At 44.2% G+C, this 60,948-nt stretch overlaps 1 protein-coding gene across 4 annotated transcripts; it reads left to right on the top strand.

The window, feature by feature from the left end:
• Positions 1-50,172: 50,172 nt before the first annotated feature.
• On the top strand, positions 50,173-60,464 carry SMNDC1 (survival motor neuron domain containing 1). 4 transcript variants are annotated; one of them, XM_074339076.1, is made up of 7 exons: positions 50,173-50,372; positions 51,567-51,686; positions 54,270-54,461; positions 56,293-56,435; positions 57,119-57,280; positions 58,615-58,768; positions 59,236-60,464. In XM_074339076.1, exons 3-7 carry the CDS (start codon positions 54,459-54,461, stop codon positions 59,371-59,373), a joined length of 600 nt encoding a protein of 199 aa, XP_074195177.1. In that variant the 5' UTR covers positions 50,173-50,372; positions 51,567-51,686; positions 54,270-54,458; the 3' UTR covers positions 59,374-60,464. The 4 variants fall into 4 exon arrangements, with proteins under 4 accessions (XP_074195177.1, XP_019580668.1, XP_019580667.1 ...); XM_019725109.2 differs by lacking the exon at positions 54,270-54,461 and having other exon boundaries at positions 50,174-50,372; XM_019725108.2 differs by lacking the exons at positions 50,173-50,372; positions 54,270-54,461 and adding an exon at positions 50,581-50,712.
• Positions 60,465-60,948: the final 484 nt, after the last annotated feature.

The following is a 60,948-nucleotide window of genomic DNA, read 5'->3' on the forward strand; positions in this document are numbered from 1 at the left end:
TTATATTATAAAAAAAAAAAAAAAAAAAAGTTTGAAGAGCTGGAGGATAAGAGAACCAGTATAACTACTCAACCAAGAGGGAAACTGAGGCATGGCGCGTTGGCTGACTTGTCCACGGCCACAAGAAAAGATTTTATGGAGCCCTTCCTTCTCTCCTGCAGAAGCCCAGTGCTATCTTCTTTTGCCTCTTTTCATAAATGTTCTTTGTGAAGAATTGGAAGTTCAGTGATATTAAAGTATTAAAGACAATTATGATAAAGACTACTTACTGCTTCTGCTATTAGCGATCAACTGCTAAGTGCTTAGTGTATGCCAGACGTGGGGTGAGCACATACACTATATAAGACTTTACAGGGTTATCACGTGCAGTTAGAGGGGGTCCAGAGACTGTGGGAGCTGAAGTGCTGCAATGGTACAACTTCAGGCATCAGAGGTGACGGCTGCTTGTAAGCCAGGGGGTCACTGCCTTCTGTGACTACACTGAGGTCTTACAGGTCAGACGCTCGCTACTGGACAGACCCAGAGGAGACATGGGTGGAAGGTTTTTAAGAAAACTCAGTAAGGTCTGGCCGCCGAATAGTCATTCTGAGCAGCCTTTGCAAGCTAGCCCACCTTTCCGGGTTGCTTTGGCCGTGCCCTGTCCAGCAGCCTTTCCTCATGCCCTGATCCTTACGGGAATGGTCCCTCTCTAGAGCCGCCAGCTTGGGAGACCCTAGGACTGCGGAGCCCCATGTCTGGGCCTGGTGCCTGGCGTAGGATGTGCCCTGGGGTGTACACAAGCTGATGCCTCTGGAGCCTGGTTCACAACGATCAAAGCATAAGTGGCCTAAGAGGACAAGAGCAGCCCAGAAGATGAGCCCCCGAGGCTGGAGACAAGGAGCAGCCAGAGAGGGGGAGGTGAGAGCACAGCCAGCAGAGGGGAGACTGGCTGAGTGGAGCCTGGGCTATGACCTGGTGGGCAGGGCTTGGAGAGGGCTCGGCTGCCCACGGCCTGTGCAGAGAGCCTCCCCGTCCTCACAAGGCTCCTGCCTTAGCACCCACTCTGCCCAGCCCACGCCCGCTCCCTCAGGCTCCCAACACAGCCAGTGGTACTATTCACAAGCAGACTTGGGTTTTCTTTTCAAAGCCAAAAAAGTCATCAAGCTGTCAAAGACACTTTTCCAACACTTGGGCTAAGTTGGGTGTAGGTGCCAGGAGAGAGTCTTTCATCTCTTTACTCCATGGGGAAATGGCCAAATACAGGATTTTAATCCAATCTTGGGGCAGAAGAATGGGGTCCTCCTTCAGGGGCGGCAAAGAGGCATCGCTTTGCAAACAATGAACAAATCACCTGCAATGTCCCTAAAGAATAGGACAGCTTTGAGTCAGAGACACAAATATGTCATTGTACATTGAGCACTTATGTGTGTGTGTGTGTGGGGGGGGAGCAGGGAACAGCTGGGACACCAGCAGATATAAGAACTAACATTTATATGAAGTGCTCACTGCCTTCCAGGTTATCTGTTGGGCCTTTGTATCAATCATCTCCTTTCATTCTCACAGCATGAAGAAGGTATTGTCATCATTCCCATTTTACAGACCAGGTAACTGAGGCTCAGAGGTCCTGCAGCTGGGAAGCAGCACACCAGGGAGTTAAATTCTGATCCAATCTCAGAGTCTGAGCTTAGTCATGGAACCAGGGTTCTCACAGTGGCATCCAGAGACCACCTACCTGGGAGTTTCACAGGATGCCCGATAAAAATGCAGCATCTAGGGTCCTGCCTGGGTTTCCTGAATCAGAATCTCAGGGAATGAGGCCCAGAAGCTGTGATTTTTGATGCTCTTTCCAGGTGGTTCTGATACAAGTCAAGTTTGAAACCCTCTGCTCCGCTGTCCACTGAGTGGGGAGAAAGGTGAGTGCTGGGGTGGGTGAGCATAAGGTGAAAAGACCCCCAGCGTCAGAGGGTCCTGCACGATGCATTAAGGAGTTTGGGGGTACTTCCCTGAGCAGGGGCATCCTTTGGAGAGTTCCCTGCAGCCCCTGGAGGCTGTCCCTCACTCTGCCTGCGTTACCTGAGGCCTAAACAGTGACCACCCCAGGCTCATGCTGGTGCTATACAGGCCCACGGAGAGTCCTCAGGCGGCCTGGGATGGTGCTGCTTTTATTTTAGCCCAAGTTCTTGCCAGGACTAAGTCTAATTCATCCTGAGGACAGCTTGGCTTCCAACCTTTCAACCCCTCCATCAGGAGAAGCCGCCCCCAGAAGGCTCTCCTCTCCCCCTTTCTGCGAACCTCATTTGACCTGTCCGCACTCCCGGCATCCCTCTTCTAACCAGGTCACTAGCCCAGGATGATGCTCCACTAGAGTTAGTGACAGTGAGTTCCTGGGTGGGAGTGTTAGGGGGTACGGCCATCTTCTGAAGCACGGTTAGAAATAGAGAAGGAGGCATGTGGTTGGAGCCAGTGACACTCACTGAGGCGGTAGCAGGTGGCCTTTTGGGAAGCAGAACAAACCGTCCTGGCCTGGAAATGCCAACAGCTAAGGTGGGGTGAATCTGCCACTAAGACCTGGGCTCACATGCCCCCCCACAGACTCTATAACCTGCTCCTGCCCCAAACATCACCCTAAGACATGGGTGGGACCATTTACCCTAAGCCCTTGTGACTCAACTGGTCCTCATAGCTGCCCTGAATGTTAGTTTTAATCTGACTGCTCCTGTGTGTGGGGCGGGGGTGGGGGGGCCACAAATGCCTGGACAATTGCACTGATAGGGCTGGTCCCAAGCAGGAGAAGATGACAAACTCCCCTTTCTAGCACCTCAAAGCTCCTGTCCCCTGGACACCTTTCTCCTGCGTGAAGGTGGGATAGAGAAGCTGGGTCTGTGTGGGAAGTGAATATCATGCCTCCTGTCTGCAAACTGATCTGCCTTCACTCCCTCTTTTCCTGACTCACCCCCCTGCTCATATTTTGCCTTGGGATGGCTCCTGGCACCCACCCCATCTGGATGGCATCTCCAGGCCAGGAAAGAAGGCAGCCCCAGAGGCTGTCGAGTTACCAGAGATGGAGGCTTCCGCCCAGGCCGGAAGCAGCCCAGATCTCTTTCCATCCACCAGCTGGGTTTCTTCCTCCCACTATGCCACCTCCTCCTCACGTCCTCCAGGAGAAGGGTAACGCAGATGGACAAGCACTCCGTCTGTTTGGCGATGGCTGGTCCAGACAGCAAGTTCTGTTCCTTCTCCATCTGGTTCTCGGTGAACTTTCTGCTGAACTGCTGCCAACCCTGTCGGCAGCGCTCCTGCCAGGAAGAGCGGGTGCCAGGGAGAACAGAATAATTGCCTCTCATGTTGTGCTTGCAGAGCCTTCATTAACACATCCCCAGAGTGGCATTTGCAGCCCTCTGTCACAGCAACCCGCCATTGAATTGCACACAATTCATCACCCCCAGATTCTCCACTGTCTGGAAAGAGCCAATTAGCCCTGTGTTCCTGCGTGCTGCTGTGGCTCATTCAGAAAGGCACGTCATTGGCACAGCGGTTATTTACAGAGAGGTTTCTCTGTGGCCTTGCTCACTCAATGGCACATATAAGTGGCCCAGTTACTCTCCATTTTACTTCTTATCTTTGGCACAAGGAAGCAATGCTTCTAATCCATGGAAGACATGGAAGGAAAACATAGGGTGGAGGGGGGCATAGGCAGAAATCAGGAGACCTGGGTTCTAGCAATGGCTGTGCTAATGGTTAGGTGCGTGGCCTTGGGCAAGACACCATTTCCAAATGTCACTCTCTTCGTTTACAGAATAAGGAGAGTGGCACACTGACACACTGGCTCATAGAATCTTAAAGCTCATCTAGACGACCCGTCATTTGAAGACGGCCGTCAGGTGAAGAGTGGCCATTAGACTCACCCAAAGTCATATAGCTGGGAGATGTTAAGACTTGAGACCTCGGTTCAGGCTTTCTGTCTTCTGGTTGGGGTGGGATTGGATGGAAGAAGGAAGCATTTCAGGAGAGTAAGGACACAGTAAGGGGATTCCCCTCTTTGTGCGTGAAGGAAACTAGGTAAGGATGACTTTCCTTCACATCAAAGATTTCAGGGCTTAAAGCAGTGGTTCTCACCCAGGGGTCATTTTGACCCTTAGGGGACATTTGGCAAATGTCCGAAGACATTTTTAGTTGTTACAAGTAGTGCAGGAGGGTGGGCGGGCATTTAGTGGGTAGAGGTCAGGATGCTACAAGCACAGGACAGAGAATATCCAGCCCAGAAACTCAACAGTGCCGAGGCTGAGATCCCAGTTGGACACCAGTCCCCTTCCCTGCTGCCCACTTTCCTGGAGTTTTCAAAATTCTTGCTTCTTTATCTTCAGCCTCAGAAGAACTGTCTTTTTGCTCATTTTGCTATTGATGCTGATTTTTTAAAAATGATATTTTTTTTGAATATAAAAATCATCCATGCTCATTTTAGAGACTTCAGAATATTCAGAAAGGTACAAAAAATACATCCTACCACACAGAAGTAACTAGTAAGAATATTTTGGTATTTGGTACTTTTTCCATATTACCTGAGATTCACTGAGCACCCTCGGTTGTCTCCTGTTTCATGGCTTTGCTCAACAATCCTCTTTGCCTTTTTCCTCCCACCCCATTTGCCACCTGTTAGAATCCTATCCTGTCTTCAAAGTCACTTCAAATAACACCTCCTCCAGGAAGCATGGCAAATCACTCAGGACCCCACCTGCGCAGGAAGTGAATTCTCTTGTTTCTATATTCCTATGGCTCCTTGTGTCTCACAAATGTTAATTTTAACATTCTTCTTCTTTTTTTTTTAATCCCAGTTCTGTATAAATGGCTTAACGATGGGGACTGAATTTTAGGCTATTGAATGTGTGTCCCCTCCTGTTGGCACACTCACCCTTTCTCTCTCTCTCACACAGACTATGGTGCAAGCACAGCACCTGAGATGGATCTGTCCTCTTTCCTCTTCCTCTTCTGACATCACCACCCTCTTATTCCAGACTAAATAACCGTCCTTCAGTTCTTAGTCCCAGAGAACATTTCAATCAGTGGCTTTTTTGCTCCATTATTTGGGATTATTCTGGAGCTCTTCTTTCCGATTGTATGAAACTTAGAGATATTTAATATCATAATAAAAACTAAAAGGCTTTAACTTAGAGTCCCTACTATGTATCAGGCATTGGGATACTTGGTTATGTGAAGTTTCTGGTTGAACCAAAAGTATGGCAGAGGTGTTACTGACACATTTTTACAAATGTGAACATTGAAACAAGACGCCATACTGTGCCCAGGGTCACCCGACTGATGGGACGAGGCACTGGGATTTAACTCAGGGCTGCCTGACTCCACGGTTACGTGCACTGCTTGAAGTTTCTCAAACCCCATGCAATCAACCTGCCCCTACACACCTCTGTTTCTATAGGGAGAGGTAGCAAGTGGGTGCATCAGAGCCTGTGGTCTGGGTGGTCCCAGGCAAGAGATCTCCTTAAAGGGAAGGCACAGAGCCCAGCCCCGCTCTTGGCCATGGGAAACTCTGGCTGGTGGAGGGGTGAGCTGCTAGGCAGACTGGTGGACAAAGCGTGTGCAATCCGAGGTCCCAGGAGGCCCAGCGTTCCCAGACTGGATGAGCCTCCTGTGGACCGTGGCATCCGGAAGTCACACCTCTTAGTCTGGTGCTTCCCGATGCTTTGTGCTAAGTGTATTACACAGGACGCTAGTGACAGGTGGCTTACCTTGCAGATATCTGTCTGCTGGGGGCCCAACACATCCTTCCCTTTGTCAGGTGGCTGATCAGCTGGCCTGAGAAGGGGAGATCTGGGGCTGAGCTCACCAGAGGAGGGAAAAATCTCTCCTTCCCTGACCATCCACTCCTTCCCAATCAGGTGTGGCCCTGCTCTCAAAGCTTCTGAAATCGTTTTGGCTACTTAGGAGGTGTTCTCTTCTTTTGTGGTGTGGAAGCCTAAGTACAGGCTTTACATCAAGGTTAGCTTTGTCTCAAGCCCAGTTCTTCCAATGAAGTGATCTTGCACATGTTGCTTCCCTTCTCAGAACCTCAGTTTCTTCATCTATAAAATGGGAAGAATGACACCCACCCTTACAGGCCTGGAATGATGATTACATAGATGATGAAGAGAAACTAACATGTTGTAGGTGCTCAACAAAAATCTCTCTCTTCCTTTCTGGTAGACATTGGGCAATGGTTGGAAAACATGTGGGAGAGGAAAGTGGGCTGTAATGGGGAGGCCGGGAGGGGCAGGCAAGGAGTGGCTAGTTCCATCCCATTTGTATTTCCACCTGTAGCCATGGCGGAGGGGAATCCCTCTGCTGGTTGCAGGCAGCTTTGCTCAAACACACTCAGTCATTAATGCTGATTAAACCTGCTGTTCTAAAGCTGTGTGGGCTCAGAGTCAGCTTCACTCCTTTTCATGAGGGAGCAGAGTACAGTGGTCAGAACAGGCTACAGGCTGCCTGGCACACACGCTCCACCACTGTACGGCCTCAGGCCAGTTGCTCAATTTTAGATCCTCAGTTTTCTCATATGTAAAATGGGGATATTAATGTCTGATTGGGTTGCCTGGGATGATAAAATTAGATCCTGAATGGGTTGTGCTTGGCTCAGAGACATGCGTTAATAAGCTAGCTACTATTGTTCATTTTTGTTGTTGTTATAATCATTCCCAGCCGCAGACTGTGTCCTTAACCTGGGCTGCCTGTCTTGGAGACATGCTTGCTGGGAGAGTGTGGCTGGTTCACCAGACAGCCCCTGGCCCACACCTGGGAAGCCGCACCATCCGATGGGTGAGACAGCTGGGTCAGCCTCATGGCTGAGGATTGGCAGCCCAGGTGTCGTAGAGGCTGCATTCCAGCGGCATTCCTCCTTGGCAGAAACTTCAAAACCAGAGGAAAACATTACTCAGGCAGATTGGAAGGCGTTCCAGGATGTCAGACCCAAGGCTTATGACGCAGACCTAAGCCGATGGAAGTATGGAGAGCTTCGATAAGCAGCGGCTGTGCTACTGGCCATCTCGAGGCCGAAAGGGTATGGGAGAGAAGGTGGGGACCAGGATGGAGGCTGATGGTGGCCCCACTCCATCCCAGCTCGTGCACAAAGCCCATGAAGACAGAACTCTGGTTCTTTCTACCACAACATCCCAGGAACAGGCCTCCAAAGGCTGTGACTTCCTCCTCCTCCTCCTCATCCACCTCTTCCTCCTTATGAGGAAATCACCTGTTGGGGGTGGGAGCCCAGCTGACCCTTCTGACTCCTGGGAGACTGAGAACTCCTGGAGCCTCTGTGTTGTAATGGGCCAGCGGTCAGGGGCTGGTTCCCTAGCTGAGGACTTGTAGTGGCCGCTGTTGTGGAACTGACCCCAGGCTAGGTTTACTGCCCCGAGCTGGGCAGGCAGGACCCCGGGGAGTGAGCAGTGCAAGGGGACGAGGGCGGGCACATAACCAAAGAAGTTCAAAGTCACAGGCTGAACTGGCCGATGAGGGAGAGCAGACCTCCGACGCTGGTGGGACTGGAGGGTGAGCAGCTTCATGTGGAGACAGTGCGGTCAGAGGAAGGGACGGGGCGGGGGCAGTGAGATCAGTGCTGACACCTACTATGTGCTGGGTGCTAAGCTAAGTAATGTTCCTTTAATCCTCCAAACATCTCTCTGAGGTGGGCATCAAAGTCCCACCCAAACAGGAAAGCCAGGCCCAGGAGTGTCAGGGACGTGCCCAGTTTGCAGCTGAGCGTCTCTGACTTGCACACTGGCCCCCCTGCCGGTTTATCTTCAGACAAACCAGACACATAGGAGGAGAGCCGTGCCTTTGCGGTGTGAGTGCGGCCCAACAGAAACCTTGCGGTCGTTTCGGATGACGCAAACCAAAGCTGCCTCACGTGACTTGTAGATATTTTCATTTATTTGCTTATTTGAACTCAGCCAAGAACTTCAAAGAAGCATCATTCCTGGAGGATGTGCTCATGGTTATGTCGCGGTCTAGCTCCCCCACCTATGAGCAGGAAGGAAATGGGCGGGGCCAGACGCCAAAACATCTGTCCCCCTGTGCATCTGTAAAGGTGGGGAGTGGGGACTCCTGTGACTCATGTGGAGATGGCTTCCCCTGGACCTGGAGGCTGTGGCCCACCCCCCAAGGCCTGAAGCTTGGACCACTAGCCCTGGCCTATAGTTGGGGTGGGAGAAGGTGCAGGCAGGAGATACTTCCAAGGCGGGGAAGGTGTTTTAGTAGCTCGACCTTCATGCAGGGCCAGTGGCTGCATCACATCCCCCAGCTCTTCTTGCTGCTTCAGAAGGAGGCTCCTGCTGGGTGCTGGGCACTCCACCTGTGCCACCTGGTTACTTCTCTTACTTCTTACAAAACATGTAAGCCTTCCCCTGAGGATGAAGAACCAAGGGCTCGGAGTAAGTGGTACTACTTGCTGGACAGGTTGAGAACTGTGTGATTTCAGTGACCTGCTGGCCTAGGTCACACAGCCAGGAAGGTGGGCAATGGTTGCTGGAGTCCAGACCACAGACCAGAGACCTGGCATAGCAGTGGGTTGGGGACCTGAGATCTCAACGGGCCTCAAGGAGCACACCAGGGTCACGCTCCAGTCCTGAGGGTAGCACTTGTGGCTCTTATAAAAGTCTTTGTTTGTTTGAAGCCCAGTTCCTTTCAAGTGTTACTTTTTTCTGTCTCTTCTCTGTTTTTAGGCCTTGGGGGTTGGAGAGGGAGATCAAGGTGAAGATGTGCTATTTTGTACAACCGACTTGCTTGTACGTCATCCAAACACCAAGTTCCGTTCGCAGAGGAAGTGAGAGGTGTCCAATTCGGTCATGCAGAACGCAGCTGGGCTGCGGGAAACAGAGCGCAGTGGCTACTCTGAAGGAGGTGTTGTCCCTGGCCCGGTATGGGGTTGAGTCACAGCAGATGCCACTCCCACGTTAAAAATACCGGGCCATTGTTCCAGGGAATTTGGCCCCTCTTTCAGGTCATTTTCGACCCACTCCCTGGAATTCACAGGAAAGGAAAGGAAAGGAAAGGAAGGGAAGGGAAGGGAAGGGAAGGGAAGGGAAGGGAAGGGAAGGGAAGGGAAGGGAAGGGAAGGGAAGGGAAGGGAAACAGGAACTAGAATAGCTAAGCTGCCCAGTGAGAAGAGAGCTGGCCAGTCAGAGCAGCACCTGAGTGTGGGACATCTCCCACCCCCAGGTGCCTGATTGTCACCTCCTGTTGGGTCATCTTAGCCTTGGTTACATTCTAGATCCAAGAACGAAGCCAGGTTGTATGGTATCCAAAGGCTTAACAATTTGGGGCTACTCCTTAATAAAAAGAATACAAAACTATGAAAACAAAGTTAAATACAAAATGAATATTGACTTTGATTGGAGGATCACAGCAGTTTGCTGCTGTCCCGTGGATTCAGGTCTCCTTTTTCAGAGATCTCTTCAGGCAGTTGACCAGAAATGTAGACACGCTTCCTGTTTGTAACCTGGCTTCCCTTCCCTGCCTACATCACTCCCAGCATCTCCTTCCCTCCGTGGCCGGAAGCTCATGGCTCCTCAGCTTTACAGTAAGTGCACCTCTGGGGAGACTTCCAAGCTGACAGTCTAACAATCATAAAAGCTGTGGGTTCATAGACATCACCCAGGCCAGGTGTTCCTAGTCCTTTTTGGGGTCCTCATCCACTTTGAGAATTGAATGAAAGCCACCGACCCTCCCCAGAAAAATGCATAATACTCATGTCCACTAAATTTTATGTGCAATTCTGGGATTCTTGGATCCCCTTAAAGCCTACCTATGGATCCCAGGTCAGGACCCTCTGACCTGGTGTGATCCATTTATTTCACAGAGGAGGCAACAAACATCCAGAGGCGTGAGTGACTTGCTCAAGGTCACACAGTCAGTTGGGAGTGGAGTCAGGACTCCAGTCCAGCCCCTGGCTCCCTCCCCTCCAGCACTGTAACAGCCTTGACTTCCGCACTGGACAGAGAGTGGGGTCTCCAGGGAAGGAACCCCCAATTTAGGGGCCCTCAGAAGGTCTTTCTCATGTCTTCTGGTTTCTTTCCTAGACATGTGTTTTTGCCAGTATAGCTCACAGAAGGCAAATGATGGTACTGAAACACAGGCAGGGTGGGAAAGCCTACAGGAATTAGGTTTAAATGCAATGAGAAACATAAAGGAGAGACAGAGACAGAGAGAAACAGTAAGCAAACAACACACGAATATCCTGAGAAAGAATTTCAGGGCTGCTCTCTTTGGTACCTGGCGACCAGAGCGCTGGGGAAAACCCAGTAAAAATTACATCAGTTTGGTCCCTGCCTGAGCCCTGTCCCCCTCTTATGTCTCTCTCTCCTTTGTACCCAACTTGGGTCGTTGGTGGCCTAAGCCACAGGCTCTGCAGGTGTGGTTTCCTCTGCCTGCACAGCTTCCCCCTCCCACAGCCTGCCTCAGCAGCCCACCCACCACAAGGCAGTACAGCTGCCTCGACACTTCCTGTGAGCCCCCAACTAACTTAGGGCTTCTGGTACCTTCCCTCTCAGCACCTGGTTCTTCTCTTGCAGAGCACAGTGTCATTTACATTTCAGCATTTATCTGTTTTGGGTCTGCGTCCCCCACTAGACATTCAGCATTGTGTGAGGAGGGTCTAGTCCCTTGGTACCTCTGGGACCTCTGAATGGCATAGGGAGACTCTCCATAGTCATTTGCTGATTTAAGTAAATGGTGGCACTTGCTGGTTTGGACCAGCACACCGGGAAACAGGCGCAGAGGTGCTGAGGTACAAGCCAGGCTCTGTGTGTCCTTAAAGTGGGTTCTGGTGCTCCACTCTTTTCTCTAGAGCCTTCCTGTTTGAGTTGTGAGGGTCCCCCAAACCCTCAGCTGGCCAGCTCACCAGCAGTTGTCAGCTGAGGTCCCTGGCAGATAGCGGGAGGTGGATGTCCCCTGAGGGCGGCAGCTCAGAATGATTAAGAATCTTGGGACGAGTTCCCTCTCCTGCCTTCTGGTCGGCCTCCAGATAATGCAGCTATCTTGAGAAGGCAGCCTGTTATTCATACTCAAGTATTTTTCTCTTTCATTCCATTTAGTTTGGGGTGGAGTGTATTCTTTTTTATTTTTTTTTTCACTTTACACCCACGACCCTATGACTGATGCCATTTTGCGATACCTCCCAAGGCCAGGGAGTCTCCATCAATTCTTCTTTCTTCTTCTCAGTACTGGGCTGGTGGGGTGGGGATGGGAAGGATTTATGTGACAAGAGACGCGCTAAGGTACAACCTGTTTTTCTCCTCCCAGGCTTGTTGCTGGGAAGCAGGGTTTGTGGGTGGAGAGAGCTGATACGACTGTAGACAGTTTCTCTTCCTCCTCCCAACTCCCCAGCAGCTGGGGGTGGAGTGGCAGGAGGCCAGGGACAGGTGAATTCAGCTCTGCAGGTGGGTGCCTGTTCCAGTGAGCCCTGTGTCCTCTTAAACATACTCCAGTAGAATGGCCTCCTTCCTTCCCCCACCTCAGATGACATAATCAGTATGAAATTTTGTGTCTCCTGATAAGATGCCAGATGCTTAATTTTTTTTGCACCAATCACCTTTGCGGGGTGCGGGGCTGAGAAATCAGGCACCTTAGGATATTTGGGGACCTGAACCACACTGACTGATGCTGACGGGGCTGGAGCTCCCTTTGCCCATCATTCTCATCCTCTCCGGTCCTGCAGCCTCAGTGGATGTAAGACGTCCTCACGGCCGGTGACTAGTCCTGGGCGTCATGACAGGGCCCCACAGCCTCCCTCCCTCCCTTACTCAGCTGGTGACTCTGTCTCTGATCATTGCTTCATGGCTTTAGCTCTTTGTCCTTGTTCCGGAAAAACCTTTCCATTTGCTCTGTCATAGTTTCCCTAACCTCCCAAGGCCAGTGCACCAAGAGAGTCACCATTCTGCAAATAGTGTTTTCTGCTCCCAGGTAGGGTATGTGGGGCTATCAGGAAAATGCCTGAGCAGAAACACATGCCTCTTAGTATAGCATCGCAGCAGGGCTCCTTGCATTCTTGTTGAATGAATTAATGAATGCACAGGATTCCTAAGGGTGTGAGAAGCCATATGGAGCGGTTCCACAGCCTCTGGCGTGTACTGCTGGCTTTGAACCCTGGCTGTGTAAGCTTGGGCGTGCTACTTGATCTCTGTCCCTATTTCCTCATGTATAAAATGAGGTTAATGATGATAATAATACACAAGAAACAATAGTTGTGTGTAAAATACTGCCTAGCGCATAATAGATACCATATAAGGGTTTGCTATTTAATAAGACTAGAAAGATAGCTACTCCAAGGAATTGAATATTACTTTTAACCAGAAGCTGTGGATTTCCTTATATTGTAGGCATTCACCCTCCAGCCCCACAAGCTCCTCCCACACACGTGGATCCATCTATGGCAGCAATCGGCAAGCTTTTGCTGCTCAGGGTCAAATCGTAAGTATTTTTGACTTAACAGGTCACACAACTTCTGTCACAACTACCCAACTCTCCTGTTGTAGCATGCAAACAGCCATAGACTCTGTGTAAATGAATGAGCAAGGTTGTGTTCTAATAAAACTTCATTTACAAAAACAGGAGGCTGCCCAGATTTAGCCCCCAGACCATAATTTGCCAACCCCTGATCTATTGGGATTCTATTAATAGCATTTTACAAGATTGCTCAAATGCTGCCTCTTCTAAGAAACCTGCCTTGCTCCATGCTGTGAGATTTCACTTTCCTCTCCCTGGACTTCCAAAACACTGGGGTTGGAGAGAGCTTAGTATCATGGAAAGAATAGGCAGGGATGCTGGGTTTAAACTGCCCTACTGCATGACTTTGAGCAAGACACTTAGTATCTCTGGAGCTTCAGTCTACTCATTTGCAAAACAGGTATGAAATGTTTTGCCTTACTTACCTTGTAGGGTGGGGTGAAGATGAAGTACCCTAATGCAGAGGGATGTGACTTGCAAATTGGAAAGCACTACACAACGGAAGTGGGGCTTCACGGTGTCCCTAGTGCCGAGGGCAAAGCTTGACATTTGGACAGTGTTGCCAGTGGTGGTATTAAGTATAGATTTTTATATCACATAGGTGTGTGTCTATATGTATATTGATCTCCTTGGCCAGATAGACACCTCAAGGGACACAGGGCCAGGAGAGAAAGGACATCATTTCTTGAGGCAGAATGCTTGTCAGCTTGAGATGTAGGTTGGGGTCAGAGTGCAGTGGGTCTAAATTTCCATGACAAGAGTAAGATTTCTAAAGTCATATATGACCAGAAAGCTGTGTTAGTTTCCTGAGGCTGATGCAACAAATTGCCACAAACTTGTTGGCTTAAAGCAAAAGAAATGTATGCACGCACAGTTTTGGAGGTCAGAAGTCTGAAACCAAGGTGTAACCTGCTTCTTGCCTCTTCTAGCTTCTCATGGGTGCTGCCATCCCTTGGCTTATAATCGCATCACTCCGATCTTGGATGCCATCTTCACATGGCCTCCTACACTTCTTTGTGTCTTTTCCTCTTCCGTCTCTTTTAAGCATGCTTGTCATTTGATTTAGAACCCACCTGTATATTCCAGGATGATCTTATCTCAAGATCCTTCACTTAATTACATCTGAACATATCTTTTAGGGGCGGTTATTCAACCCACTACAGTCACTTATTATTTTCATAACATTTTTTTTCCTCTCCTTCTTCCACCTCTGCCCCCCTCTCCGGCTCAAGCCATTGTCTCTAAGTCTAGTTGTGTAGGATATAGCTCCCTGGCCCATGCTGGTATTATGAGCCTTGCGCTCCGCCCCCTCTCCCTGCTGGGGCAGTTGGTCGCCAGTCACCGGTCATCAGTCAGCCACTCACAGCAGCTCACGGCTGCTCATGCTGGCTGCCGGCCACTCACGCTGGCCACCAGCCACTCCTGGCAGCACACGGTAGCCCACAGGTAGTCCATGGCAGACCATGGAAGTTCCACTACGACCTCCCAGGAGAGTCATTGTTCACAATCTTAGCTGTAGAGGGTGCAGCTCACTGGCTCATGTGGGAATCGAACCGGTGACCTCGGGTTTAGGAGCATGGCGCTCCAACCACCTGAGCCACCAGGCAGGCCCCACATAACTTTTTATTTAAAGTATTTACTATGTCATTGAATAGTCTTCCAAAAACATTATTTTTCATGGCTAATCATATTCCATATTGTGGGTATATCATAATTAACTCCATTTGTCTTTTCTTGCTAGACATTTAGATTGCTTATGATTTTTCACTGTTACAAGGATACTGTGCATTGGCTTTGGAGTGGGATATTCCTTGGCCAAAGTCTGGCTCTTCCATTTACCAGGGATATGATCATAGTCAAATTTCATCAATTTTTCTGAACCTCAGTTTTCTCATTTGTAAAATGAGGATCATAGTGCGTCTCTCCTGGGAGGCTCATATGAAAGAATATATGTAAAGTGGCCAGCAGAAGAGTGTTTGGTCCATATAAGTATTTAGTAAATTGCAGCCACTCTTGTTTTATTAATATTGATGACATGTGCATTAATTTCCTCAGTATAGATTTATAGAAGTACTATTCCCAAGTCGAGGGATGTGGACGGTTTTAAGGTTCTTGATCTGTATTGTCAAATTGCATTCTAGTGACAGCATTGGCAAGGACATTCAACCTTACACAACCCTCCATCCAACTACTCTCACTGAGCTCTGTTGGCCACCTGAATCAGCGGACAAGAATTTTACAAACACCGTTATGAAACCAGGGTTAAGCTTTGAAGAGCTTGCAGTCCACTTGGGGCAACCAAATTGCATACATGAAACAAGACAAACAATAAAAAAATGGAATTCATTAAATCAGCAAATGTTTATTGAGCACCTACCATGTGCCAGCTACTGTCCTAGATGATAGGTATTATACATAGGCAAACAGCACAGGAATGGTTCTTGCCCTCATACTGCTTGTAATCAAGTGGGTCAGAACAGGGTTGCAGCACTTTATTTCTATAGCAGAGCTCAGGGGGACCGCGTAGATAGGGGAGGCTTCAGGAAGGAAGGTGACCCAGGAATGGACCTTGAAAAAAGAGCAAAAACGAGGAAAAAGAATGCATGGGCTTGCAGGCTTGTGTCTCGCTGTCCCCAGACGTCCTACAGAGGGCAGAAGTGGCAAAGGGCTGGGGATACTGCATCATGTAAGACTCCATCTAGAGCACTGGCCTGGCAGGGAGGTCGTATTTGTTTTGCCTTTCTTTCTGGTTTTTTTTTTTTTTTTTTAAAGAAAACCAGAGACTTATAAATTTTCCTGAGCAGTGAAAGGCCAGTGAAAGGCATTTAGAGAGAGTGGAAAGGTCTGGATGGGGGTCTTCTGGCCTGTAGCCAGAAGGCCAGCCATGCTTGGAGCTGGAAACTTCGTGTCGTTTCACAAACAAGGCATGGCAGTCTGACTTGGGGACAGTGCTTACACTACTAGGCACATGTAGTCCTGAGCCCCTGTCCTGTGCCTTCCTCTACTCACCATCTCTTCCCCATGCCCAACACTGAAACCTCGGCAAGCTCCAAGCTTCTTTGAGTGCTTCCATTGCTTCTAGGGGTCCTTCCAGGTGCATGGACCCTAGTTATCTGGTCCTGGGATGCATTAACCTGGTGCTTTAGTATTAACTGTCCAGGCCGTAAGTGTCCCTGAGCCAGTGACTCTTCCGGGAATTTCTTCTGTTCCACTATGATGTATTCCCCAGGGGAAGGCAAATACCTGATGATTGACCACCGCTGTGTTCCCTTTGGTGATGAGCATGCCTCTCTGATCGGGACAGGGGTGCAGAAGGGGAGGAAGCCTTTTCCTCATTCCTTGCCAAATTACACCAGCATATTCCCATCAATGGTCCCCTGAGGGGACTATGGAGAGACCCCCCCCCAGGTATGCAGAGAATCCTCTGCCATACCCACTGTGTTAGTTCCGGGTGGTATAACAAATTATCATAGACTGGGTGACTTCAACAACACGTATTTATTTCTCATAGTTCTGGAAGCTGGAAGTCTGAGATCAGGGACCAGCATGGTTGGATTCTAGCGAGGACCCTCCTCCAGGTTGTAGACAGTCGCCTTCCCCTTGTATCCTCACATGGCAGAAAGACTGAGCTAGTTCTCCGGGGCCTCTTTTATAAGGGCACTAATTTCATTCAGGAGGGCCGCACCCTCATGATTTGATTACTTCCCAAAATCTCCATCTCCTGAAACCATAACATTGGGGGTTAGGATTTCAACATGAATTTGGGAGGGACACAAACATGTAACCCATAACACCAATCATGAGGCCCACTTCTGAGTCACAGCCCCCGTGGGTGGAAGTGAGAGTCTTAGCCTTCACAGAACACAGAAAGAGCCACTTCTCTAATCTCCTTCCATTCCTGTAAATTGGACCTCACACTGCACCCCCCCCCTCCCCCAGGCAGTCATGATGATCATCTAGGGACACAGGCAGCTTGCCGAGGCTGCCGCACGGTGACCTATGCTCTGGGGCTTTCCTGGGCTTCGGTGAAGGGGGAAAGAGTGACATCCACTGCGCTTGACCTCAGGTGAGTCATCAGAGTTAGACAGGGGCTTGAAAGCCAGCACCTGACCAACTCCCTCATCGTGCAGGGCAGGCTAGTGCTGTGCAGGCCCCCCTGCCAGGGTCAGAACTGGCTCAGCGCCCCAAACTCCGGCACCCAGACTCTACTCTCCATTACTTCAACAGCCCTCTGAAAGTTGGTCTGTCCTTTTCTTTTTTTGAAATTTTTATGAGTTTATTTTAGCCAAACTGACAACATATACTGAGGAACAAGATCTCAAATGCTCCATGGTCTGTCCTTCTTGAAGGTAATTTTCACCAGTGGAGGTGGTTTCGATTTGCTATTACTTGGCACATCCCTCTCGTATTTAAAAATAGCAAAGTTCCTGAATGGGTCAGAAAAGTCAATGGATCCCTTTAAACCTCAAACAAAAACAATTTGGGTAAAATCACAAACATTTAGAAAAGCTTGTCCTGGGAAGACTGTTCTCCCTACTCCACTAAATGTAAGTGCTGCCGAGGGCCAGAGTTCAGATGGAAAAAAGAGAAATGGAGAAAGATTTTAGCAAATGGCTTTCATTTCAAGAGGAAATGGAGTAAGGGGTTTAAACAGACGGGGCAAGTTGAGGAAAACTTAGCAGAGGGAGTGCAAAAGGGGACTTTCTGGGGACAAGTCAAAGGGCCCACAGAAGCTGAGTAACTCTCCTGCCTACACATGGTGGACCCTTGGGACAGAGTGGTGAGGGAAAGAATGACGGTGTGACAGCCTCCTGCTCACGGAGGTGCCTTCAGGAAGTCCAGCGCATTCACCAAAGCTGGAATTTATGAATGAACTAGACTTCTCATAGTACCGTCAGATGCTCCACGCCGTGCTACCGTGGGAACTTGGTTCATACTGTCTCCTGAAATTTTCCTCCCTGCCATCTCAGTCTGATGACATCCTAACTATCCTTTCGTTTACTCACTCACTCACTCATCAATATGTAATGAGCACTCAAATTGTGCCAAGAGGTGCAGATACAACTATGAAAAAGGCAGAGTTACTGCCCTCCCTGAGCTCATGTCTAGGAGATGGTAGAGGTCAGGGGCTGGGGGAGACATCAGTTAATAGTTAATTTCACAGGTGATTATTACAAGACAGGTAAGTGCTATGCAGCAGAAGTGCAGGGTGTTCTGAGCATGTCAGGGAGCCAGCCTGGCCTGGGCCTCAGGAAGGGCTTTCTTCGGGAAGTGACATTTGGTGGAAATCTGGAGGCGGAGTGTGAATTAACTAGGAGGAGGCAGAGGGCCTGGCAGGAAGAGGGACCAGAACAGTGCAGACTCTGAGGCGGATGGCTTGTTTCAGGACATCAAAGGCAGACGTGAGGCAGGGGGCCCAGTGGGGCTGGTGAGGCTGTGGGGCATGGGAGGGGGCAGACACTCAAGGCTGTCATTCCTTGAGGCTGTTGACTTCAGAGAAGGAGAAAGGGGGGAGAGAATTAAGGTGATAAAAGTGAAGGGCTAATAGTCACCCACCCACTGAAGGTCAGAGTCAGATAAGGCATAATGGAGCCGGCCTGTGAAAGCAACTGGGACCGGTGGGGCCTGTGGCAAATTAAAGGGTAAACATTCTGTACCCACAGGTATTTAAATTTGAAATATGTGAAAACTTGTTACTGATCAAACAAAGCAAAATCTGAGGGTGGACACAGTTTTGGGTACTTGTTTGTAGGGGAACTTGTTGCCTGGAAACAAAACACGAGGAGGAAGGAGTTGGGAACTGCTTGACCATAAGCCAGGAAAAGAGCCGATAGCCCCTCTGATCCTGTTTCCTCCTGAGGCTGTCAGATCATCTGTTCTCCACCCAAGCCCCTGATGGCGCCCTCCAGCCTGCCTGCTGGGACTCACCTGTCCCCAGAGTCACCCCAGTCTCTCCAAAAGCAGAGTGGAGGGCAGGATGGTAACTGCTGACCTACCTGAGGGGTGAGATGGGAAAAGGGCCCCGAGTAGCCATCCTTAGCTCAGGAGGGCCTGTCCCCTGGTTGCGAGCCCTGCTGTGTCCCCTGTGCTCAGTGAGACTGGCAAGCTCCTATGATAGGAAGATTTGAGGGTGGGGTGGAGTTGGGAAAATAATCAGAAAAAAGATACAGAGAGGACTTGAAACAGATGCATAGGCTGAGGAAACAAAACTAAAGAATGAGCACATTCGTCATTTATTTCAGCGTTGACGTCCTAGGACAATTTTGAGTCATTTGCATCCCGTAATTGGCTCTTTCAAAACTTAAAGTTGGGGGAGCTCCTTATTTGGGGACCTCCTCTACTTTCCCTTTGTGACAGTGAAAGCATGGCTGAGCTTACCTTAAAAGCAACCACATGTTGGATTAAAAAACAAAGGTTGCTTTTTTCCTCTTTGCCCTGGTTTGAATGTCCTTACCTATATTGTGGGGTTTCCTGCACCTGCTCTCCTCTCAGATGTACAGAGGGAGGAAGCTCAGCCTTCATGTGTTTGCTTTCCTTGCTACTCTGATTAAGAACTAAATTCATTTTGCTAGCCCTTTGGAGGGCAAACCTCTTTATGTGACAGGAAGAAGAGTTTTCTTCCTGTCTCATAAAGGAAGAAACAATTTCAAAGGCCACTTCAATATATAAACATTTCTCTTGGCCACAAACATGCATCGAATTGCTTGTTTCTACCAGTCCCTAAAACAGAACGCGGAGATATTCGAAGGGAGCTCACCTGTCTGAGCCAGAATTTTGAAATGACAGGTGCGTGAATGGCAAGTCCCCAAATGCAGTGAAAACCTGGGACTTCGTGATGGTCCCATGTCCTTTTCACTTACTGCCAGCAAAGCACTGGGTTTATGTTCAGAAATCTACTCTTTTCCTCTCAGTCCACAGGATTCCAGTGGAGATGACTTTGCCTTCAGTCTCAGAAAATGTTGGGACAGGCAGAGAACCATTTTCTCTGGCTGGTTCAGAGATAGCCACCTGACCAAAGACTGGCCAATCAGGGTCAAGGAGATTCATTTTGGGATTTTGGTTTTGGCTACTAGGGAAGAAGATTCTTTCCCTTTCCTGCTGTACGAGAGCCTGAGGGGACATGAAGCTTGGGCTGCTATGGCCAAGTTGCCCTCACAATGGGAAGACTGATGAGAATGAAGCTAAGACAGCACCCCCACCCCCATCCACAGATTTGCTTTCTGCAGTTTCAATTACCCTGTCAACCGTGGTCTGAAAATATTAAGTGGAAAACTCCAGCAATAAACAATTCAAAAGTTTTAAATTGCTGGCCGTTCTGGGTAGCATGATGCACTATTACACTGTCCCCCTCCCTCCAGCGGGGACGTGACTCATCCCTCTGTCCAGTGGATCCACACTGTACAGACTCCCCACCCATGAGTCACTTAGCAGCCATCTTTGTTATCAGAGAGAGACTACAGTCATATAACTTTTATTACAGCGCATTGTTATAATTGTTCTACTTTACTATTGTTGTTCATCTCTTACTGTGCCTAATTTATAAACTTTACCATAGGTAGGAATGTGTAGGAAAAAAGCAGTATATATAGGGTTCAGTACTCTCTATGGTTTCAAGCATCCACTGGGGGTCTTGGAACATATTGCCCACAGATACGGGGCGGGGGGGAACAACTGTACATCAGAAGAGGGGGCCAAGATAGAGAAACTGAGTCCTGGGGACATCATTGGAGCATTTGAATGTAGCAGTGCCTAAGCCAGCCTCCTACCCCATGAACTTCTACACGAGACAATGAATGTCCAGTTTTTCCCTCAGTCAGTCCGAATTAGGAGTTCTCAATCTTCTGGGCACCTTCTGACCCAACATAAAGCAATGTGGCTAGTTCTAGTACATGCTTCCAGTAGAATCTGCCCCATCGGTTTTTAGTCACACCTTGTTATATCTGTATAATGTTTTCAACTTCTTAAAGTACCTTGACCAACATGTTATTGCATTTCATCCAGCCCATTCTTAGTTTTTCCATCTCACCTCTAGGTGGTAAGCGGTCCTCCCAAGGGGACGTGGTGGGAGACAGAAAAGCCCTGGTTCCCCAGCAGGCCCGCAGAAGACCCCTCACTTCCCACATCCTCTTTCCTTGAAATAAAAAGTTAAGCATTTTAATAACTACTCAAGGAAACTCGGTCTGGAGAAGGGCATGGAAACACAGAGGTTCTTATTCACAGCAGCCTCATCTGTAATAGACACAAATTAGGAAAACTTCCCAGTGTCCAGCCATTGGAACCTCTGCATAGTGGAGTCGTATGAAGCCTTAAACAAGGCAGAGCTACATGTGTAATTGCCAAGAAACGCCAAGTGAAAAGGCCTGGTGTCGGAGGCAATTGTTTGAGGATTTCAAAAAGAGCAAAGCTAACGACACACGTGATTGTACACACGCACAGACAGTCTCTGGCAGAAACTGGTGAGTGTTGCCTCTGGGTAAGGGGCTGGGTGGCCGGAGACAGGGATGAGAGCGACAGACTCTTTCTTCACCATGTGCCCCCCTTTTCACTTTTTGAATTTTGTACAGTGTACATGTTTGACCAATGTTATATTTTTAAATTAGATTGACTAATTACAAAATAGAAATACAACTAACTCACCACTATAAAAATATACGCACTTCAACGTAAAGCCGCCACAGGGCTGAGCTGATTTGTGACTTGGATCCTTCCAGAAGCTTATTTTACCTGGATGCTGATGGGGGTGGGGTGAGGTGGGGTGGCGGGGGCAGATTGGGAGTCAACTCTGAGGGTTCCTAGAAGGAAAAAGCCACAAGGGCTATTGGAGAAATTAGGCAAAATTTTAAATGAAATCTTTGTGTGGGCAGGGGGGAGGTAGCTGAAAGACATGGTTAAGGGGCTGCAGGGGCCTGCAGCTGGGAAAGAAAAGAGGCAGCCAGTTATTTTCTGGAGGAAAAGCAAGGTCCTTGGTACTCTGCACATTATTCCATGTCTTAACGTTTTCATTGTGTGCCTTCCACCCAGGTATGAATCTGCGCTATGTCTGCAGAACCCAGGGCCTTGGCTGCCTCCTTCGCCAAGGCTTCTGGGGGACCTTACTTTGACAACGGGTATATGGTTTGAAATCTTATGGGGGAAAAAGCCATTTTAAAATGCACTGAACTCAAGGGGAGTGAACACAGGAATGCAGGACGTAAGAACTGAAGCATCTTATGGGCCCAACACCATCCCACAGCCAGGAACAGCAGCAGGAGCCAGAGAAACACTTTCAGAAGGGCAGGCACCCAGCTTGGGAGGAGCAGGAGGCCTGTACGACTCCCCCTGAACAAATACCTATGCTTCAAGAGCCAGCTTATTGAGGGCCAAATGCTTTTTAAATGCAGTGACAGCAACAACACAGCAATGACAAGGGCAGCCCAGGACCCTCTCACCCAAGACCCTTTCAGGGACCCTCTCACACCCACGCAATGTCTGGGCACCCAGCAGGGGAAGGCTCTGCACACAGGAATAACTACGGCATTAGGACATCACTGAATTTATCGGAGAGTCTGACCCTGAAATGTCCTGCAAGTCCAGTGGGGAAACCAGATTGATGGAGGGTGGAGTTGGTGAGCTTCGTCAGTGTCTTTGTCTGAAGCTGTGTCTAGATGGCCTTCTTTGCGATTTACTATTCCATAGTGTGAACAGCACACCATCTATTTATCTAGGGCACGGCTGGTGGTCATTTGGCTTGTTTTCACTTTGCAGCTATCACACATCATACTGCTTTCGTCACTGGGTTTGTGCACATGTTCTCGTTGGTTCCTAGGACTAGGTCTCGGGTGGAATTTCTGCTCAGGGGTCTGGCTTGATGTTCAGCTTTAGAAGATGTGGTCAAAGAGTGTTCCAAAGGCTTTGTGGTTTATGCTCCCACCAGAGTGCTCAGTGTCCTCACCAACACTGGGAATTGTGGGGCGGCCTAGTCTTGGGAGATCTGGTGACTCTGTGGCTTTCGTTGTGGTTTTACTGTTCTTTTCCGTGGGGATAAAAATTTGCTCGGCAAGTACTCAATCGAGCATTAGGATTTGCCACGTAAAGTGTTGGTTCACGTTTTTTGCCCATTTTCGTTTGAATTGATTCTTATAATTCCTTTATAATTAATGTGCTGCAAACATCTTTTTCTCCATTCTGTGGCTTTGTTTTTCATCCTTTGTGTGTCTTTTCATGAATAGAATTTATTGGGTTTTGATGTTGTTTATTGCATTGCTTCTCAAACTATGTGTGGGTGATGGACCAGTTTTTATTTTCCCCATTTCCATCAGTGCCACACTGAAGTTTCAAAATAAGATTATTAATGTAAATTTAAAACTTTTAAAGTACTAAGACAACTACTTAAAAAAATTTTTTTATAAGGGTTTGAGTCAAAACTGACGACATATGCTGAGGAACAAGCTCTCAAATGCTCCCAAGATAATTATGAAGGAAATCTTGCTGAAGCCTTCTCTGTGACTTTGACTTTTAATTCTTTATTTGGTTTTCTTCAAGTGAAGCACCTGTATTGAGCCAGACACATTTAGACATGTGACAGATGCTGTAGAATCTAAAACGGAGAGATTAAAGATATCACACTGGCCTGGAATGCTGAAAATGGAGCATGGCAGGAAAACAAGAATCGAGCTACCAGACATGAAACAGAGGAACACACTCAAAAACTAGTGTGATGACAAAATGTCCTGAAGCAGAAAAGTCTGAAAACAACCTGATTAAGAATGGAATATATTCTTCCCTAGCATATTTCTTGCCATATGAATGGTCTACCGGAATCAAAAACAGGGAACACAGTGATCTTACTCATTTACATGCCATCACCTAGAATGCTCTATGGGTTTCTCATTTTGAGGAAGAGCTCTGCTAGCGTCAGAGTCTGGAAATGAAAGCAAATTAATTTTAGATGTGGCGAGATCATCTATTCCACTTGTTAATGCGATTCTTCATTAAAGTTTTGGTTTCATATCATCCAACATCAATTAACCTGCCCAGATGATATCTGGAGTATTCTCTAAACAACCAAGCTTTAGGGGAGTAAACTCAGTGTGGGCCTATTTTAAACAGGTCTCCTTGAAAGGCCATAGTGCACATTCGCTTTTTGTTGAGTTCATTTCTACATGGGTCACTCTTCTGGGCCAACTTTTCCATACTGGAGATAAAGACAGAGACAGAAAGGCAGAGATATTGAAAAAGACAGTGCCCTATGCCAGTTGTGTCTTCATGTGCAAGAATTACCTGCTCATTTTTCCTGATCCCCTTTCCACTCGACTCTGATCTGGCAGATAAATGGCATAAAATTATAATTGAAAGTGGTGAATCTTTCCTGACTCAGGTCAGTTTTCCACATGCTGGGCAAGAATGGCAAAGGAATGGGAAGTATCTCATAGTCCATTGGCATCACGCGTGTTCAGTTTGTGCACAAATGTGGACTGTGTGTGTTTATTGCCCATGTGCATTTGCTGCGTAGTGTGTTGAGTATGTGTGTGCACTGAATGTGTGTATCTGTTGAGTATACTCATGTATTGACTATGTGTTTGAGGGTGTTTGTATGTGTGTTGCGTGTCTGTGTATTAAATGTCTGAGTGCTGAGTGTGTGTTAAGTGTGTGGATATATTGAGTGTGTGTGTGCCTGCAGGTGTGCTGTGGTAGGGATGTGTGTGGCCAGGACGATAAAAACATCCCCCCTTTGGATCACATGTGCTGCAGCAGGAACCCAAAGGGCTGCTCCCAGAGTCCGCTTTCCTTTGTGTGGTGTGCAGCTTGGCACACGTGAAAGAGCAGAGAGCAGCTATTTGTTTGGGAGGGATCCCTTGGAGTGATCTGGAAAGGTGGACAGGACAGCAGGGCTGGGCTCTGTCCCCAACCCACGCTGTGATCTCATGGTTGGTATCTGTTTAGTCATCTCTTTCTTCCCTGAGACGCACAGTCCACTTTTGTTCTCTTTTAAGTGAAAAACTAAACCTTAATTATCCAGAGAGTATGATTGGATGGGGCACAATTCAATCGGAAAGTGGGGGGGTGAGGGCAAATTCACCAGCAAGACATCGGCTCAAAGGCTCTTGGCCAGTTACTGATGTAACGGGTCTAAGACCCTCAACTAGATGGGAAGCTCCTCAGCCTTGGGATTTTCCTTCACGTCCCCACCCAGCCCCCTTCCCACTTGGCACCACTAAGCTCTTAATAATAACAATGATAACAGCGAACACTGGGCATCTGCTCTGTGCCAAGCTCCACTCTAGTCCACAAGGTGCCACGTGATCCGGCCCCTGCAGAGCTCATCCTTCTCGGCTCATACTGTTCCCCCCTGTGCTCCGGCCACACCAGCTTTTTTTTTTTCTGTTTCCTGACCCCACTGAGCATGTTCCCATCTCAGGGCCTTTGCGCTTACAGTTCCCTCTGTCTAGAAGGCTCTCCTTCCAACTCTCAGCATGGTCCACTCTGTCAAATACTGCTGAAAGGCCAACTGAGTTCAGAATAGAGCCGTAACCACCGAACTGGGGCAATGCAGACATTATGGGTCATCTTGACGGGGTGCTCTCAGTGGCTTGGGAACAACAGGAGCCCAACTGCAGAGCACAAAGGAAACGTAGGGCGAATACACAGAGACAGTAATTACAGAAACTTTTCCATGAGGGGAAGCAGAAAAATAAGGTGATGGCAGGAGAGAGACGTGGGGTCAAAGAGGGGTTTTGTTTGTTTCCTTTTAAGGCAAGAGATAAGAAAGCTGGTCTCTGGATGGATGGAAATGACACAGGTCTCTGGCACAGGGCCCAGATACAGGGGAGAGAGGGCATAATTTCTGGGAAGAGATATTTTGGAGAGGAACAAAGTGAAAACGGGGTCTGATAGGAAAACAGTCGGTTGCCAGGCAATGTTGAATTTCCTCAATAAATTTAATGTTCACAAAATCCTGTGAGGTAGAGGTTATCATTCTTACTATTTTATAGATGAGGAACCTAAGGGCCAGAGAGGTAAAGTAACTTGTCCAAGATCACGCTGCAGGCAAGTGGAGGAGTTGGGATTTGAAGGCAGATTCTGACTTGTGGTTTAATTACAGGATCCAAGTGCAAGATTATGAAGGGTGAAAAGTCAACTCTTTTAAGTCAGAAAAAAGCCCAAGAGTATTAGAGCTACATCTAGAATCCCAGGTTTGCAATTCAGGTGCTAGAGAACTGGAATAGCTCCAGTGGTCTATAAATAGGAACATTTTAAAATTTTTGTTTAGCGAGTTGCCAAAAAAATGTTATCTGTTGGCAGTGTTGTTTCTCAATTGGGAGGTGGATGTTTGCTTTGAGACACGTTTTCTGTTTTGTGTGCCTTTTCTCTGTGTGTGTTACATTTCACAACGAAAGGTTTAGAAATAAACCTGAACTGCCTTATTGATGGTGGATGATATGTGACCATCTTCCCTCAAAATGTGGGCCGACTTCGTAGTTCCCAAACATGACCAGTCATCAGAACCACCTGGGGGGACTTCTAAAATGAGGAGTCTCACCCAAGTCCAGGGACTCAGAATTCCCAGTTGTATCATCAGAAAGCCCCCTATGACTCTAATGATCAGCCCACATCGGGAACTGCAGACCTCAAGCACGCCAAGTCCGTTAAAAATCAATGTTTTCTGCCATGCTGCTTCCTAGGCCTTTGAGATGCTCAAAATATGACTCATGCCAGACAGAAGGCTGGTTAATTCAACAATGCTGTGCGTTCTGCCCTACACCCTATCCTTTACCTTCCTTCTGATCTTTCCATTGCTTTGTACCATGGAAATAAGAAAACATATGCAAGTACAACGTGTTGTAAGAAAACGCCTTCAGCTTAAACACCAAACGATCATAAAAATGATCTCATCTCTCCCCTCTCTTTAGCATTCCTCTCTCTTGACACCTCCCGGGGAAAGACCCCATGCCATCCTGAGAAGAGACCTCTCAGAGAGGTCAGGGCCATGGGTGGATCTCTGAGGCAGGTCAGGGACATTTACACTTAAGTGGGAACCGACCAGCCTCCTATCTGAAGGGAACATAGTGGCAGTTAGGTGCTACACTTGCTGAGAAGGCCACAGCCGTGTGCTGGTCAGGGAAGGAGAAGTTGTCCGCACTCGTTTTTAATTTAGAGCCAGTTGAGAAACCAGAGTGACCATGGCCACTCCTGGAAGGGAAGGGCAGAGAAGCTCAGATGGAGGCTGATGTCTTAGGAGAACGTGAGCGCTGAGGTGGCCAGAACCCGCCATCGTTCATGATCCAACCTCCCGGAGGCCCTAAAGAAGCCAGCTTTGAGAGTATCACTTTCCCTCATTGTCTAGCCTAGAAAGAACACAATCGAAACACAGTTCCAGTTGCCACCCTTCCCCAACAGGAAAGAAGAATGGAGCGCGAGTGCAGGACTTGCTTTGCAATTTGAGTCTCAGGAATGCCTAAGAAACAGCAGCGCCTTCCAAGTAAAGATGCTCTATTGAAACTTGACTCACCCGTGGCAGTTTATTGTGTTTCCCCCCTCTCCTTCCTTGTGACACAGAGGAGTGAGGTGAGTAATACTTTTGCAGTGAGAGAAAAATAGATCCCCAAATGCCTTCCATTATGCTAAAAGCCTGTGTCACCAGCTGTGGCAGCAGGGGGTGTGGCCACATCTATTACTAGAGAAGAGTCAGAACTTCTGACTCCCTCTTCAGGGCTATTTGTGGGTCTAAAAGCGCAACAAGCAGGAACTAGGAACTGATAAGCACAGAGAAGTCTACAAGTCCCGCTGGGGGTCTTGTGAGAGCCACAGGGGTCAAGAGCCCTTGCATGCGGGAGTCCCCAAGGCCACACAAAAGGAAAACAGTCGATCACTTTCTGCAGCCTGACACTGCCCTGCCCCTTTGCCACAGGCCTAAGAACTGCCTCTTCTTCCCCAGAGTTAAAATAGCTAATATTTACTGAGCACTGTTACATGTCAGGCACCGCGCAAAGCATTTTGCACAGGTTATGTGAGCTAATTCGTGTGCACACACACACACACACACACCCGGAGGTGGGTACTAACAGTATTTCCTTTAACAGATAAGGAAACTAAGGCTCAGGAAATTTTAGTACCTGCCCCCGAGTTACCTGGCTAATGCAAGACACAGACCCAGGTCGTCTTCAGAAGAGAGTCCTAAACAAACAGCTATATTATATTGTCTGCTTGGCAGATAACATGAGAACTGGAGGAAACAAGAGAATATAGGGGGAAAGTTCTGTTGCTTCATTTAGTTGTTTCATAGACTCTCCAGGTCTTATCTTAGAGGTAGGAATACTGATCAATGGTCCCAGATGCCCTAGGAGCATTTTTCGTCACCAAAGGCTTTGTAAAAGCAGGACAGGGGGATGTGGTCATTGCCAGAGCCAGAGGCTTGCTAATAAGGCAACAGCAGGTACAAGTCACATGTAATTATGTGAACCTCCTTTCTCCCTTACAAAAACTTAAAAGAAAATTGAAAAGCCTCCATCTTCCCCTATGCAGTTTGTAAAATCTATATATTAAGTTCCAATATATCAGAAACATATTTTCCCCTTCTGGAATTGATCACATTATGCTCCTACCCAGCTGGAACAATGCGAGGAAGAAAAATGTTTGTCTCAATGGCATTTTCTTATTCAGCTAATTGATTTTTTAAAATAACAATAATGCTTGAACATCCAGCTGCCTAATTACTAGCAGCTTTTTATTTGCACTACCATTAACTTCACAGCTGCTTTGCCGGTGACAAGTGGCACCACAGAGACATCAGCTGCAACTGTTTCTGAAAGAAGGGACATGAAAAAGGCCTGAGCCCCCTCTGCCAAGGTCAGTGAGGGCTTCAGGCTGATTTAGCAGCACAGTACCTGACTTCAAATGGAGGAAACTGCATGTGGAAAACCATGTTGGGTAGATGGGATCTTGGAGGGGCACCTGGCTCAATTCTCTCCATTTACAGATAAAGGGGATTGAGGTCCAGAGAGGTTAAGTGCCTTGCCTACGATCACACAGCTACCGTGTTCCCAAAAATAAGACCTAGCCCGACAATCAGCTCTAATCCATCTTTTGGAGCAAAAATTAATATAAGACCTGGTATTCTATTACCTGATATTATATTATATTATACTTGGTATATTATATACCTGTTATTATAGTATATATTATATATTATATTATACAAGACCCGGTCTTATTTTACTATAAGTATATAATATGTACTTTTTTTATAAGTATATATTATATATATATAATTTTTATATACATAATATATATATATATATAAAAAATTCATATGAGACCCGGTCTTACAGTAAAATAAGACCGGGTCTCATATTAATTGTTGCTCCAAAAGACACATTAGAGCCCACTGTCCGGCTAGGTCTTATTCTCAGGGAAACACGGTGGTCATCTCCAGCACTGGAACTGAAGCCCAGGCCTCCTGATTCCTTAGCTATTTTTTTAATTTAAATTGAAGCCTACATACTGAAAAGTGTACACATCATACTCGTAAGTGTACACTTGAATTATCTTTGCGTGAACTCAACTAGGCGACCACTACCCAGGTCAAGAAATGGACCATCTCTAGCGGCCCAGAGGCTCCCAGTCCCCTCCTTCCATTCACCACAAACCCTCCCCTCATCAAAGGTCATCACGATCCTGACTTCTAACACAACCATTACTTTGGCTCAGCCCATGTTCTTTCAGTAAAGAGCCATTTTATGTGACGTTTAGGTATTTGGACCTAAAAGGCAAACCTTCTGTTTCCTTGGAGTATATTAGGCAAAGTAGATCCCAGAGGGAAACCCCATGCCCATGACAGAGTATGGGGTCTCGCGTGGGAGGGCTGCAAATGTTTGGGAACCAGACAGAGGTGATGGTTGCACAGCATTGTGAATGCACTGAAGGCCACTTAATTATTCACTTTAAAATGATCACTTTTGTTACGTGAGTTCACCTCAATTAAAAAACTCATCACTTAAGACATGTGCATTTCATTGTACATAAATTTAAACTAAAAAGAAACTGTAAAAATATTCAATTAAAAAAAACCTTAAAAATAAATAAATAGCATATCCCTGACAAGGGCTCATCAATACCTTCCACACGTCCAGCCCTGCAGGACCTGGCCAGCAAGCCTCACATTGCCACCCGGGGGTTTTCCTCTGGCTCTCTTCTCATTGCACTGCCATATGGCCTTCTTCCTTATCCCACCACTGAAATGCCCCTTATCAGGGTCATTGTCATGCGGGGTCTCATGAGGGGTCTCTGATCCTGCTCCCCGCATAAGAACGCAGGACATGGTGAGGCCAAAAAGGAACACCCACCGGAGCCATGGATGGGAGGTTCATACGGCTACAGTCTCGGTGGGTTGGAGACACAGGAAGCAGGAGCCACAGGATCTGCAGCCGTCCGCTTCTCTGCCAACCAACCTCACTTGCTAACTGCAATCTGCCATGCTAACTGCAATTCACCGCTTGCCAGCCACCATTCGCTGCTAGCGTAGCCACGGCAGTTATGTTAGTGGCCAATGGCTCACTGGTTACAGCTGACAGCCAACTAGCCACAGCTGATGGCCATCCGATCACAGTTGATGGCCATTTACTACCCGAGCCAGCGCCTTTCCACGTGAGGGCGAGAGCCTGGAAACTGCACTCCTGGCTCTGTCACCACATTCTATCCCTCCAGGTCTCGCCTCACAATCTACGCGACAATCATCTTCCGCGAGGGGCCCTGTGCGAGAAGCCTGGAGGTGAATGCAGTATCTTGGACACAGCCAGGCTCTCTGGGCACAGCCAGAGTTTCTCAGGGTACCACCAGTTCTTCTGGGCACAGCCAGACTTCCTGGGCTTCTTAGGGTACCACCAGTCTCCCTGGGCACAGCCAGGGCCTCTCAGGGCACTGCTACTCTGGGCACAGCCAGACTTCCTGGACACAGCCAGGGTTCTCAGGGCACCACCAGTCTTTCTGGAACAATTATGGCTCACAGCCAAGGTGCTTACATATTCTTGATGGTGGCCAGTCGAGACACAGGAAGCAAACATTCACCAGTTCCACTACATGGTAGTACGTTGCCAAGCAAACAGTCAAGCTGTCCATCAAATCAGGGAGATGGAAGGCAATTCCCCATAGTCCACAGTCATTCGCCAGGGCTGTGCACTGGCCCCACAACGTGTGCCCTCCCCGCAGGGCGAGAGCTCCAAGTCTCCCCAACCTGGGGGTGAGGGACGACCTTGACCTCACCCGCATCTCCCATGGAGGACCTAGCAAGTGTTTCCTCCTGGGACCACAAGTCCTGCATCCGGGCTGCCTCAGCAAGCACTTCCCAGCCCACACAGCCGCAACGACCTTTGCTTTCTCCAGCCTATGCTGGTTGGGGAACCATCCTCGTCTTTCCACCCCTCCACGGGGGTCCAGCTCTCCGGCAGCTGCTCCTCCTGGTCTTCCTGAGACTGAGTGTTCACACGCACAAACTGCTCCACTGCCCTTCGGAGAGCTTTGGCCGGCACCGTACCCTGCTCGCTGCGCCATTTGTCACACAGGGTCTCATGCGGCGTCTCTGGTCCTGCTCCCCACATAAGCAGGATATGGTGAGGCCAAAAAGGAACACCCACGGAGCCATGGATGGGAGGTTCATACCGCTACAGTCTCGGTGGCGGCTGGGTTGGAGACACAGGAAGCAGGAGCCACAGGATCTGCAGCCGTCCGCTTCTCTGCCAACCAACCTCACTTGCTAACTGCAATCTGCTATGCTAACTGCAATTCACCGCTTGCCAGCCACCATTCGCTGCTAGCGTAGCCACAGCAGTTATGTTAGTGGCCAATGGCTCACAGGTTATAGCTGATGGCCAACTAGCCACAGCTGATGGCCATCCGATCACAGTTGATGGCCATTTACTACCCGAGCCAGCATCTTTCCACGTGAGGGCGAGAGCCTGGAAACTGCACTCCTGGCTCTGTCACCACATTCTACCCCTCCAGGTCTCGCCTCACAATCTACGCGACAATCATCTTCCGCGAGGGGCCCTGTGCGAGAAGCCTGGAGGTGAATGCAGTATCTTGGACACAGCCAGGCTCTCTGGGCACAGCCAGAGTTTCTCAGGGTACCACCAGTTCTTCTGGGCACAGCCAGACTTCCTGGGCTTCTTAGGGTACCACCAGTCTCCCTGGGCACAGCCAGGGCCTCTCAGGGCACTGCCACTCTGGGCACAGCCAGACTTCCCAGGCACAGCCAGGGTTTCTTAGGGCACCACCAGTCTTTCTGGGCCCAGCCAGTCCTGCCAGACTTCCTGGACACAGCCAGGGTTCTCAGGGCACCACCAGTCTTTCTGGAACAATTATGGCTCACAGCCAAGGTGCTTACATATTCTTGATGGTAGCCAGTCGAGACACAGGAAGCAAACATTCACCAGTTCCACTACATGGTAGTATGTTGCCAAGCAAACAGTCAAGCTGTCCATCAAATCAGGGAGATGGAAGGCAATTCCCCATAGTCCACAGTCATTCGCCAGGGCTGTGCACTGGCCCCACAACGTGTGCCCTTCCTGCAGGGCGAGGGCTCTAAGTCTCCCCAACCTGGGGGTGAGGGACGACCTTGACCTCACCCGCATCTCCCATGGAGGACCTAGCAAGTGTTTCCTCCTGGGACCACAAGTCCTGCATCTGGGCTGCCTCAGCAAGCACTTCCCAGCCCACACAGCCGCAACGACCTTTGCTTTCTCCAGCCTATGCTGGTTGGGGAACCATCCTCGTCTTTCCACCCCTCCACGGGGGTCCAGCTCTCCGGCAGCTGCTCCTCCTGGTCTTCCTGAGACTGAGCGTTCATACGCACAAACTGCTCCACCGCCCTTCGGAGAGCTTTGGCCGGCACCGTACCCTGCTCGCTGCGCCATTTGTCACGCAGGGTCTCATGTGGCGTGGCGTCTCTGGTCCTGCTCCCCACATAAGCAGGACATGGTGAGGGCAAAAAGGAACCCCCACGGAGCCATGGATGGGAGGTTCATACCGCTACAGTCTCGGTGGCGGCTGGGTTGGAGACACAGGAAGCAGGAGCCACAGGATCTGCAGCCGTCCGCTTCTCTGCCAACCAACCTCACTTGCTAACTGCAATCTGCCGTGCTAACTGCAATTCACCGCTTGCCAGCCACCATTCGCTGCTAGCGTAGCCACGGCAGTTATGTTAGTGGCCAATGGCTCACTGGTTATAGCTGACGGCCAACTAGCCACAGCTGATGGCCATCCGATCACAGTTGATGGCCATTTACTGACCGAACCAGCACTTTTCCACGTGAGGCCGAGGGCCTGGAAACTGCACTCCTGGCTCTGTCCCCAGTCATCTTGCCAAAGCCAGCGGTTGGTTCTCTGTCCTCATCTTATTCCACCTCCTGGCAAAATCCAACCTAGATGACAACTCTCTTGCTCTTGAAACATTTGTTTAGGCTTCCGTGACATCATGTTTTTCTGCTTTTCTTCTTACCTCACTGGCCCTTCCTCATTTTCCTTTGTGCCTTCTCACCTTCTTTGAATTGCACAGAGCCTAGGGCTCTGTTTTTCACCATCTCTCTTCTCTTCTCTAGCTGGGTGACCTCATCCAGTCCATCCATATGTCTATGACTTGCAAATACGTTTCTCTAGCCTACACATTGCCCTTGAACTCCAGGTGTGGCTACCCAACTACCCACCTGACATCTCTACTTGGATGTTTCACACAGCTGAGACAGAGATAGGAATCCTTTCCTACCGCTAGTCTCCTCCCCAATTCAGCTTTCTCATTTAAAAATTTTTTTTTTTTTTTAACTGGGGAACATTGGGGAACAGTGTGTTTTTCCAGGACTCATCAGCTCCATGTCAAGATGTTTTCAATCTAGGTATGGAGGGTGCAGCTCACTGGCCCATGTGGGAATCGGACCGGCAACCCTGGTGTTATGAGCACTGCATTCTGACCACTGAGCCAACCAGCCGCCCGGCTTTCTCATTTTTGTAAATGGCACCATCATCCATCTAGCTACTCAAGCTAAAACTTAGTCATTGTGCTTGAATCGTCTGGTTTCCTCACACCTCACTTCTAACACATCAGCACATTGTATTGGCTCTGCCTCCAAAATTTATCTTAAATCCACCACTGTCCTCCATGTCCATCTCTGCTGCTCCAAGCCCGGTCCAGAGTCCCTCCATCATCTCTTGCCTGGACTATTTCATTACCTTCTAATAGGTCTTTCTTACTTCCCTCGTCTTCCTTTAGTCCAACCTTCACCCAACAACGGGAATAATGTTTTTAAAAGGTAAGCCAGGTCCTGTTAACACTCCAGTGAGTTCCATTCCATTCAGAATAAAACCCAAAGTCTCACAAGGTCGAGGGATCTGCTCCAGCTTACCTGTCCAGTCTCATTTCTCTCCACTGTCCCCTCACTCAGGACACTCCAGCCATACTCATCTTCTTTCTGTCCCCTGAATAGACCAATCGTGTTCCTATCTCAGGGCCTTTACATTTGCTCTTCTATCTGCTGGGCGCATTCTGTCCCAGTCTTTGAACAGCTGCCTCTTCTTACTATTATGACCTCTTCATTATGACCTCAACTCAAATATCACCTCCTCTGAGAGACCGTTCCCTGGTTACCCTCACTAAAAACAGCCTCTCTTGTTCAGGATTCTATTTAATCTCCTTGATAGCTCTTATCTGTACCTAAACTTTTCTTATGTATTTAAGGTTGGCTTATTTAATAGCTGTCTCCTCCTACTAGAAGATAACTTCTTTGAAGGCAAGGACTCTGTTTTACTCATGGCTGTATCCCCCGTGCTTAGAAATATGTTTGGCAATAAAAACACTACACAAATATATGTTAACTGGTTGGATCTCATCAATTCATCATCATATTTATCATAATATGGTCTCCATTAGTTATCATTTCAGGCTGCCAAGTTGCAAGTAACATAAAGCTAACGCAGGTTGTGTCAGGCAGTAGTAACAAAGACGAGGAGTAGGCCCGTGGTCAGGCACAGCTGGTACAAGCTGTGCTCTCTTAGCTCTGCTCTCCTCTGGGTTGGTTCCACTTGCTGGCAAGCCCTATCCATGCAGTGGCTCCTGCCAGCTCTGTGCTTCGATTCCACATTGTACAGTTCGGCAACCCCAGCAGAAAGAGAGCTGTCCTTTCCTAGAACTCCAGCAAAATCTCAGAAATGACTTTCATTGGAACAAGCTGGATCACGTGCCCACCCTGGAACCAACCACTGTGTCCAGAAGGATGGAATATGCTAATTAGTCAAGCCAAGTCACTCACCCACTCCTAGATGGGTGTGATTGGGAGTTGGCATTGCCATGAGTCGCATGGTTTGGGGGCAGAGAAGGAGTGGTCTTCTAAAGAAAACAGCAATGCTATCACTAGGGAAAGAGATGAAAGTTGTAGAGAGAAAAAAAATGTCCACCATGATTGTCTTTTTGTTTCAGAGAACTGAAGTTGTTGCCAGTTCCAGACGAACCTGTAATTTTAGAGCTTAAGAATGAAGAACTGTCTGACTACTGCCATCTACACGGTGAACTCATTCCCCCACGGAACCTTTCCACAGCACTGACCTGTATCTTACCTCACAAGGCCTATGTGACCACTCCTACCCTAGAAGGGGTCATGCTTTGTCAGTCTCCTGTCTCTCAGCGGTGCTGAGTTTCATCACGAAGGCCTGACCTCAGACGTTTCAGTCAACGTCCTTGACTCTCGTTTCTGAGCCCTGCTTCTGGAAGCTCATTTCTCTAGATCTACAGGTTTACCTTTGTTTTGCATCACTGTTAATCTTGATTTTGCCTCTCACTTCATTTTGCCGGACTGCTCCTTCCTACCCCATCTGCTTTCTGACCAGCCGGCTGAATCACTATGCCTGTTGCTACCCAAAGTATGTCTTCACATCCGTCATTTTCCTCGCCAGGTGATTCCTTCCTTAATCTTCAGTGATGAGTCTGCTCATCATCACTAGTGTTCACTGCCCCAGAAAAGTAATGAGACCGTCCCATTAGGTGCATAAGGAATACACGTAAGGCAGTTTTAAATGAGAGTCTATCCTATACTAAAATATCTCTAAGGAAGGCCATTTTCCATTTTAAGCTGGAACTGGGCAATCTTTACGGGGAAGACATCCTCCCTTTGCCTGCTTTCACACAGAAGGAAGACCTGGAGATGAACTGATGACTACCTCTTGTAATTACCTTTCACACATTCACAGATTGACACTCAGTAGGTCATCAGTTTTCACTTCTCCAAATTCCATTCATTTATTAAAATCAAGTTTTCCCAGCCCTTTCAGATTGTTATTCCCCATTTGGTCGCCTGCAGTTACCTGTCTTATGCTCGGGGGCTGAGATATGGTAATAAGAGCACCGTTGATTTTTCTTTGAGTCATAAACTGGGAGACAAAGTATTCTTCATAATCCCACTTGTAATTTCCATTTTATTTAACTACAGAAAGCCACTCTGATGGTCAGGTGAATTCCTACGCTGTGATCCTTTGGCACAGGTGTTCCCATTCTAACTATTAGGTCGGTGCAAAAGTAATCATGGTTCTTGCTATTATTTTTAACCTTTTAAACCGCAATTACTTTTGCACCCACCTAATACTTGTTGGTTGGCCCCATCTATTTGTGCAAGTAGAAACATAACGTTTGTTTCTCTAGAGAAGCTGCTAACCTGACCCACAAGTGTAGTGTTATTCCCACCAGGATATAAAATCCACAACGACAGAGACTTTGTTTAGTTACTACTTTATCTCCAGTACTCAGCATATACAGGCACTTAGTGACTACAAATTCATTCATTCACTCATCAAATGCTTATTGAGCATGTCCTAAAGACGGTACCATGCCAGGTGATACTTGAGGTCAAAGGGATAAAAACAAGTATATCTGGGAGGCTATTTCAGCCATAAGTAACAGAACTGTCTTAAACAATTACACATTTATTAGTGCACATAAGTGGAAGTCCAAATTTAGATCAACTCATGTTTGTTTGATCCACCATGAAGGATCCAGGTTTTTTCACAGCTTCTTCCTAAGACTAGCTCCCTCTGGGAGAAGGGGAGACAGGAGGGAGAAATATCATAGGTGGCTGCCAGTAACAGCTAGGGTACCAGCAAGAGAAAGAATAAATCTTCCTACAAGGGGAAGACCCTTCCCAGAAGTCTCCAGCACTCCTCTTGCTTCTCAAAGGCCAGAATTGGGTCACAGCCATTCCCGAATCATGGATTTAACCTCAGACCACTCAGTCCCTCATCTCACACTGAGGGTGGGTGGGCTTCCCCTGAAATGAGGGGACTTTGTTGAGGAAGGGTGGCCCTCTGGACACGTGGAGGTTCTGTTAGGAAGGAAGGGAGGAGGAGCAGAGGGTTAGGGAGCAGCACTACCATTCACTACAAGCGCAATGAGCATTTATAATGAAAGTCGGTAGTTTTTTTAAGTGCCTGCCCAAATATTTCCATGTAATCGTTATAAGGACTATGAAGTGGTAGTTCTCATCCCAGGGTAAGTCAGAATCACCCAAGTAGTGGTTCTGGTTCAGGAGGTCTGTTGTGGGGCCGACGGGCGTGATTCTGATGGCCAGCCTGCATTGTACACCAATGCGATAAACTAAGCACTGCCTCCCCATAGGTGTGCAAATAAGAATTCAGCACAGTCCCTACCCTACAAACCTGACACTAAATGTCAAGTAAGAGATTTGACATATGTGCCAGAGGAGTTCAGGGGAAGAAAAGCTCCCTTTAAGCTAGTAAGGTTACTGGGCAAGAGTGGAACCTCCAAAGATGAGTAAGACTTGATTAGAGAACCTGGGGAGAAATGTAGCCAGAAGGGCACAGAATGAGCCTGGTGGAAGAAGATGGAACACTTGTCAAATTCATGCGTCACGTTTGTCAGAGGACAAACTGATCTCTGGTTTGTTGCCATGTTAGTACGTGAGAAAGGGGAGTTTTCTCCTCTTGAACTTTTTTGGAGAAATTGAGGTTTGTTTCCAGGATTTGGTGAATCAGTGTTATCTGATATTTCTGATACTTTGCTGCAACTATTCGCCAAGCTTCCTCTTTGAGCACAAAGGGGGTTTTAAGAGACAATGATTGGGGCTTTCATGTATTTATATTTTAAAAATTAGAATCATTGGGTGGAAAATCCCTATGAGATCACCTCTTTGCTTTACCCAACCTGTGCAGGGAGGTGCGAGGCGGGGGATACACAGTGATTAGAGAAGGAGGCATTTAATTCCTTCTCAAAGCAAGCTAAGATAAACCTGATCAAATCCAGCCAGGCTGCAAACGTGATTAAGAGGAGGTTAGAAACAACGTGGAGAATATGGAAAACGTTTGTAGATTGGCTGGCAATTGGATTACATTTAAAGATTCAATTAGTGATAGATTCAGAATAGGGTTTCCTTTAGTGAGTTTGTTAACTCACAGGCAAGAGGCCTGGCGGTTTGCTGATAGCACAGAAAATGAATCATGCGACAGTGGCTCAGCCAGGCTGGGACAAATGTCACCCACTCACTTTGATGGATGCACCCCCTGCATGGAAATATGTGGATTGATATTGATATTTTAAAACTACCATTACTCATGGTTCTTGACAACTTATTTTCCATTCTTTGGTATACCTTCGTTGGTTGTACTTCTGCTGCCTCTAAACAGCTTTTTAGTGAACTCCAAATGGGTCTCCCATGCTAAAGGAGTTTTTCAGAAGCAGAAAGAAAGTTGGCAACAGACTTGTCATGCGTGGACAGTCTGGTGGAATAGTGCCTCTCCCAGGTTTCAAGAGTGTGCCATACGTTATCTATTAAGTAGGTTCAGGGTGAGAACTCTGGGCAGGTCAAGAGGTATCACAGAAAGTATTAATGTGGTAACTAGATTCAGCAATAAGGAAACAAAAATACATGCATATTTTTAAAGCAGAAGTCATACTATAAACTTTATAAGAGACTGGTTATTGTCTGGGGGCTCCTAGAAAGAAAACACCAGGCCACAGGAAAGAGGATGGGCATAAGCCAATGAGGGCAGAGGTAAGAGCTGGCTCACCTAGTTCCCAGCCCTGTACCCAACCAGCTTTGAAAGATGGAAGATAAGGCAGAAGCAAGGACAGGCATGCGCAAGAGGGCAGCTGATGTGGGGTGATGCAGTAGCAGAGGCCTCCCTACAAAGTTAAAGACGACTCACACCTGTTCAGCCAGAAGAACCAAACCTTTCTGTGGTTCCATCTTTCCTGGTTTGAGCCAGTCTCTAAGTTCAGAAAGCATGATTTCCCTAGTGTCACCTGTGTAGTCTTCTCTCTATGTGCATCTGAAATCAGTAATGCTGACAAGCTGAAAATGATTGAAAACAAAAGATAATGTTTTGAAGATATTTGGGCCTTGTTTTGGCAAGTGAGTGGCTTACACCCAATTTAGGTAGACTCATAAGGGCACCTACTAAATCTAGGTTAGAAGCAAAGGCCCCAGGAATATGAATAATGGGCATGAGTACTACTCCATAAAAAGTGATACTAAAAGCAAATAAAGATAGTCTATCACCTATAGCTGGGAAGAGTACAAAGAAAGTTTCACTAAAAAAGGTCCCTCTCCCAGTTTACGCCAGCTGGTCTACCATCTGCTTATGATCCTATAAGGAGGAGACCACCTAAGGAGGTGACTCATTTAGCCCAAATAATTCTCTTAATGGGAAAATAAGCCCAGTGTGCCTTACTACCCTCAGGTCTCCTTACCTAAGCAGGTGTACAAAGTTCCCCTCCTTGGGCCTCTGCTCCAGGTTTTTCTCTGCTTTTCTCAGCATGATGTCTTTATCTTGGGAAAGTTTATCATGGCAAAAAAGATCTTCGTGGCTAAGAAATGGATAGAATCCATATAATCAACTCAAACTCTGTTTCACTTGGGCATTCACTCATTCAACAAACATCCAAGTGCCATATTCTGGAGACCTACAGATAAATAAGACCCAATCCTAAAGGAAAATCAATGATGAGAGGACAGTGGAACACTAAATATAAGAGAGGTAAGTAAGCACAGGATGCGATGGCATCAAAAAGAAGGAGTGTGGGGACATCCAATTCTACCTGGAGAAAGGAGTCAGGAAAGCTTTCCAAGAAAAGATGACCCTTGAGCTGAGGACAGAAGGGTGAGTACAGATTAGCCAGGGAAATAAGAGACGGAGAACCTTTCACAAAAAAGCTCAACATTGGCAAAGCCACACAGGCACCATACTATGGCTCACTCAGAGACCTGCAAGTGATTTCCTATGACTAAGGCTGGAGATTTTATCAGAACCAGATCTTAAAGGACCTTCTAGGTCGTGCTAAGGCACAGAAACTATTTCCAAAAGAAATGGAAAAACCACCGGAAGATTAAAACCTGGAAAGTGACGTGATAAGAATTGGGACTTAAAGTAATGATTCTGGTAGCGGAGAGAGCAGGATGACAATTTAGGAGGCTTCCAGGCTATAAATAATAAAAGATCAGACTAAGACAGCAGCTGTGAGAGGGGAAAGGGTTTGAGCTATGCATTGGTAAAACAGACAAAGTTGGTATCCCACTGAGGTAGAGAAGAAAGGAAAGGATGAGTCCAGAGGGACTCCAGACTTCCCTCTTATAGGAAAATGTGGCAGGTGACATCATTTCTTGAAAAAAAAATGTAAGAAGAGGAGCAACTTTGGCGCAAAGAAAATAAATCCCACTTTACACCTATGTATGATCGGTGGCTCATGTAGGTAACGGTCATTTGATATTTAAAAATATGTTTTCTCAGTAAAACAAGTGTTGGCTGTGAGTAGAGGGACTACATCTGTCTTATTCCCGTGCCCAAAATTGTGCCTGGCACATAGTAGGTGCTCCCTAAATACTTTTAAGAATCTTTCGGTCTTAGCAGTTTGAGTATGATGTGTCCAGGTTTGGTTTGATTTATTTAATTTACTTATCCTGCTTGGAGTTTACTAGGCTTCTTTAATGTGTAATTTCACCAAACTTAGAAAAATTTTAGCTACTATTGTCTAAAAATTTTTTCTGAATTATTTTCTCTCTCATCGTCTTTGGGGATTACAATTAGAGCCATGTTGTAACTTCTGATATTGACTTCTGGGTCATCGGTTATGCCAGTGCTAGGAAGGAAGCAGCAACAAGGACCTGTCTTCATGGAGCTTATATTCTAGTGATGGGAGCCAGATAGAGGACCACCAATTGAGGGACCCATTTTGCTCTCCAAGTCATAAGTCCTAAAGTGGGGCTGTGTTGGCACCATTTACTATGGAGTATCTAAGCCATGCTTCTGTGGTATTGGGTACCTTTTCCTGAGATTTACAAAAAAGGCCCGGTATAGAAGTTACATATCTTTAAATAAATACACCTACTAAACATTATATATTAAAGAAACAAAATATGACAGATATAGTGGAAAGCCTGTGTACTACTCTCTGATCCCAATACCCCTCCTTCTTCCCCAAAGACAACCACTGTCCCGAACTTGGTAGTTTTCATCCCATGCACGGTTTCATACCTTTACTATACACTTGTTCCCATAAATATATTTTTGTAAGACTTTAAAATTTGTAAAAGTAGTCTCCTACTGTACATATTACTCTGCAATTTGCTTTTTGTTTTGCTGAATATTATTTTAGAGATTTATCCATGTTGATACATGTACCTCTAGTTCATGCAATTTTATTAATTTCAATATTTATTCATCTGTTGACTTTAATGCACTACATTTTTTTTTCCCCTCCTTTTTTCTGCTTGTGGACATTCAGGTTGTGATTTTTCAGTTTTTAATTTTTAAAATCAAAGCTGTAATATATTTTATGTGTCTGCTTATTACATATACAAGATCTTCTCTCAGACTGGAATTAATTGCTGGTTCACAAGTGATGCCCACCTTCAAATTAATAGATAATGCCAACTTGTTCTCCAATGTGGGTATAACAATATGTACACCCATCAGTTGTGCACGAGTGCTACCATTTTGGTTTTCCTTTTTTCTTTTCAGGATTAAATTTTCTCCCATTTGATGGGTTATAGTTTTTATTGACATACCCCTGATTACTTATAAATTGAGTATTTTTCATATGTTTATTGGCCATTTGGGGTTCTTTCTGTTGTAAATTGTTTATTCATATGTTACCCTCCTCTGCCTCCTCCTCATTGTTTTTACTTTTTCATTGGCTTATTTACCTGTTTTCTTAATGATATATAGGATTTGAAAATATATTCTGGTTAGTAATTCTTTATTACAAATACGGCCTCATGGTCTGTGGCATCTCTTTAACTTTTTAATGGTACTTTGGTTGTATACATGATTTAAATTTTAATATAAAATCTTTTCAAGGATGAATCAACACAAATAATTTTTAGGTGGGTGTGCTGGTAGTTATCAAAGGAAATTATTGCCAAATGACCTTTTCCTTTCTCTGTACAGTAAAAGGAGAAATCAACCAAAAGTTCTCTCCACCAAGAAAACGCTTCGAAACATTAGCTCCTTATATCTTACTACAGTCATAACCCGATGAAGAAACTGATAGCACGTGCCCACGGGTCAGAGAACTATAACACTAATTTCAAGAAATCTTCAGAATATTCCCCAAATTCAAATACAATGTTCACTGCGATCAAAAGTTTGCTTCTTCTATATTCTCAATTTTATTACCGTGTTTCCCAGAAAATAAGACCTAGCCAGACCATCAGCTCTAATGCGTCTTTTGGAGCAAAAATTAATATAAGACCCGGTCTTATTTTAATATAAGACCGGGTCTTATATAATACAATATAAGACCTGGTCTTATTTTAATATTACATAATATAATACCTGGTCTTATATTAATTTTTGCTCCAAAAGATGCATTAGAGCTCATGGTCCAGCTAGGTGTTACTTTCGGGGAAACACAATAGTGCCAGGCACACCTTGCCAAATGTTAAAGATGCAAAGAACAAGATACAATCACTGCCCTTTGGACATGATGCCTAGAGGAGCTTCCCTTCTAAACACCAATAGTCCAGGGGTGATCTTACTAGATGCAAAAATCCTGAGGGAGAAGAAGAGAGAAGCAAGGACCTCTGTCTGTGAAAGCTGGTGAGCAGTCACCAATGCTCCATCAGAACTGGGTCTTTAAAGATATTCCTCCAGGCAGGAAAGTGGGGAAAGGCATGAGAGGCAGAGCAGTAAGGCATGAGAGAGCAAGGCAGGTTTGTACATGGAATGTGTGGTCAGTGCTCAGGCTGAGAAGCAGGCTGAGGCCCTGTCACCAATGGCTTGTATAGTGGGCTAACAAGTTGAGATTTTAAGGCGGGTGTAGGCATGTTTAGATTAGTGTTTCCATAAGATCAATCTGGCAGCCCCCCCCTCCCCCCCAAGATGTATCTCAGGGAAGGAATCCCATTCTTAGCCTATTGCCTCAAGCTAGGTGACAAACAATGACAGCAGCACTGGGATAGAGAAGAGGGAATATACATCCAAGAGACATTCAGCTGGTGCAGTTAGTCAAATGACTACTGTATAAGGGGGGAAAGTGATTCCTTCAGCTGAACCTGGAAAAAATAAATAAATTAGGAAGAGCATCAGTGTCACAGAATACAAAATAAGAGAAAGTTGGGCAAAAACATCAATTTAAAAACTTCCTTATAACTAATCAGTTATGCATTTTCTACCTGTAAAGAGGCCATTTTCAGAAAATATTTATTCCTTTAAAAAAAAATTCACCCTAATGGCTTTTGATGTGTTGGAATAATCATCAATTGTGCCAAAATTCTGGAGCACTCTTCAACAGAGGAAATGCTTAGTCTTTGTGGCTGAGATGCTTATGTCTCGGCAAGCTCTCCTACAGCATAAAATATATATATCAGAAATTGATTTGAAACAAACATGATTATCATGAAGTGCCGAGGCATTTTTCCAGTAGCTTTTAATGCAGGGCAAACCAGATGAGAAGATGACATTGTTTCACGGTTTCAGTATGGGTAGTTTATGCAAGACAGGCAGCATCCTAAGTGCAAAAAATAGGTTAATATGGGGAAAGCATGCCTTCTTTCCTACTGGGGATGCTTTGATACGCTGTCCAGATTCCCTCTTCAGGACTGAGGTCCTCATTCTCCCACAGCTAGGGAGTGTTTGGGTCTGACAGTTTTCTGCTGAATTGTTCTTAGCCTTCTTCACAAGGGCAGCTTACATCTATTTATTGGCTCACCATTTGTGGTTGGGTGTAAAGCTCTGGCCCCCTTGACTTAAGTTGCGGGTGCGGGGGCATCTCTGAAGGGCCATCCCAGCTCCCCAGCTCCTATGGGATTGGCTGAGGCCTCTGTTGCAATTGCATCACAGCTCCTTTCCCTCTGCCTACTCCTGCTCTGTCTCCACTCACAGGTGACATTCCCAAGGACACTCCCGAACCTCTTGCACAGAAATCTCGGAGTCCTTTTCCCAGGAATCCCAACCTATGACACCTACCAGGACCACAAATAGCCTTCACGAGCACTAATTACAGAGAATGAGGGTGTCATTATAAACATACATATTAAATGTCCTGGGTCTTGAACAAAATGAGCCATACTTCCTACTTATATTCTAAAACTGACATCACAGAGATGTTGTAAATAGCACATAAGTGACCTAAAAGTCTTTGGATATAAAGTTATTTTATTGAAAGAATCACAGTAAGGACACATACAAACATGTATATTAAAACCAAGAACAGGAATTGAGTACAGATGACTAGAAGCTCTTCATCACTCAGACACTATGAGCACAGTGGGTTTTATTTGCTACTTATTTTTCCCTTTCTCCTTCCCCCCAAAGCTGCTTGGCAATGTTCCTTCACTAAGGCTCCATCAGTGGGGAAAACAAAAAACAACAACAAATAGGACATCAAAAGATGTCTGTGGCCCCACTGCCACCTAATGGGTTCTTTGAGCATTAAGTCTCCTTTTTTCAGTTCTTTTTGTTTTCAACTGCTGACACTGTACCAATAAAATGGCTAAACGTGCTTGACTCTATCAGACTACAGGCCGCTAGTCTTAATGAGGAAACACAGGGGATCATTTTGGCTTCAGGAAAAAGTCATGTTAACTGTCTCCTTTCTCCTCCTTACATTTGGGAATGTACATCCCCTACCACCTGTTGTTTGCTAGACTTGTAAGTACCGTATTTCCCCAAAAATAAGACCTAGCCAGACAATCAGCTGTAATGTGTCTTTTGGAGCAAAAATTAATATAAAACCCAGTATTATATTATATTATACTGGTATTATATTATATTAATTATATTATATATTATATTTGTTACATTATATTATATTATATTACATTATATTATAGATCCGGTCTTATAGTAAAATAAGACCAGGTCTTATATTAATTTTTGCTCCAAAAGACGCAATAGAGCTGTTTGTCTGGCTAGGTCTTATTTTCGGGGAAACATGGTATACTTTAAAAAAAAAGATTGTTATATTATCTACTATGCAATAAAAGTGATGTGAAACGTTCCAGGCCTTTTCTGTAATAAATACGCTTTTCTGAGGTACTAAATAAACTGGCAATGTAAACCTGCAGAGGGTGGGAAACACCCAGGTAAGGAGGGTACTTTCAGGGGTTGTGATGCAGATGAATCCAATTAACTCTGGGTTTAAAAGACCATCTTATGGCTACTGCTGAAGGCTATTATATGAGAAAACCAAAAAGGGCCAAAGAAAATGAAAAAAAGCTCCTGTCACCACATCAGAGGACAAGACCCGCTGGAGTCTCCCCTGTATGTGGGGAAGTCAAAGTAATTCTTTCTCATGCTTTCCTTCCTGGCCTTCAAAGAGCTCCTGTGACTGCTTTGACCTCCACTGCCCACATCTTCCTGCTAAGCCTTGACCCATCTGGCTTTCTACAGCCTTTTGTTTCTGACAACCACATATGCTTTTGTAATCTTCCGTATTACTTGAGTTGTTAAGCTGCTGCAAGCTCCTAGAGTTCCCCTTACCTATCTGCTGCTTTCCCCCAACCATTACACACACACACACACACACACACACACACACACACACAACTACCTCTCAAACCTATTCTAGCTAGTCTATGAACACTTTTCTCCATCTTTTTATTTTGAAAAATTTGAAATATACAGAAAAGTTGAAAGACTAGTACAATGAACACATATATCCTTTCAGAATGACCATTAATATTTTGCCACATTTTAATTCTCTTTCTCTCTCTCTCTCTACATATACACACACACACAGGGTGCCAAAAAAAGTATACACATTTTAAGAAAGGAAAAAACTGTATTAAAATTGTAATACTCAATATGTACCGATAACAAAAGATGAATACAAGTCACATTTGACTTCTGCAATTACAAGAGGTGCTCAAAGTGGTTACCATCAGCCTAATTTTAATACAGTTTTTTCCTTTCTTAAAATGTATATACATTTTTTGGCATCCTCTCTCTATATATATATGTGTATATATGTGTACACATGAATGAATTTTGAACCATTTTATAATTTTTCTTGGCCGAACCATTTGAAGGTATGCGACAGATGCTATGGCACTTCATCCCTAAATACCTGAATAAGACATTCTCCTAAGGAACCTACATAAATTTCACACCTAATAAAATTAACAAACAATTCAATATCATCTGATATCCAGTCCATATTCAAATTTCCCAAAATGTCCTCAAAATTTTTTATAATTTTTCCAATCCAAAATTCAATCAAGATTTACCCATTGCATTTAATTGTTATATCTTTTGTCTCTTAATCTAGCAGAGTCTTCTACTCTTTCTAATTGTATTGACTTTTGATGTATTTAGACCAGTTTTCTTATAGAATGTCCCACAGGGACATTCTGTCTGCGTCTTTCCTCAGGGTCATTTTACTGTAAACTAGAAGTTGGGTCAAAAGCCTTGATTACATTCAGGTTAAGCATTTTTGGCAAAGTTCCTTCATAGGTGATGCTGTTACTTCATGTTGCATCAAATCAAGAGGCCTATAACATCAGGTTTTTCTACCATTAGTGGTGTTAAGTGTGATCACTAGGTTAAGTTAATGACTGCAGAATTTCTCCATTATAAGGTATATCTTCCCTTCTGTAAGTATTAAACAGTCTGCGGGGTGATACTGACACTGTGGAAACATCCTCCTTTTCCCTATCTCCTTTTACAGATGGGTTTTAGCTTCTACGGATGATTTATGCCCAAATCACTGGGGACTGCACATGGCGATTTTCCCAATTCTATCATTCCATCTACATTATTGGCTGGCATTCTTCCGTAAAGAAAAAAAAATCCCTTCCTCCATCCTTGATTTTGAGCATCACTCTGGACTTACAGATTTTAAAAATATATTCAATGCTCTGATAATCTGTCAGTCATTATTCTTTTTAGTACTCCAGTTGACTCACATTTGGCTAGTGGAGTCCACTCAAAATGGTCTGTGAACTTTTGACTTGATCCTATTCATCTTGGGACACTTCCTTGCTTTCTGGCAAGTTGTTCCAGGGTCACATTTGTGCTTTTGTACTTTCTGGGCCTCAGACCTGAAATAAACCATCTCTCTGAGAAATGCTGTCTCTTTTGTGGGAAATGGTATTTATTATTTATTTTTCAGGGAAGAATGGTATTTAGATATCAAGATACGGGGGATCCTCCACTGGGGCAACATTACTTCTACGAAATATATGTGGGGGGTGGTAGAAGAGAGAAAAGGGGGTCAGATATATGGTGATGGAAGGAGAACTGACTCTGGGTGTTACAATGCAATATATAGAGGATGTATTATAGAAATGTATACTTGAAACCTATATAATGTTACTAACCAATGTCACCACAGTAAATTTAATAAATATATATATATATATAATTCATCAGAGGGCTTCCCAAAAAAACTTTTATATTTTTCTTTCCTCTTAAGAGTTTTAACATAAATGAATTATTCATTTTATCTATACTAGACATGAGATTCAAAATTGTATTATCAATAGTGTCAGTAGCAATAAATTTGTGATACTTGAGACTTTTGTTTTTGTTCTTTTTGACCTCAGAATATATCCCACTAAGAATGTATGTAAGGGTACTATTAAACATCACTGTCAAATAGGTCTATAGAACTTTAAATGACTCTGACATTTCTGATCCTTGTAAAGCCTTCGATCGTAATCTTTTCCAAACTGAAGGGATCCTTGTTTTGTTTTTAGTGGCACAGTTTTGTGTTCTTTAGTGGTACTCATAAAACACAGAATCGCTGAAAATGCACATCCTGAGCCTAGCAAGTCAATGCAGATTAAAGTGAACAAATCAGGAATGCTGTGAGTGATGAGCACCTGCCTTGGTCAGCATCCATTTAAAATTGTTTTTCCATCAACCTTAAATGAATGATGCCACACAAGAGTCATCCTAGGGTATGTTTGCAATGCACTGTACCCCAAACACTCAATAAGTACAAAAAGCCAGTAGCTTGCCCTGCGGCAAATCTCCATGCAAACATTCAAAATACCTATTATGACTAAAGAAGGCAAAGGGCATAAGCAATTATTATGACTATGTACACATCTCTAATTCATCTCCTTAGGCACTTGTTGAGATAGCAAAAAGTGTGGGCAAATCTGCGGCTACTCTTAGTCAGGAAGGGATACAATAAAAGCTAGACTACAGAAAGCAAACTTCTGTTTAACCAACATGTATTAGTTTATTGCATACTCTTGTGTTCTACAGTGGGTTAGCACATTTCCAAAGGCAGCTGCTATACTTTTCTTTAGTCGTTTTAAAATTTCCTTTAATAATGGAAGGAAATAGCTCTATATTCTGATGACAATTTAGAATCTTTAAATTTTATTTTCTACTGGGTTTCAATAAAATAAATACCAGGTTTAAAAAACTAGATATTTTAGATACCGTTCTTTTTGAAGAATAAACATGACTAAATTTGAATGAGAATGTTTAAAGAAAAATCAGACATTGAAAGTAGATTCTGACACTTCAAAGGAGGTAGTCAGAACACTTATTTGAAGTTATCACTCTTAGTCAAAGCTTATACTTGCTCCAGTTTTGTCTATAACAGTACACAAAATCATTGTGAAAATTAAATGAATACATGTGAAGTGCTTAAAATGATGCCTGATACGTGCCACTGTTATCATCTCTTTGTGAGAATTAAAATTCAATATAGCTTTTTTTCCCATATATAATCTATGCTGCACAGAGGGAGAGAGCAAAAGCAATCCTGAAAACAAGATTTCTGAAATCAGGATTCAAGAAATCCTGAAATCTAGATGATAAATCTATACTGGAACTTATAATAAATATTCTATTTTTTGATCTAGGGGGTTCAAGAAGAGTTCTTATTTGAGAGATTTTTTTACACAACTGCAAAGTTTACATTCAAGGAAGATCCTTCTGGCATTAGTTTGTAAAATACACAACTAGAATAAGAGCAGTTGTCAAAAACTACATTATATTTTAAATAAATTTCTACTATATTAAGGAAAAGTACACCCTTCCTGGTTTGTCTTCCCTCCTAATGCTAGCTACCCACTGCTGCCCTCTGCCCTTTGCAGCATTTTCAGTTCTTGCAAATTGCCACTCCAATCACCACAAACCTGGTTTCCAACTGTATAGATCACCTGACTTAATATGAGGGATATGAGAGAGAGAGAGAGAGAGAGAGAGAGAGAGAGAGAGAAAGGTCCTTCAAAACAAGACGGCACTAAAGCAAGATGATGTCAGTCTAAAAAGAGCCCATCTGAGAGGAGGGCCTTCTTAAGATTCTAGCAAAAGACCCCAATCCTCCAGGTAAGGTTCTTTCCTGGCATTCATATAGAGGCTTCTTTGTATCACAGGCTTTAATCTTTTTTTTAATCTAGTTTAATTGGGAATATATATATATATATTAAATAGGGTAAACAGTAAAAAGGGTAATACGTGAAAACATTTAGCTTCCACTTCAAATCTCTAGATAGGTTTGTGTATCCATCCAGGAATAATATGTATTACATACACTTAATGCACATTTCTTTTTAAACATCAATGAAAGTGTTCACACCACTGTTTTTCATGAGACTATAACTTGGAGATTATTCCTTATCAGGTGAGATTAACCTATATTAACTTAATTATAACCACATAGGTTTTAACAAAATAGATTTTAAATAAAGCAATCTTCTCTCCAATAGGTTCTGCCACAATTTTCCTTTTTTTGCTACTCGGGTTTTTATTACATAAAGCGGTGGTTCGTTCTCAAGCTTGAGCGGACATCGGTATTACCTGGAGGGCTTGTTAAAACACGTTGCTGAGGCCCTCTCCAGAGTTTTTGATTCAGGTCTTGGGTGGGTGTTGAAAATTTGCATTTGTAATCAATTACCAGGCAACGCTGACGCTGCTGGTAAGGGGAAGTACACTTTTGAGAACCAACCACTAGCACGAACGCATCATTAAGCCGCGTTCTTCCCATCTCCCAGCACAGCTCGCCTAAGAAAACACATTCGATCTCTCCCCTGGGAACCTCAGGAAGGGACTGACAACACCCACTTGCAAACGAAGAGCCCAACTCCGTACTTCTAGCCGGAACTGATGAGCTTCCATCCGGCGCCTGGCGCAGCCCAGCTACGTCATTTCCTTTCTACTAAACCTTGCCCACTCTGCGTCCCCAACGCAAATAAGGGCGGGCGGCCCAGTGGGCGCTAGGAGTCACGTGAGCCGAGCGAGGTCTCGCGAGGGTTTTTAAACTTCTCGCGAAACTTCACCTCCTCTGTCTTTTCCTCCTTCCAGTGCCCGGCTTTCGTCCCCTCCCCCTCCCCGCCGACCGAGTTCTTCCTTTTCAGACCGAGTCGCCTTGTCGCTGCGGAGATTTTTTCTGCTACTGCTCCCGCTGTTGCTGCTGCCACGCCTGGGCTCATTTGCCCTGAGCCCTTCCCGCCGCCCCACCCCCAGCCCCACGCAAGGTAACCAACCCGGTGAGGGAGAGAGTAAGGCCTCGCCGGGCCTCGGTCTCTTCCGAGTCGAAGCAGAGGCCAGAGGCCGAGGAGCCGCCGGCGCTGGAGAGGCCTGGGCCCCCTCCCACCCAGAGTTGAGCCCTGAGCGGCTCCGGCCGGGGTTGGGGCCTCCGGGCCGTGGCGGCGAACCTGGCTAACCCGGGGTACCCATCGGGTGGGGTTGGGACGTGGGAGGCCTCGGAAGGACAACCTCGGCGGTTCCCGCAGTCTGTTCGTGGAGGTCCGGCACCGCTGGTGTCCGCTCGGTCCGTGCGTTCGGTTTCCCTCGAAGCCGATGTTGAATTCCGAGGTCAGAAACAATCGGCCAAGTTGTGGCGGGCTTTGAGGTCTTGGTGGTTGGGAGGGGAGCAGTTCGGCTTGCTCTCACCCTTTGGAGCCCTTCCAGGTTCCTGGCTGTCGTTACGGGAACTGGAAGACAGACAAGGGTCCTAGCAACCTCGTGTGTTTGCTTATTAATCGAGAAAGGATTCTCGCATCTCATTTTTAGGAGAATGAGTCGGATTTGGTGAAAGACACGTTCCTTCGAATGCCTAAGTGGGGGAGTATTTGTGTGTGGTTGTTTTTTTTGTTTTACTGAAGGAAACGCACCGGCACTTGATTAGAGACTGGGTGAAAGATTTTTGCAATGGAGAAGAGCTTCTAAACACACACATTAATTGAATAATTCATGTAGAGAGAGTTATTTGTGTAGTTAATCCAAAAGCCATTTAGATTTGGTTTTGGAAATTTTCTTTAGTTCTTGTATTTTTTTCAAAGTCCCGATTCTTCCAACAGATTATTGCTTTTTGAGGGGATGGGGGGATGAAGATATAACGACCCTGTTAATTGAGCCCAACACACTGCCTTCTGTATTACAGGAGTTTACGAAAAATTAGAAATTCTCCTTTTCCCTCATCATTTGTTTTCTGTTTTTCTATATGGGATTTATCTGATATGTTTATAATCGTCGTGTCTGTTCCCTTGAAGTTTGTGGTTTGGCTCACAGCTTTTCTCTGACCTAAGAGTAAAGGCGATGGTGATAAACTAAGCTGCAATGAATTATACATTGGGAGCAAAATTGGTAAGATTTAATTCAGGCAGCTGGGGAATTATTTTATGGGTTTTTTTGTTCAGTTTTCATGACCTTACCCTTTTTTCCCCCAGATGTCAGAGGATCTAGCAAAACAGCTGGCAAGCTACAAAGCTCAGCTCCAGCAAGTTGAAGCTGCATTGTCTGGAAATGGAGAAAATGAAGATTTGCTAAAGTTAAAGAAAGATTTACAAGTAAGTTATGAAGGGACACTTACAGTTATGTTGTTCAGAAAGAGTATTGTGTTTTTCAAATGATTTATTGCTCAGGATTTATATATATCCAAAGCACCCTTTTGAGGTGGTGTTTCCCCTCTTCCCTTTCTGTATATGCTCATAGGCAAACATGGCTTTCCAAAGTAGGATTGCTTTCTCAGCCTGTGTACATCAAAATGAGTGAAGCATTGTCCTTTGTTATGTAAATCTTGTATGCTCGGATAACTTTAAAAAATAAGAGTTGATTTTAGAAGTCTCAACTTTCTAGAGACGAAATACATATAACTTTGCAATGGAAAGTGCTTTTACTTTTAAAGACCTGCAAAGGAAATTTAGTTCAAAAAGGAATTAAAGTTAAAGGAGAAAAATATAACCTGATTAATATTCTTTTTAATACCACAAGATTTCTTTGAAAATGACAGTGTGTGTTTGTGTGTGTCAAAGCTAGTGGGTAACCCCTTGGATTGAAAACACATCATAAAAATATCTAAAGAGATATTTGTTTTTGCATAAATGTCACATAGTGTTTGAACTTAAAGCTAGGTTTTACAGTGTAGTTGACTCGAAGTTAAATTGAATCTATGTGAAAAGATTTTAATTTGTTTTGTTTGTTATGGGAGAGTTCAGTAGATATGAAACCTGCTTTTAAAAACCTGCATTGGGGTTTCAAAACAAATAAAGCCTTAATAGTAAATATCTATTGTTTCTCAGAACACTAGATTTATTAATAAAAACACCATATATAATACTTTTAACAAATTTGAGAATTTAAAATTCTGAACCTGATGTTTGGAAAATTTTAAAAGGTGTTTTGGTTACATTGTGTTTCTTCATCTTAATGCTGATTCAGTACAACACTTTAATCGTCTTCATTTTATCTAAGTAATCCTTCCCCTCCCTTTATACATATAACTTTTGCCCATTAAAATTATTAATATTTTAGGGATATTAGAACTGCAAACAAATGAAAATTACTTGAAATGGGGTCCAGATTCATGATTCTGAAAGAGCTCATCTGGGCATAATTCAGATGTTGAATATTTTCGGGTTCAAATTCTAGATTTAGGATAAACTTACAGGAACTTGCAATGGTATGTTACTTTTTAAAACACAGAAAACAGGACCCCTTTTCAATATGTAGAAGTCAGGCCAGTGGATTTCAGGGTACCAGTCAATAAGGAAAAGATGTTGGGGAGCAATTTTTCCCACTCCCAGGCCAACTTAATTCTTGCCTCAGAGAGATCCTGGCATGCCCCCCCATCTTTTACCAATTTAAAAGCAGTCCTTTTTTCTTGGAAGAAAATGAAACATTCTTTGCAGTGATATACATATGTTGCCTCTGGGCAGAGGGAGGAGGGGTCTGTGTAGAACTGGTAGAGGGGAAATTGAGAGAAGGTTGAAACAGCATTATTAGGAGGTCTTAATATTTCTAGAAGAAATTGTCAGAGTCTCAGTAGACTTGCCTTACTATGACATGATCAGTAGTGGAAGTATTTAAGGGCAGACCGTTGTGGTAGGCCTTATAGTAAGCACGTAAATGGCTTACTTAGGGTTCAGTTAATGATGACCTGGGGGTCATTTATCTGTAAAATAATCCTCTTTTCTAACCATTTAGGACAGCACTGTACAATAGTTTTCTGTGATGATAGAAATGTTCTAGATATGCTGTGCCGTACTGTAGCCACTGGCCACATTGTGGCTATTGAATATTTGAAATACAGCTAGGGTGGCTGAAGAACTGAATTTTTAATATTAATTATATAGCCACATATGATTACCATATTGGATGGCACAGATTTAGAAGCTAAAGTTCTAACACTTTAGACAGTAATGTAATACAGGATGTATTTCCTGATCAAACTTGATCACGTTTTCTTTTCCTCTTAGTCCATGAAAAAAATTCATTTTGGTTACTAGATTTAGGTCTGTTTTGAACTGAAAACTACTCAAAGATGGAAGGCATCATTTAAGGTTAGATGAAATTCTGAAGTGTTTGGATGTCTGCTTCTACTAGTAATTGTTTCCATTGACTACAGTTACAGCTTCTATAATATTTTGTCATGGGTTTTTTAAAAAAAGGTTTTCTTTTTTTTCTTCTCTGGTTTCTCTGGGATATACCTCATGCCATTAATATTTAATTCTGCCTTTCATATTTGCTGAAAAGTCTGTTCAGACTGATGACTGAGTTTGTAGCGTCGTTTGTTTTCTTGTGTTCCTCTTATGGAATGTCCTTAACCCTGGTTACGAATTTGTTCACCCTTTCATTTATGACAAAATACTCAATGACTTTCATTTTGCCGGTAAGCCTTCCATTTTTATCTCTGTGTACTGTCTTTCATATAGAATAAAGTTACTCAGCAGGCAGCAAATTGGCCTACTGAAGTTCTAATTGCCTTTCTTTTTTCACTTAAAAAAGTGGGTATAGTAAAATTCAGGCTAGCTAGCTGACTAGCTCCCCAGTCTATGATATTCACAAAAATAGTCAATTTATTAAGCTGTTTTGCTGAGTAAAACTGGTTCTAAAGGAGGCAGGGGTCAAGTCACTTGTCTCATATATTACAGTGGCTCTCTGCATCCCCGAAACGCCTTCCTTCAGTAAGCAGAGTGCTTGAGTGCATCCCCTTTGACCTGCTGATATGTAGATCACAACATCTGATGCTTCCTGGAATTGCCGATTACTGTAACTGCTGCCCATCTGTCACAATGAAGGAGCAGTTTCAGAACTCAGACTTGGGGGAGGAAAAGTAATTAATGGTATGTACCTTTAAGAACCCCCTCATACATAAAATAGTCTCTCTAATATTTTGGTCCGTGTGCACATGTGAGGAAAAAAAATTTAGGAGGGTCTTCATAGTTTGTTGGGAGGGGTATGTAAAATATGGCAAAGTGAAAGGACAACTAGGGATAAATGCTGTGGATTTTTTTAAAAGTCATTTCAGTGCAGGGCTGTGCAAATTCTTTATAACATGCACAGCTTTTCAGGACCCTCGTCTTTGGTGAAAAAGTATTTCCTTAGGAAATATAATGGAAAGATTTTCAATCCTAAGAGCAGTAGAGTTCTAAATCTGTGACCTGCAATTACAGAATTCGTATTTGTGCTTTTGTAGGTAAATGATCCCTAGTTACATGGAATTATTTAATGATAGGGATTGTATGGGCTCTTCAGTCAGGCTTACTGGATTATATTTCTGGCCCTAAAATTGGTTAATTAAAAACAAGGCTGGATAATTTACTCTACGTCTTTGTGTAGTACACGATATATTTATTTGGAAGTTCTTTGCTTTATTTGCAAATGACCATCTAATTAAGTATTTGAATGGCTACTTGGCACCTAATAAAATTTTATTGAACATATTCTCCTGAATTTTTAACTCAAATCTGAGTCATTCAGTTTTTTTATTCACAAAACTGACCTTTCACCAAGGGCTTAATATCACCCCTTTTAAGGCTCAAATACTGTTTTTCAGAAATCAGAAGATTTAGAACCTTTAGGAGAGAGGTAATATTTAACTTTCTTGGCTACTGAATCATAACTACTATTGTAAAACCTCAATGGGAGCCAGAAGAAATTCAGTACAGAGTTTAACTTTGCTAATTTTTCTCCCAAAACACACAGTGGGATGTTTTAAGGTGTTTAATATGCAATAGTGGGGGAACCAGGTATGCAGGTTCTTAGATAAGATGATGCAATAACATGGATCTTCATTAGAGTAAAAATATTGCCGACAAGAGCAGTATGAGTACAGATCTATCAGTTTGTACTATTAAGTTTTTTAACCAACCCTACCACACACCGCCTAGTGAAGCCAATAAATATAAACCTGAATTAGGAAAAAGTATTGGCCACACAGAAAGATCTTGCCTGCCTGTGTGTTAACAATTTATTTTTTCCTTTTAAATGAAGTTGTACTAATATGCATAACATTAAGGTATTGGGATGTTTCGAATCTAACTTGGTAACTTGCTTACTCAGATGAGATAAGCTTTAATAGTGAATGAATAGGAAGACTATTGGCTTTTTATATATGCCTGTAGTATTTTAGTAGAACTATGTATCAGCAGAAACATTTTATTACTAATAAGGCTGCTTCAAGTGTTTTGAGGGGTGTGGGGCATGTTGGCTCGGCAGTTAATACTGCAACGCCCTGGCAAACAGGACAGTTGGCATGAAATGTGCGTGACAATGATGAGATAAAAGTGGTCTTGAATCTAGCTCAGTCCCTCATAGTTGACTATTTCTCATCTTTAGAGAGATCTACTCAGCTAAAATAGGCACTTAGAAATAATGCATGGTGTAAGCTCAAGTCTACCCTATTTCTATTAGTATTTGAGGTTAAGTTGAAAGGCAGCTGTCTGGGTTTAAAACCCAGCTCCACCCCTGTATAAAATACTGTATCTTAGTTTATCCATCACAATACCTGCATTATAATCTTGTTCTAAACTGCAAATAAATATGGGTAGAGTACTTAATAAGTGCTATATGGTGTGATAGCTGTCATCAAAAACTGAGGGAACTTGCTTGTTGAAAATAGGTGACAGTGTGAATTACAAAAGTAATGTTATGGTTTTTGTTTTTTCTTTTTAGGAAGTTATAGAACTAACCAAAGACCTTCTGTCAACTCAGCCTTCTGAAACTCTTGCAAGTTCAGACAGTTTTGCTTCTACTCAGCCCACTCATTCATGGAAAGTAGGAGACAAGTGTATGGCAATCTGGAGTGAAGATGGACAGTAAGTGTAGAAAAAACTCTAACTATAACATGAAATAATAAAATACAATGGTAAGATGTTTTTATTCAGTTTGAACTACCGCATTTTGATCTTTCTATAGAACCAATGTGGTTAGTGGAGCCAATGTGATTCTTGGGTGGTTACCATTAACACGTTGTGTATGGATCACGAGACTCTTCACGAGGGATTTAAACCCCGCCGTACGCAACGTGTTAATATAGTTCAGTTTTTAGCTTTGATTAGATTTTGGGGTGGAAGAATAGCTTGGATTCTAGAGGAAAGAAAACTGAAAGCAGAGGGAAATTAATAGATATTTTAAAAAATAATCTAAGTTCTTTTTTCCTCAAATTGAAAATTGAGTGAATGGTTGGCTATCTTAGACGTCTATGAAATACATACACTGAAATTATTCCTATAAGAAGTACCTTTTCTCAAAGAGATTGACTAAAACATATTTAGTAGACATGTGAAAGACTTTCCTGGCAATATATTGATTAGGACTTTCTTTTAGGATAGTAGATGGCTGACTCCAACGACTCTTTTACATTGTCTTTGCAAAAGGGCCATTTGATCACAGAAGTTTCATTTTAGTCACATGTAATAGTTGAATCACTGCAGTATAAGTCTTGTAGGCTGAGTACCAAACCTTTACTCACCTGCTTACAGCCATGATATCTTTACAGGTGTTATGAAGCGGAGATTGAGGAGATAGATGAAGAAAACGGCACTGCTGCAATCACCTTTGCTGGCTATGGCAATGCTGAAGTGACTCCATTGTTGAACCTCAAGCCTGTAGAAGAAGGAAGGAAGGCAAAGGAGGACAGTGGCAACAAGCCCATGTCAAAGTAAGTGACTTTTCACCATTCTAAGTGTAATTTCCCCGATTTGGGTATTTGAGGTGGTCTGCAGAGTCTGTGCAGGCTAGATTAGGGTAAAAAAGTTATAATACTATTTACCTTTATTTTGAAGATGAGCAGTATATGCCTGGGTAAGATGGTTTGACAAGAGAAGAGGTTAGAGAGCTGTAGCAGCCAGATCATAAAAAGCCTGGAAGCCACTGATGTGTTTCAAGTAGAGGGGACATAATGTGATCAGATTTGAGCTTTCACATGATCACTGGCAGCAGAGAGAAAGCCACTACTGCTGTGATCCAGGGGTAGATGATGGCCTGAACCCCGGGAATAATAGAGTGAAGATAGTGACATGTATAGTTTGGGAGGTATTTAAGAGGTAGAATTAACAGTATTTTGGTTAACTCTGCGTGTCTGCCACAATTGGCTATCTTTTGGATTTGTCAAGAGTTTTCAAAAGTTGCTACATAAATATATTTGAATTTAAGAAAATGTCACTTGTTAAAATAACATTTGATTTAAGCAACCCAATAAGAAAATCAGATTGAAGAACAACGTAACATCTCTAGTTTTAGTTTCTGACGTCTGTGTACAAAGCCACACTTAGCTTCATAGTGGTGATTATATGATATAGGAGTCTAGATCTTATTGCCTCTTTTTTAAAGACTTCGTTTTTTAAAGCTTCATAGTGGTGATTATATGATATAGGAGTCTAGATCTTATTGCCTCTTTTTTAAAGACTTCGTTTTTCATCCTTTGGGTGAGAAGTCAGTGTTAACTGAGCAGAAATTATTGAGAAAGCTTTAGGCTCTGATCTTATTCAGTGTTTTTGGAAAACCCCAGTTGTAAGAATTGTGAGCTATGGTTTCCCTTTGTGCTGCTCTTCCAATCTAGGTGAAATAGTTTTGTCTTTATTGAATCTCTTTATACACGTTTTGCAAATGCAGCATATTACACTTGCTTACTGTCCATTTAGAAATTGATAAAAGGCTTAGACATCTGTCAACACTCATCTTATTCCTAAAACACAATTGGAAAAAGCTGTGTAAACATCAAATAAAAAGTGTTAGTTGAAATATTTGCGTGGGTAGTAAGTTATAGTTATGTTTCAAAGGATGCTATATATTTCAGATAATATTCTTAGTAGCACAGGGTGATTGGCGTTGATGGGGGGTGCTTTTATTCATGGGGAGAAGAAGAGTGTGTAAGTTTGGTTTTCTGGGGTTTTTGGGGGGGGGTTGTTTGTTTGTTTTTGCACTCCTACATATCCCCACAGAAGTCATCTTTTAAATCTTAAGAGTTGACGTTTAGCTGTTATATCCACACAGAAAAGAAATGATTGCCCAGCAGCGTGAATATAAAAAGAAGAAAGCTTTGAAAAAAGCACAGAGAATAAAAGAACTTGAGCAGGAGAGAGAGGACCAGAAGGTGAAATGGCAGCAGTTCAACAACAGAGCCTATTCGAAAAACAAAAAAGGCCAGGTTAGTAAATATTTTCTTCATACTTTGTAAATTTGAAAAGTACAACCGTCATTAACTTTAAAATGAAAAGGGGGTATGTAGATTTAAAAAAATATGTAACTGGATCTTTAATTGAGAATCCTCTTCAGTCTTCAGTTTGGCTTATTGAAAAATACCTCCGTTAGCCTCCGTCTCTGCAGTAGGAACCTATGAATACAGAGTTTGTATCAGGAATTACAAAAGATCTAGGTTCTTTTCCTTCTATAAGTGAAAATTTGAAAAATGATTTGCTACCTTACATACCACATAGAGAGGGTGTGTGTTGAACCATACCTGCTTTCCTAATATGCCTTACACTGTACATCACTGGTAGATTTTATTTAAAAGAACACTCAGCTCCCCTTCATGTACTTTTCCTTCTAAGTATATTTTGTAATTTTTATGTTTCCCAAACTAATCAAAAATGGTTTCTGTTTCATTTCCCACAGGTAAAGAGGAGTATTTTTGCTTCACCTGAGAGTGTAACTGGCAAAGTTGGAGTAGGAACTTGTGGGATTGCTGATAAACCTATGACACAGTATCAAGATACCTCTAAATACAATGTTAGGCATTTGATGCCTCAATAATCAGAAAAACTGTTGGATTTCATCTCCGCAGGGCTTTACATTTACCTTTTTATCCTTATATTTTTCTAAAGGTAAATTATTTGTTAGATGAGTAAGGAAGATACCATTGTTGTCATTGTTTGACTTCAATAGAATGAAACTTGAAATTGCATTTGTTAACTGCTATTCATTTAACTTTCTTCATTACTACCACCACAGTTTCCTCAAAGTTTGTTGGGTAAAGCAACTTTTCTAGATAGATGCTGCTTAAATAAAGCACTTAGATGAATTCTTGACCTTCCTACTATTAGGCTCCCACTTAATGGATGGCATATACTTTTTGTAAACTCCTAACCTGGAACTTTCAGAACCTTTGAACTTGCCACATATTCTAAGCAATTCACTGGAACATCAAGGTAAAACACCAGACTGGTGCAGAGGTCTTTTTTTTAATTCAGCTGTTGCCCAATTAAGCCTAAAAATAGGTTAATTTCTAAATGGCAAAATTTGTTTTGAGGTTTTTCCTTCAATAATTTGTTTCCTAAGCCTATTAGGCCATTTCTAAAATTGACTCACCTCTTTTATTCTTTTCATTGAGTTTTAGTTTTATGTAAGAAACCATGTTTAAGACCAGCTACCTTTTCTATTTTTTTTTTTTTGTATGTTTGTTTTTTTCTTGTGTTAATTTTTCACTTACGGTAGTGGTACCATTTTTTGGATGTGTAATGTTTATATAAGAAAACAAAAAGCTGATGTATAGCCCTGTATACAGTGTAGATACTATTTTTGTAAAAAAAAAAAAAAAAAGGCTAAATTAATGAACAAGAGTACTGAATGTTTCATCATTAAAAATTTACTGTATTTCTTGTGCATTAATCTGACCATAATTTCCCTGTATATTATGTTCATGTAGCTGAGTTTGTAATTTTTGTTAACTAGATCAAGTTGTCAGCATTTGCTGGTGTATGTGAACATCACAGTTAACCTAAGTTTAAGCCAAATATATGCATAGAAAAGATCTTCCTATTAATGGAAGACAGTGATTTTTAGGATGTGTTAATTTCAGTTTTTGTATGTTTAACTTTTATTAAATAAAGTGTTTTTAAAATCTCCAGGGTGTGTTAACAGAAGGGTGAAGCCTTAGCTGCCAGCACTGATAGTGATTAAATGTCAATGTACTTGCGTACATTGTTTCCACAGAAGAGAATACAGAGTATGATAAAGGTTTCAGTAAATCTTTATGTACTCCTTCCCTTCCATTAGACATAAGAAATTGGATTCTAAAGGACAAACGAACTTTTATTTTAAGTGCTTGTGCTTTATATAGAGGTGTTTGTAAATTTTTGGTATAAGGGGAAAATAAAAATTTTTACTTCATGAATTTTAATTTTTTTGGTAAATTGAAACTTTTAGGAGGAAAGTGGTGAGAGGTAGAATTCTTCATCTCACCCTTCCACCTTCCTCCCAACCCAGGAGATCAGTGCTTTTCTTCCTTTAATTTATGGCCACAGGGTAGAGCATGTAAGACAGAATGAAAGGAAGTATTTTTTAAATACAAGGTACAAATTACAGTAGAAAAAGGGCTACTTAGCCTGA

The sequence above is a fragment of the Rhinolophus sinicus genome, linkage group LG07 (genome assembly GCF_036562045.2).
Source record: "Rhinolophus sinicus isolate RSC01 linkage group LG07, ASM3656204v1, whole genome shotgun sequence".
Taxonomy (NCBI): Eukaryota; Metazoa; Chordata; class Mammalia; order Chiroptera; family Rhinolophidae; genus Rhinolophus; species Rhinolophus sinicus.

Excerpts from the sequence above, each read along its gene's own strand:
- SMNDC1 (XM_019725108.2), top strand. Across the intron at positions 57,281-58,614 it reads GGCAACAAGCCCATGTCAAA|AAAAGAAATGATTGCCCAGC; the intron begins GTAAGTGACTTT and ends ATATCCACACAG. Across the intron at positions 58,769-59,235 it reads CGAAAAACAAAAAAGGCCAG|GTAAAGAGGAGTATTTTTGC; the intron begins GTTAGTAAATAT and ends CATTTCCCACAG.